The 70,970-nt window shown below is 37.0% G+C and overlaps 7 protein-coding genes and 2 long non-coding RNA genes across 18 annotated transcripts in view; 4 read left to right on the top strand and 5 right to left on the bottom strand.

Moving 5' to 3' along the window:
• The window catches only part of LOC103430764 (heterogeneous nuclear ribonucleoprotein Q), a 5,040-nt gene extending 299 nt beyond the window's left edge, over nt 1-4,741 (top strand). The window contains exons 2-9 of one of the 6 annotated variants that reach the window (XM_070824369.1): nt 728-1,189; nt 1,299-1,415; nt 1,518-1,658; nt 1,746-1,922; nt 2,536-2,743; nt 3,805-3,986; nt 4,063-4,148; nt 4,242-4,741. In XM_070824369.1, coding sequence (XP_070680470.1) covers nt 788-1,189; nt 1,299-1,415; nt 1,518-1,658; nt 1,746-1,922; nt 2,536-2,743; nt 3,805-3,986; nt 4,063-4,148; nt 4,242-4,374 — 1,446 coding nt within the window. In that variant the 5' untranslated portion in view covers nt 728-787 and the 3' untranslated portion in view covers nt 4,375-4,741. Of the gene's footprint in view, nt 1-549; nt 1,190-1,298; nt 1,416-1,517; nt 1,659-1,745; nt 1,923-2,529; nt 2,744-3,804; nt 3,987-4,062; nt 4,149-4,241 lie in introns of all 6 variants that reach the window. The other 5 variants (XM_008368911.4, XM_029099737.2, XM_070824386.1 and 2 more) reach the window with 5 other exon arrangements.
• Nucleotides 4,742-14,061: 9,320 nt separating this feature from the next.
• LOC103407997 (uncharacterized) lies at nt 14,062-14,662 on the bottom strand. The gene has a single exon (XM_008346869.4). It carries the CDS (start codon nt 14,588-14,590, stop codon nt 14,129-14,131), a length of 462 nt encoding a protein of 153 aa, XP_008345091.2. The 5' UTR covers nt 14,591-14,662; the 3' UTR covers nt 14,062-14,128.
• Nucleotides 14,663-22,610: 7,948 nt separating this feature from the next.
• LOC103427724 (calcium-binding protein CP1-like) lies at nt 22,611-22,919 on the top strand. The gene has a single exon (XM_070804663.1). The coding sequence runs from the start codon at nt 22,611-22,613 to the stop codon at nt 22,917-22,919; it is 309 nt and encodes a 102-aa protein (XP_070660764.1).
• Nucleotides 22,920-26,976: 4,057 nt separating this feature from the next.
• On the bottom strand, nt 26,977-29,141 carry LOC103427677 (3-ketoacyl-CoA synthase 1-like). Its single transcript, XM_008365743.4, has one exon. It carries the CDS (start codon nt 28,813-28,815, stop codon nt 27,184-27,186), a length of 1,632 nt encoding a protein of 543 aa, XP_008363965.2. The 5' UTR covers nt 28,816-29,141; the 3' UTR covers nt 26,977-27,183.
• An 8,741-nt stretch (nt 29,142-37,882) lies between these two features.
• On the bottom strand, nt 37,883-39,171 carry LOC139197294 (uncharacterized). The gene is made up of 2 exons (XR_011582540.1): nt 39,029-39,171; nt 37,883-38,029 (listed from the first exon to the last, which is right to left on the bottom strand). It is a non-coding gene; the product is annotated as an uncharacterized lncRNA (long non-coding RNA).
• Nucleotides 39,172-39,410: 239 nt separating this feature from the next.
• Nucleotides 39,411-44,289, bottom strand: LOC103433849 (CBL-interacting serine/threonine-protein kinase 9-like). Of its 5 annotated transcripts, none has more exons than XM_017331699.3 (15): nt 43,686-44,289; nt 43,135-43,197; nt 42,830-42,901; nt 42,577-42,684; nt 42,332-42,412; nt 42,045-42,098; nt 41,830-41,955; nt 41,656-41,745; nt 41,305-41,427; nt 41,039-41,146; nt 40,609-40,725; nt 40,414-40,470; nt 40,171-40,245; nt 39,989-40,059; nt 39,411-39,871 (listed from the first exon to the last, which is right to left on the bottom strand). In XM_017331699.3, exons 1-15 carry the CDS (start codon nt 43,860-43,862, stop codon nt 39,865-39,867), a joined length of 1,329 nt encoding a protein of 442 aa, XP_017187188.2. In that variant the 5' UTR covers nt 43,863-44,289; the 3' UTR covers nt 39,411-39,864.
• A 4,289-nt stretch (nt 44,290-48,578) lies between these two features.
• Nucleotides 48,579-49,523, top strand: LOC139187956 (uncharacterized). The gene is made up of 2 exons (XM_070804627.1): nt 48,579-48,888; nt 49,057-49,523. The coding sequence occupies exons 1-2, from the start codon at nt 48,579-48,581 to the stop codon at nt 49,521-49,523; spliced, it is 777 nt and encodes a 258-aa protein (XP_070660728.1).
• Nucleotides 49,524-57,440: 7,917 nt separating this feature from the next.
• On the top strand, nt 57,441-58,492 carry LOC103427673 (uncharacterized). Its single transcript, XR_528366.4, has 2 exons — nt 57,441-57,785; nt 58,018-58,492. It is a non-coding gene; the product is annotated as an uncharacterized lncRNA (long non-coding RNA).
• A 4,521-nt stretch (nt 58,493-63,013) lies between these two features.
• On the bottom strand, nt 63,014-67,047 carry LOC103419435 (probable protein S-acyltransferase 12). Its single transcript, XM_029099722.2, has 7 exons — nt 66,557-67,047; nt 65,580-65,829; nt 64,875-64,966; nt 64,416-64,542; nt 64,236-64,321; nt 63,858-63,923; nt 63,014-63,768 (listed from the first exon to the last, which is right to left on the bottom strand). Exons 1-7 carry the CDS (start codon nt 66,743-66,745, stop codon nt 63,652-63,654), a joined length of 927 nt encoding a protein of 308 aa, XP_028955555.1. The 5' UTR covers nt 66,746-67,047; the 3' UTR covers nt 63,014-63,651.
• Nucleotides 67,048-70,970: the final 3,923 nt, after the last annotated feature.

Raw genomic sequence — 70,970 nt, 5'->3', positions numbered from 1 at the left:
TTTTGTGACTGTGACGGCCTTAAAATCTATGGCTTTTTTGTGGGTTTTGTTCACCTGTCTCTGTGCTAATTGATCCTTCATTGGAGGTCCCTGATAGGCATAGAATGGATTGCCCTATTGGGGTTTTCAGACAGATAGAGGGTTTTTCTTGGATAAGTAGATTGAAACTCTATTGGGTTTTTGTCTCCTGGAACAGTTTCATCAATCGGGTTCTTGGGTTTTGCTCAGATGAACTTTTTATTACCCCCTTTGAAGTAAGTATATTGCTTTGAGAATTGCCAGAGATGGGTTGTCCAAGTCTGTAATTTAATATGTATTGGAAAGAACGCATTTGGTTTGCTTTCTAATCTAATTTGTTTTTAGATATGGGAATTCTTGAATGTGAAAATTTTGGAGATTAATTCTGCATAACCCTTTAAACATAGTCTAGATTTAGCTTCTTGTGCTCAGTGTGCTTGATGGATTCGCGACGTAAGGAAATAAAACTTGGATTTGATAAATGGTCTGTGGTTGGTGTGGCAATAATAAGGTTCCTCTGTTGTTTCTCAGAAACCGTGGGGTGCGGAGGAAAGTTGGCAAGTTTTAATGCACTTGTTGCCCGCACAGCACCAAATTAATTTTACACTTTCCTCCTACATATAAACTACTATTTGGTGTTTTTAAGAAGAGTATATGACATATGCTCATGGGGTGGGTGCAAATCCGTAATAATAGTGTGAGCTTGCAGCTTATTCAGCTGACCATTGGGTTAGTTATTGGATGACAAAAGTTGGTGCGTGAACCAGACATGGCAGAAGGAGCGGAAGTTGAGGACCGGGTGGATCTGGATGAGGACAACTTCATGGAAGAGATGGACGATGATGTAGATGAGCAAATAGATGAAGATGGAGTAGATGGAGGCAGTGATGAAAATGTGGAGGAGCATGTTGAAGCAGCACGTGAAGATCCTGCAACTAAGACTAGCTACACAGATCACCCACCCAAACCAGATGAAAGCCACAATGCTGGTGAATTTGTGGAAGATGGAGAGAAACCTTCTACTCCTGTCAATGAAGAGGAGAAAGAGAAGCATGCACAACTTCTTGCCCTTCCCCCCTATGGGTCTGAAGTTTTCATTGGTGGACTTCCTAAAGACACTTCGGAAGAAGATCTGAGGGATCTATGTGATGAAATAGGCGAAATTATTGAGGTCAGAACTTTGAGCTCTTGTGCTTGTGACGTTTTAGCCATATGTTTGGGGTAGACTGGAGTTGGAGTTGTATTTTTTGTGAGGGTTTCATTCTTTAATTGTTTTGCAGGTAAGATTAATGCAAGACAGGGAAACTGGTGAAAGCAAGGGTTATGCATTTATAGGATTTAAGACTAAAGAGGTTGCACAAAAAGCCATTGAAGAGTTGCATAGTAAAGTATTCAAGGTAGTGATGTTTTTCTTTTGTGGTGTTGTGTACTATCATCTTTATTCCTTTTTAAGATAGTTCCAACGTGATTAACACCTATATTGTGTTTCATCTATGCAGGGTAAAACCTTAAGATGTTCACTTTCTGAAACTAAATATAGATTGTTCATTGGTAATGTTCCAAAAATCTGGACTGAGGATGAGTTTCGTAAAGTCATTGATGAGGTTGGTCCTGGGATTGAGCACGTTGAACTAATAAAGGTCAGATTTGTTAATCCATCATGTTCATATAGAGATTAATGCTGCTTGGATTAATATTCTTATGGAATTTTATTTGGCTAATTGCAGGATCCTCAAAATCCAAGCAGAAATCGTGGTTTTGCTTTTGTTTTGTATTATAATAATGCCTGCGCCGATTATTCAAGACAGAAAATGTCGAATTCAAATTTTAAGCTGGATGGAAATACCCCAACTGTTACCTGGGCAGATCCAAAAAGTACTCCTGATCATACTGCTGCAGCTCAGGTATACTCCAATTTCTAATTGAATGAATTTCCAGTTTCAGGGGCTTAATAGACAAGTTTAAACTTTAAGGTTTTTGTTTTTGTTTGGAAAACTTAAAAAAGAAAATATTTCCAAAGATTAATCTATTATGTCTGAACTGCATCTGGTAGCATATCGATGCAAGCGAGTAGTTTATAAGAATCTGTGCAATGTGAGTATGACTGTAATGCCCCAAAACTTGGAATAAATTATTTTTCTTCTTTTTATCGAAGTTTTTCTTTATTGGAAGTGTATTTTATTTGCAAGTTTGTTTTAATGTTTTGTGAGGGATTTTTTTTATTTTCAGAAATTAAAGAGCGAAGAGCCCAAATGAGTTATTGGCATTTCATATTAGTAGATAGAGATATACTCTAGTTATATTTTCAAATCGTTAAATTCATATGAGTCACAGTTTGACTTGATATGAACTTAGTTAATTTGTTTAAAAACTTTGATGGAGAATTTAAAACTCAGTTGCTCATTTGCTTGAAGTTTAAATGGTATGTTTTTCTTTCTATTTAAAATTTTCAGATTATGTTACTGCCTACGAATTGACATTTTCTTTCTGGTATGTTGTTTCTTTTACAAGTCCCAGGTGAAGGCTCTTTATGTGAAAAACATACCTGAGAACACTAGCACTGAGAAGCTGAAGGAACTATTCCAGCACCATGGTGAAGTGACAAAAGTGGTTATGCCACCTGGAAAAGGTGGTCAAGGAAAACGAGATTTTGGCTTCGTCCATTTTGCTGAAAGGGCAAGTGCACTGAAGGCTGTCAAAGACACTGAGAAATATGAAATTGATGGTACGTATTTTGCACTCCTCTAGGGGCTTTTTGAGAATCTAAAATCGAGCAAGATAAAACTCTATTAGAAGTTGTTCTTAGTAGTTTTTAGTTTGACGTGATGTCATTGATGCATCTTTTAACTTACATGCAGCTTGCACTAAGTTAAGTGTATACAGTTGATGATTTTGGAACTCCTTAACTAAAGAAACTAATAAATCTAGCAAAACTTGTTATGGAAATTCTATCAGTTGGTTATGCATCTAAAGTCAAGTGTATGGAGGGGTGTCCTTGTTTTAAGATTGATTTTTTGTTGGGTAGAGATTAGGGGCCTGAGGCCCAAAGATGCAGAAACTAACTGCAAGAGGAACAAACAGCCCTAGGCCTGTGAATACAAATAATGCTTTAGAAAAGGATTATGTTCATGCCTGTAGGGGTTGCACTCATAATGCTACAACCAAAGGCCTGAAGATATCCCAAAGTGGGTAAGCTAATCTACCACACAACTATCTCCCGGTAAATTTGTGAAATAATGAAATAACATAGGGGGTTAGTTCATAATGTTTTAAGAATTGGTGTTTCGTGTCAAGATTCATGATGTAGAATGAAATGCTATATGATTTGGTTTGACATAGGAACTCATGGTGGAAGCATTAACTCTACTGTCCATTCTTTTCATCATTGCGGTTAAAGTTACTTCAATTAAATCATATGTGAAACTTGTATTCCTATTATATTATAACAAACATATGGAACTTAAAAAATTTGTGGCTTCCATTAGGAACTCTTAAAATTTTAGAAATAACAGCTTGTAGGCTTGTAAATATCATGGTTATCTTAAAAAATGAAAAAGGCCTGAGGTTAAATGCTTTGTTTGCTTGTGCAAAGCTACTTAATGTGGATAATAATCAATACAGAGCTGGTCTTAGTTGAAAATGCTTCTTTCTGTTACATATGTTTATTTGATTTTTGTATAAAGTATCATGAGTTGGTCGAAAGACACAGGTCTGAAACGTCCTCTTTATTTCTTTGTTGAGTTCGTAGTGTCTCCAAAATTAATATACGAAGCAATTTGTTTATAGGTCATCCACTGGAAGTTGTCCTTGCGAAGCCTCAGACTGAGAAGAAACCTGATGGGGCTTATCCGTACAATGCCGGGCCTCATGCAAGCCACCTTGCACGCCCAGGGTATGGTGGTGGTTATGGCGGAAATCCATACGGCTCAGTGGGGGCTGGATATGGTGTTGCTGCAGGCTTTCAGCAGGTACATCACTGAATTATATTGGTCCTTTTGCACTTTGGTAGTCTAACTTCTTCTAACCGGTTTAACACGTGAACAGCCAATGATATATGGTAGAGGGCCAATGCCTGCGGGAATGCACATGGTGCCTATGGTTTTACCGGATGGTCGAATTGGCTATGTACTGTAAGTTGTCATTTGTTCTCTGGGGGAGGACCTTTAGAATAAAAAATGAAAAAATGTGCAGAACAATGTCTCATAGAGATTGGTATTGTGCAGTCAGCAGCCTGGTGTACAGATGCCAACTCCACGACCTCGAAGAGCAGATCGGAGCAATGGTCCAGGCAGTGGACGAGGTGGCGGCGGCAGTGAGGAAGGCAACCGTGGTGGCAGAAGGTACCGACCATACTAGCGGGCAGAGGATTGAGGCTGTTTTCGGATAAAACAAGGAGCATGTGATTGGTTGAAAGGCGAATTACCCTAAAAAAAGGGGAAAAATAACAGAACCACCTCTCCCTATTTCAATGGAAAAGATGGGGTAGAAAAATGGTAAAACAAAAACAAAAAAAGGCTTCTAGGATTAGGAAAAACTGAGGGTTCTATAACTGAAAGTTGGTGTCTCAGCGCTGTTAATGCATGCCCTCAAAAAATGTGTTCCAAGACTATTGACAATCTAGGAATTGCCTCTTCTGTATAATGTAATGCAATTGTTGGCATTTTTTAATTGACACCTAGCAAAAATCAAAGTTTGATTTTATTGCCGGTACTATGCTACTGCATCCCAATTGTGTTGACACTGCTTTTCTCCTTCTGTCGCATTTTGTTTAATAATCAATGCTCGTTTGGCACTGCTTTTAGAACGGTAAAAAATTCATTTTTGGCTAGGCTTGGTACAATGTTTTGTCGTGCTTCTAACAAAATCATGTATGACAGAATGAGCATGCAAAAGTATTTTTAAACGGGCCTTTAAACTATTTTAGGTAAAGGATTCTTTCGGGATCTATTTTGTGGGGATTCTCACATCCTAACCATTCATCGTACATCGTGATGTTAGTTTTCGTCAGGTATTATTTGTATTTAATTTTAAATTAAAAAAGTCAAATGATTTCTAACCACACGATGCACAATTTAGATCCGGATGGGATTCAAATCCCTATTTTAATTGATTACGTGACTATTCGATGTGTTATGTAACAATGTGTATCGATGTAATCAACGTATATAGCACAAAAAAAAATATGGCGCCTCTCGCTTTGCTCTTAATGTGTATCGATGAGAAGTGTTTATGAAAGACATGCATAAAACTTCAAATAGAACAGCTACGCTTTTAATTCAGCTTAATGATACAATGTCATGTGAATTCTTTACATAATATCGTACTAATAAAAGAAAACAGAATGTCACAGTAATTGTGTACACGTGACATGAAGGTCTTCCTCTATCAGGGCTCATGATATTTGGCAAATGTCATAATGAGGGGACCAGCTAACGTTTTAGCAAATTAAAAGTTGTCTGTGGACAAGTCAGTTTGTGGATCAAAATCCAAAATCCAAAATCCAAAATCCAAAGTGGGTTTTGTTTTGTCCTAATTTGTGGATGAGTCACTCAATCACTCCAAAGGGACCCAATTATATACGCTGCATCAGATCACAAGAACCAACAGACAAATGCTGTCGGTGTGTTGACAACGAAAACACCATTTACCAGAGTAATTCACCAGTGCGGTTTTTAACATGTATTAGGTGCACACTTGCTTTGGGCTTCACCTTGCTTTGAGCTTTGTCTCAATTTTCTTGATCTTGAAATCAGTTTATGATGATTCTCGTACTTTCTACCTCTCCAATTGTTGTTCCTAGCCGCGAGTCAGTTCACCGACCTCGTGCCACTCAGCTTAACGAGTGTTTCCTCTATGGATTTCATTTGGACACATTCTTTGGCTTTGGGTGGCTCATAAAATACAATTAGTTAGCATTATTTGGTAAGATTATGAGAGAACTCGTAGCACGGGTAGCTTGTCCACCCCATTTTCTGTTCATCCACTTGGTATGTTGGAGGCAGCTATTTGGGCGGAGGCAGCTGACCCCTTTTTTCAAATGTAGGCTTTTCTGTTTTACAGTTGTCATGGGCTCCCCTTTTTAGGGCTATTTCCTTGTATTTCTTATATGTCGGGTTGTCGTCTTATTTGGTTGTTTTCGATTGTCCTTGGACTTTCATAACCTCGTATTAGCTTTCTTTTTAATGGAATTAGCTTGTTTGACCAAAAAATAAAATAAAATAAAATAAAACTTAGATCAGCATGTGGTCGTTGACAAAGAGTTACTCAAGCAAAGAAAACAAAGCAGACAGTTGTTTTTTTTCATATTCTAGTCAATCTAAAGTCCAATTCAAGAAAAGGCCATCCATGCATACATAATTTGATTGGACAGACAACAAACTTGCTTACAAGAAAACCAAATCATGGATGTCCCATAGAATCAAGTATTTGAGTGTTATATAAGAAAATACAATAAGAAGTCCAAGTGTTGTGGCTACTTTTTCTAGGCTCTTCTCGAGATAGGAAGAATTGCGCCACTATTTACTTTAATTTAATTGTGTAGGTCCGTCACAGAATGATTAGATCTATTTATACGTGGAGTTTTAAATCAAAGGGAGTCGGTGCTATTTAGAAAGAAGTAGTGATCAGTTCGACAATCATTTCTTAACTTAATACTCCATTGCGATTACATAGTTCTCTTACGCGTAACGATTTGTATTCTACGATTTCGAAGAATGAGAAATACATGTATCTTAACATTTGAAGAATTTCCATCCAAAGGAAAACCTAATGGCAAGATTGCATTCTTTCTAAATTATTGAGTAATGAGGATGATAAAGGAGTCCAAATTCAACTTTCCAAACTTAATTGCAAAACTTGCATTCTTTCCAACCAAGTAATGCAAAGTTTTCCCATAACCATTACCCAAAAAGTTCAAACATAGGCAAAGTTAAAGATTAAGAAACACAACAAAAATAAATTATTGAGTAATGAGGATGATAAAGGAGTCCATATTCAACTTTCCAAAGTCAAGAAGTAAGAAACAAGCTTAATTGCGACGCAAGAAAAGGTTTACTACATCATTAAAGATACAAGCTCAATACGGCACTTCCTCCACCATATTAATTTATCATATATGGCATGTATGACGGTGGATTTATCTCAATGGAAGTATGAATGTATGATTTTTTAATTAACATGTAATTTTGTTGGTGTTGCGCATTAGTTTGAATTTCCATTCTCGTATTTGTAATGTTGTTGCACATTGTTAAACTAAGTCTGCACTTTCAATTGGAAATTACCTAGTTTGTGTTGAGGACCCTCCCGTTATTGTCCTTCTCAAGATTCGTTAGGTAAGAGAGAGACTAAATCATGCATGATCCAATGTTGAAGAGAAACTGAATCTAGAATGGGTTTATAAGTAAGTTGTGCTATGTTGGATTGGATTTATTTATTAATTAATATGGAATTGTTACATAATATCTAATATTACAAACTTGGCTTTTAGGGCACACCTCCAATAGGCTACTCACAATATTGTTAATTGATTTTAGGGAGCTCTAATGAAAATGGCATGGACCAACAAATGTTGAATCAAAAACCATCCCAAAATGTTATTTAACCAAAAGGGCTCAAAGTTTAATAAAAAACCATCCAAAACTATTGTCCACGGTCCAAACTTACAAGCCCAACCCACTACAAATCTACACTTCCGTAAATACCCCTAAATGATTCGATATTGTCCTCACTCTTCACCAACCTCAAACCAGCATGAAACTGCCATAATAACTCTTTGTCTTCCTATCAAATCGAATTCCCCCATTTCAAAAACCACCAAATCAAAGTTCAAATCAAAGTTAAAAAGGAAGCATTCATCAGAACAAAGCCGCCGAAACAAGTTCAAAGAAGTTCAATGGCGATAACTCTGTTGAAACAAACCGGCAAAAAAGCGGTGCAAAACGTACCAGAACCTTCGTCGGAACAAACCGGCAAAAAAATGTGGAAAACGTACTAGAACCTTCATGTGAACAAACTGGAGAAAAAGAAGTGCAAAACGCACCAGAACCATCGTCGAAACAAATCAAAGAAAAACTAACATTGTTTCTAGAAAAAAACTAACACTGTGTCTGGAAAAAAAAAACATAAAACTGTTTTTGGAAAAACATAACACTGTTTTTGGAAGAAAAAAAATTCAGATACAATGTGTAAAAACTAACACTGTTTCTAGAAAACTAAAATTGTTTATGAAAAAAAAATCAGAACCACAGTCGAAACAAACCGGCAAAAAACTAACATTGTTTTTGGAAGAAAAAAAACTAACACCGTCTCTGGAAAAAAAAAAAAAAACCCAAAATATAAAACTGTTTCTGGAAAAACAAAAAAATAACATTGTTTCTGGAATAAACTAACACTATCTCTGAAAAAAAAAAAAAAAAGAACCAAAACATAAAACTGTTTCTGGCAAAACAAAAATACAACAGTGTTTTTTGAAAAAACTAACACTGTCTCTGAAAAAAAAAGAATCAAAACATAAAACTGTTTCTGGAAAAACCAAAACATAACACTGTTTCAGAAAAAATAATCTGATATAGTGTTTATTTTGTTTGTGTACAAACAAACATTATATTTGGAAAAAAAAAAAAAAACCAAAATATAACACTGTTTCTGGAAAAAAAATGTTGGCAAAACTGTATCTGGAAAAAAAAACATTGTATTTGAAAAAAAACTGAACAAAAAGCTAACAAATCTCAAATTTATTTTTTGGAGAAACAAACGATGAACTCCAGTGAAGAAGAAAAATTGAAAAATAATACCTCGAATACACTATGGAAATTTGAAAAACAGTGCCTCGAATTCTTCTTTTCTTCTTCATCAAATTGAAAGGTTAATAATCAGATGAATGAGGAAGGAAGGGCAGAAATTCACCTTTGACTTTTTTGCCGATATCGGTGAAAGTGCAGATCCCTTGCTCATCTTTACAGAGGAGAGAGAGGGAGAGAGAGAGAGAGAGAGAGAAATTTTGGGAGGGAGGGAGAGAGACAGAGAGTGACAAAACATACCGTTTTGCTTGTAAGAGATCGTTTCTGTTTGTACCATACTTAGAGCCTCCGTATTTAAATCTCGTATAAATACTCGGAGGACTCAAATGTAATTATGTAATAAAGGAAGGGGTAAATATATAATAAGTGAGGAGCCTTTATTCTATAAAAGGATTATTCACTCTCCTCATTAGGGGAGGCCATTTCTTAGGCCATGGGAAGAGTTATCTCACCCTCAAAAGCTCTCTCCATCACTCCCCTCACTTCTAAAAGAAATACAATAATCAGTGTGGACGTAGCCCAAACATTGGGGTGAACCACGATACATCTTGTGTTATTTACATTTCTTGCAAATTCACGGCCAGATTTACGTTGTTCCAAGACCTCTGGTTTTGTGCATCAACATTTAGCGCCATCTGTGGGAAACGATACGAAAATTTGTGTCGGTTATCTTTCATTTTTTCACCTCCACCGTGAATCTGCAAAACCCACACAGAGACACAGACACAGAGCTCTCTCTTTCTGCCTTCGAACTCACGTCTCTCCCCATTCCCACCACATTTCTTCATACCATTTAAATTATTCTTCAACCCAATTCCTCTCCTTCTCCCACACACACAGAGTCGCGCACACAGAGATATACGTGTGGTGCATATTGCGGTTTTGTTTCGCGAGTGAGATCTCGGTAGGGAGTGCAGTCGCTGTCGACGTCGTAAGCTTCAATAATCTTCGTTTGTGAAACAAATTCGTGTTGCTGTGATAGGGTTTCTATGAGTGGAGACAAGTACGGAGATGGAACACCATGAGGATGAAGATGGTGTTGGCAGTGAACCTCATGGGAAGCAAGATGATGAGAAGGTTGCTGCTCGGCTTGAGGAAGTCAAGAAATCTATTAAGGCAAAGATGGCTCTTCGTCAATGCAATCTGAACCCTGAACGGCCTGCTCTCGGCCCAGCACATCCAAACCCACCCCAAAACCACACGTCTCTCTCACTGGGTTTGCAAAAATTAAGGATGTGGTTGTTGTCTGCAAATGGGTTTCTGAGAATCTATCAACTGACGCGATTTTGTGGGTCAACCCACGACCACGTAGCCCAAAGCCAAGATCTGATACAAATCGCCTTCCTCGGCTGAACTGCTGGAATCTCAGAATCTGATCCAGACCAATCATCTGCCATCCGATCCCTCCCGCCACTCTCTCAGAACCTACAACTGAAGTGGACTCGCCTGGGAAAAAACGGGTCGAGTCATCTGCCAGAGTCCATTCCTGCTACGAAATCTCGATCCTCGTCACCGACGCGGCGGCCTTTGTCGAGACTCACGGGTCAGCGACGCTCAAACACCGTGAAGACGGGATCCTTGGTCTGGATTGCTTCAATGACTACTACGACTCTTTGTTGAAGAAGGCTTGGCAAGCACTTTTAGAGTGAAGTGGGGTTTTCATTGTGGAAAGCGACATAGAGAGCATGACTACTTTACAAACCAGGGCAGACTCCTACCGTTGTGGATACAACTATGCAGTCAAAATGAGAAAACCATGTGAAATCATTTTTTGATTTCTGAGAAAGTAAAAGAAGAAAGCGATGTGCTCGCGGTGAGAAATCATTATCTGATTCCTGAGAAAGCCATGTGGTAGCGGTTTTGAAATCATTTCCTGATTTCTGAGAAAGCAAAAGGCGAAAGCCATGTGGAATCATTTTCTGAGAAAATAAAAAGAGAAAGTAAAAGGGAGGCACATGGGGACATTGCAAAAGTAAGGAGTAAACACCCCACCAGAATGATGTAATTTATTTTTCGTATATTTCGGAGATATATGTATAAACCCCATCAGAGGGTAATAATAAAAAATAAAAAAAGCAAAGCCCAAAATAAATGGGTTGGAATGTTATGTGGAGGGCAAAGGCCCATAAGTCCAAAATAACACCAACCAGGTGACCAAAAGTACGTCCAGTACTACAAAAAATTATTCGGCACCCTGCCGCTATTATCACCAACCAAGTGACCAAAAGTACGCCCAATACTACAAAAAATTATTCGGCACCCCACCGCTATTATCTCCAACCAGATGATCAAAAGTACGCCGAGTACTTCAAATTATACATGAGCATTACTCATGTCAATCATACATAAACATTCATGAGCATCACTCATGTCAACATTCATGAGCATCACTCATGTCAATCAGCTTCAAAAGCTTCATTTACAAAAGCTCTAGCTTCAAAAGCTTCATTTACAGAGCTTTAGCTTCAAAAGCTTCATTTACAAAAGCTATAGCTTCAAAAGCTTCATTTACAAAAGCTCCAGCTTCAAAAGCTTCACTTACAAAGCTTCACCTACAAAGCTTCACCTACAAAGCTTCAATGTAGGGTATACAAATACTGCCTCCGAACAACTGCCACTTCGGCCCATACATGGATTCACTTTAAAGTCTCCAGCCAACAGACTCTATTGACCGAAGACTTGGGGGACTACATTAGGTACCATATATTGGGCCTTAACTGGGCTTCATGAAAAATACAAAATACTTGGGGGACTTAGCCCATTATATATGTATTGAAAAGCGAGCCCTTATTCTATAAAAAAGAATCCCTTACTTTCATTAGATAGCACTCATGAAAAATACTTGGGGGACTTAGCCCATCACTTATGTATTGAGGAGCGAGCCCTTATTTTATAAAAGGGACTCATTCACCTTCATTAGAGAGCATCGCCGCCCGCTGAGCAACCGCCTCGCCGCAAGCTCCTAACCCATTATTCATGTACTGAGGAACGAGCCCTTATTTTATAAAAAATGACTCCTTCACCTTCGTTAGAGAGCATCGCCACCAGCTGAGCAACCGCCTCGCCGCGAGCATCACTCCTAAACCCATTATTCATGTACTGAGGAGCGAGCCCTTATTTTATAAAAGGGACTCCCTCACCTTCATTAGAGAGCATCGCCGCCCGCTGAACAACCGCATCGCCGCGAGCATCACTCCTAACCCATTATTCATGTACGAGGAGCAAACCTTTATTTTATAAAAGGGACTCACTCACCTTCATTAGAGAGTATCGCCGCCCACTGAGCAACCGTCTCGCCGCGAGCATCACTCCTAACCCATTATTCATGTACTGAGGAGCGAGCCCTTATTTTATAAAAGGGACTCCCTCACCTTCATTAGAGAGCATCGCCGCCTACAGAGCAACCGCCTCACCGCAAGCATCAACTCTAGCCCATCATTTATGTATTGAGGAGCAAGTCTTTATTCTATAAAATGGACTCCCTCACCTTCAAACGCCACAAGCCAAGCCAACCAAGGCAACATAAGCCATAAGTCAAGCAGCCTCGCAACATGTGCTTCTTCTAGTTGAGCATCGTTTCACTTTTAGCACCGCCTCATATCAAGTATTAGTTCAAGACGACATCTAGTTACTTCGGCCCACACATGGACTGAATTTCAAGTCTCCAGCCAAAAGACTCTCTTGACTGAAGACTTGGGGGACTATTGTTTGTACCATACTTAGGGCCTTCGTATTTAGATCTCGTATAAATACTCGGAGGATTCAAATGTAATTATGTAATAAAAGAAAGGGCAAATATGTAATAAGTGAGGAGCCTTTATTCTATAAAAGGACTCCTCACTCTCTTCATTAGGGGAGGCCATTTCTTAGGCCATGGGATGAGTTTTCTCACCCTCAGAAGCTCTCTCCCTCACTCCCCTCACTTCTCAGAGAAATACAATAATCAGTGTGGACGTAACCCAAACATTGGGGTGAACCACAATACATCTTGTGTTATTTACATTTCTTGCAGATTCACAGTCGGATTTACGTTGTTTCAAGACCTCCGGTTTTGTGCATCAACAGTTTCCAATTTTCACAGAGATGGAGATGGCTCAAAATTAGGTTTGGGGTCGAAGCTGTGGTTTTTACATAGTGATAGAAATGGAGTTGCTATGCGAGATTAGAAAGAAAAATGGAAGGTTTTGAATGTCAGGAAAAAATGGGGAAGAGAATATGAGAGAGATTCATAATGAAGAGAGATTAACGGACAAAAGCTTATCGTTAGGGATAAAATCGTAAACTCAATATTTGGGCCATTTTAATAAGACTGATTTAGTATTTGATTTTGTCCTAACCATTAAATAAAGTTATTACATGATTTTTGGTTAAAACTCAAAGTTTTCAAGCCATTTTCATTAGTTTTCTTTTGGTTTTATGGTGCAATTTCAACTTTCTTCACACTGGTCACAGTTGACACTTCAAATTTGATATTTTATTTAGAGTAAATTGTACAAATGGTCCCTCAACTTTAATCAAATTGGAGCAATGGTCCCTCAACTAAAAATCAATTACCTTTGGTCCCTCAACTTATCAAAACGTGTAGCTATGGTCCCTCAACTAAAAATCCATTACCATTGGTCCCTGAACTTTAATTCAAGTGGAGAAATGGTCCTTTAACTTTAACCCACTTGTAGCAATGGTCCTTCCAATATAACTCGTTTTGACAAATTTTTTGACATAGTTGACAAAAAGAACCATAATTATACACTTTGATGAGTTAATGAACCCTAATTATATAAATGGTCATTCCAACATAGCTTATTTTGACAAAATTTTGACAAAATTGATAAAAAGGACTATAGCTACACATTTTGATAAGTTGAGGGACCAATGGTAATGGATTTTTAGTTGAGGGACCATTGCTCCAATTTGATTAAAGTTGAGGGACCATTTGTACAATTTACTCTTTTATTTAGGATGAGAAAAAAAAAATCATTGAATTGTTTAAACCTCTCAAACTAAACCAACATGATTAGTATACAAATTTGGCTAGAGCAGTGTGTTCCACTCTTTGCATCAAACTCGAATTCTCATTCACATAATCTTGATGTATTTAGTATAATTATCTTATCATTTATACCACATTTGCGTATTATATGGTGTATTAATTGATAAGTTTAATTTATTTATGCTACAAATTTGAAGTTTAGAGCAAATCAAACCAAACCAAATCACGCACTCAATTTTTGTGCATGAAAATAAGTAAAGGTTAACAAATAATATAATTCACACTAAAAATTAGGAATACATAGATGGGCATAATTCCAGCCTCAAGGGGCCTTGGAAGAAAGCTCTTTAAGGCGTTTTCCCAACTCATCCAACCTACTACCCCACTCGCTTTTCACACACAAGGGCCTCACGTTGCCATACTCGTCCACACCTTCTTCTTCCCTGTGACTGCCCGCATAGGATGACGACGACGACGGCGGTGCCTTCTTCTTTTTCTTAACGCTCTCTCTGTTTTTCTTCGCCGCTGCTCTCTGCATGGCGGAAAGCACATCCGACCCACTAATTACCTTCTTATCCTCTTCATCTTGCTTTTGCTTTCCTTGTAATTTTGGGTTGGGATTGGATTTGAGTTTTGTGAGGATTGATCGACCTAAGCCTCTGAGGTCTTGGGATGGCGGCTGAGACTTGGCGACAATAGAGAGGCGGATGGGGTACGTCGGAGGTGGTTTGGGGATGAGAGGTTGAGATGGTGGTGGCGGGGGCGGGTAGGACACTGCCCACATGGTGTGGTTGTGGTATTCGGGTTGTGTTGCTGATGGGTTGGCTTTTGGTTTTTATGTTGGCCATACATAATGAATGGGTCGGAGATGGACTTTCGCTGATCCACGGGTCTAATAAAATAAGGGATGTGTTATCCACGTTCCTTTTTAGTTCTCACACACCCCTTGTTAATTTTTACCATTTGATCTTCTTCAATTTACCCAATCCAATGGCCGAAACTTAGAAGGGTGTGTGAGAAGTAAAAAAGTGTATGTGGATATCACACCCCTAAAATAAAGACTTACGTAAGCTTTTGTTTAAATATTTTACTGTATGGGCACTAAACGCCACGTGACGATGTATCTGTGCTATATATGAGAGATTTTTTTAATATGACCGGCACATGTAGTGGTACACCATGTGTCACTATACAAATTGTGAGATATGTGTGTTAAAAAATTAATAACTAAAAAAATAAAATTTCCCACAACTTTTATAAAAACACGTGGTATACTACCCATGTTCCGGTCACAATAAAAAATTTAACACTATATATGTATTCTCTTCATGTTAGGTCAATACACGTGTGTTGTGATTATTTTTTTGGGTTTTTATCACAAATAGTACTTGAAATTGACCCTCACCATCAAGATGGTCCCTAAAAATGAAAATCAATCAATGTAGTCCCTGAAATAGATGTTGTAAATCCATGTGGTCCTTCCATTAAAATTTTGTTAAAAATTTCGTTAAGTACTGATGTGGCACATAAATAAGTTTTATATATAAGCCATTTTTTCTCACAAATGGTCATTTAAATTGACCCACGACATCAAAATAGTCCCTGAAATTGACCCACAACATCAAAATGGTCCCTAAAATTAAAAATTGACCAATGTAATCTTGCAAGTAAGTGTCTCAAATCAATGTAGTCATCCCGTCACAATTTTATCAAAATTTTGTTATGTGCTAATGTGACACATAAATGGGTCACACAAGTCTAATTAAATTTTAAAAAAAATTACAAATAGGCTTAATAATTTAATAGTTAATAAAAAAATTTATCAACCCAAAAATCCAATCTTGCAATCACCTCCAATCCCTGTCCACATTTCTCTACCTCCTTCGCTCTCTATTCACTGAAAAAAAAAATCAATACACTCATCTTTACACACTTCGACATCCTTCATCGAATTGAACTTGGATCGAGATCACCTTTGGTGATGGTTTGGCCCATTGACAATGACTTATGGGACATCACCGTTAACATTTAGGCGATCAACATCTTCACAACTTTAATCTTAGAAAGTTTATTCGGCGCTTCCCTGGTGGTCTGGTGATGCAAAGAACGGTGAGGTCTGCCTTGAGATAATGAGGTTATAACCGAGGTGCGTCTATTGTTGGTTGAAAAATATTTCCACACCCCCTCTTAGGAATTGGTTAAGCCTTGTGCCTTTGAGAACTTATGGAAGAGATCTCTCTTTGGAGTAAGCCCTACTATAAGAAGAAAAAAAATTCATTGTGCAAAAAGGTATGTAGACAAACTTTTTAATTAATTATTAAACTCACATCAGCACATAACAATTTTTTTTTACAAAATAATGGCAAAATGAACATATTGATTTGCGACACCTATTTTTAAGGACTACATTAATTAATTTTAATTTCAAGGACCACATTGATGGTGTGGGTCAATTTCGAGGACCATTTTGATAGTGTAGGTCAATTTCAGGAATCATTTGTGATAAAAACCCGTAAATCTTATAGGGCCCATTTATGTGCCATATCAGCACTTAATGAAATTTTTAACAAAATTATGAGGGAATGACCACATTGATTTGCAACATCTATTTTCAGGGACTACATTGATTGATTTTTAATTTCAAAAATTATTTGTGATAAAAACCCTATTTTTTTAATCCACGAGAGATTGGCTTTGGTAGTTCTTTTACAAACTAGCCAACCAAAACTAAACTTGTTCCAAAAATGTAATCTCTTCTAGCTGTTTCTGACGAATATACTCTCAACTTAGTATCCATATCATATTGTGTTAATTTCACTAACTCCTGAAATTTATAATTTTACAAAAAAAAAAAAAAAAAAAAACATTACACACTGACATCTCTTAAGATTTCAATTCACTTTAAAATTTAAAGTAAATCGATCTATGAGTTCTAACTCAATTACTGCATGCATAGTATTAAAAAAAATTTAGTTTACAAAATAGCTCTCATTTCCTTCTACAACCATCCAAAAAATACACAAAAAGACAGAATAGTACGAACATGTCCCTTCCCAATATGGGTGAGTGAATCATATGGTTAGCATGTTAGCATGAGTTTAGCATGTGTGAAAGAACGATACCAACAAGTTAGTATTGAAAGACCTTATACATACCAACAACTTATACATACCAACAACTTATACATATCAACAACTTATACTGTTATACATATCAAAGCGCTAGTGTGACCGATCGATACCAACAAGTTAGCATGACACATGCACAAAAACGACGCAGTGTGAACAAAGATAGCCTTTACTCTATCCTAATAAATGCCATTGTTAGGGAAGGGACAGGTACAACATTGAATTTTCAGTCAGCTTCCCCCAAATAATTGATACAATGCAATGTGGGATGGGAACGGGATAATTGACCAAACAAAGTATTGAATGTCCATCGTCATTCAGTTCTATAGTCTGGTTGTATTATGTTTTATTTGAAATTTAGAGGTTTTAAGTTTGAATTTAGTGGATTGTCTCCCTGCCAATTCTTGCAAGTCGTGGTCAAGTGGATGTTAGGAAGGGGTTGCAAGGGACAATGATTGTCTACCCTCCCGTGCCCTCCTGTTTGTGTGATCACCGTTAAACTACGTCAACGTTTTATATTACTATTCATTTTTGTCTTATTATCTCTATAAAAAATAATATAAAATGTTGACGTAGCTTAACCGTAATCACACAAAACAGGAGGGTACGGGGGGCACCAGAAGTGGGAGGGCAGACAATCCTTGTCTGGTTGCAAATTACAAAACCTAATAAATCTAAAATATACATTAAAAATGATAAAATTAGTGTGATTTGACTGAAAAATGTCATTAATTTATGGATAATCACAAAACCAACAAATCGACGTTTGGTCACTAATATGGGGTGGATTGTTTGCCCTCCCATTTCCATACTCTTCTCATCCTCTCCTATTTTATGTAGTCATGGTTAAACCACATCAACATTTTATATTCCTATTACTTTTTGTTTTATTATTTTTATAAAAAAAATCAATATAAAATATTGACGTGTCTTAATCGTGACCACACAAACAGGAGAGGATGTGAAAAATATGGAAATAGGAGGGCAGACAATCCACTTCCACCAACCTCTGTTACATGTCCCAATCAAGTTTGCTAAGCAATCAAAGGCAAAAGAAAATTTCTCAACCAAATTTCCATACCCTTAACATAACATTTTTTACATGTGTGGTCGTTCCATACCATGTGGGTAGGAAGGAAGATTAAAACAGATATGCAGAAAGAGGGACTTAATTGCCTCTACCAATCCTAGCCACACGATTTTTCTATGTTAGAGTTACTCTATCTTCTAGTATGGGTTCATTTCATTTGAGGAACTTTGATGACACGAGAAAGACGTTTATTTAACAAATTAAAAGCATATACACAACAAATGAAGTAATACCTAACCTTCGATCAAAGGGCGTCCTAAACGAATAGGGGGCACGAAGTTGGATTGTAAAAAAATTTATAGCCACTAGAGAGAAAATTGGAGTAGGATTCTCTCCCCTTTTTTTTTTCCTTCCCTTTCCTTCCCTCCTATTTGAACGGTCACGGTTAAGTCACATAAACATCTTATATTAATTTTTTATAAAAAAAAAAGGCAAAATAGAAAATAAAAGATATGAGGATGAAAAGAGAAGAGTAGAGAATCCAACTCGGAGAGAATCCAACTCGGAGAAAATTACACTGCCTTGGACCCCTGGCTTTATCCTTGGTGACATCTCTCTTGTCTCCTTCATGTTTCTCTTGTCTTCTAATCATCTCCATTTTCTGGTTATAGTGGCTCTTTCGCATTGCTGAAAAAAAAAAAAACACTTATGTGGATCTCTCTCGGTCAAGGTGAGCCTTTTGTGGTGACTGTGGCTTACTGCTCAACATTGAATATTGTTTAGATATGAGATTGTGGTTTTTGTGATTCTTGGTATTTGTGCACTTGATAAGTACTAGGGTTGGACAACGGTTATGATGGACGGGTAACCGTGGTTATTTACTCATAACCGTTTATGCTCATACCCGCATAACCGTTTACCTGTTGGGTAATTGCTTAAACCGTTGGGTAATTGCTTAAATAGTTGTACCCATACCCATAACCGTTTATAAACGGTTAACCATACCCATAACTGCATACTCATTTAACCGTAACCGTTTAATACTCGTTTACCCATTTACACTTTTTAACTTGTTTATCTTCTTTATTTTACCATTACCCAGTTTTCACCCGTCTACATGTTTTTTAACAACTTGAAAATTAAAAAAAAATTGTCATAATTTTCTTTTTTTTTTACAGTTAAACACCGTTATAGGTACATTCATTATACATTTCCGTATTTTAATTTTTTAAGTCCTTATACCATTCCAATAATTGAAATAATAGTTTACTGACGATATTTTTAATTGTTACCAATGAAGGTTGTTGATGCACAAAACCGGGACGGTCTTGGAACAACGTAAATCCGACCGTGAATCTGCACAAACGCTCAAGAACACAAAGAACACAAAGAACACAAGGATTTTATCGTGGTTCACCCCAATATATGGGCTACGTCCACACTGTAGTTGATTCTGTTTCTCTGTAATTGTATGGATACAAGTGTTTGGGGGAAGTCCCCCGGAGAAAGGAGGGTGGGGGAGAAGGAAGGAGAGCCTCTTGAATTGTATGAGGACTCTCTCTAAATGTATGAGAGTTTTGAGCCTTGTAGGATGGCTTGGCTATTTTCCTCCCTCAGAATGAGGGAGGAGTCCCTTTTTATAGAATAAGGGGCTCCTCCTCTTTTACAAAGTATGGGCTTTTAGTGTGAGGCCCAAATACAAGGCCCAAGTCCCAAATATACGAGGCCCTAAATATGGTATAAACAGTAGTCCCCCAAGTCTTCAGTCAAGAGAGTCTTTTGGCTGGAGACTTGAAATTCAGTCCATGTGTGGGCCGAAGTAACTAAATGTTGTCTAGAACTGATGCTCGATATGAGGCGGTGCCCAATCTGAAATGATGCTCAACTAGAAGTAGCACATGTTGTGAGGCCGCTTTGCTTGTAGCTTATGTTGCCTTTGTTGGCTCGGCTTGTGGCGTTTGAAGGTGAGGGAGTCCCTTTTATAGAATAAGGGCTCACTCCTCAATACATGGATGATGGGCTAGAGTTGATGCTCTCTAATAGTGGTGAGGGGAGTCCCTTTTGTAGAATAAGGGTTTGCTCCTTAATACATAAATAATGGGCTAGGTTCCCCAAGTATTTTTCATGAGGCCCAATATATGGTACATAATGTAGTCCCCCAAGTCTTCGGTCAATAGAGTCTGTTGGCTGGAGACTTCAAATTGAATCCATGTATGGGCCGAAGTGGCGGTTGTTCGGAGGCGGTATTTGTATACCCTGCACTGAAGCTTTGTAGGTGAAGCTTTGCAAGTGAAGCTTTGAAGCTAGAGCTCTGGAAATGAAGCTTTCGAAACTGGAGCTTTTGTAAATGAAGCTTTTGAAGCTGATTGACATGAGTGATGCTCATGAATGTTTATGTTGATTGACATGAGTGATGCTCATGGATGTTGTCATGAGTGATGCTCATGAATGTTAACATGAGTTATGCTCATGAATGTTGACATGAATGATGATCATGAATGTTTATGCATGATTGTCATGAGTGATGCTCATGAATGTTTATGTATGAATGACATGAGTAGTGCTCATGTATAATTTGGAGTACTAGGCGTACTTTTGATCACCTGGTTGGTGGTAATAACGGCGGGTTGCCGAATAATTGTGGATGACCTGGGAGTAATTTTGATCACCTGGTTGGTGCTATTTCAGGCTTATGGGCCTTCGCCCTCCACAACATGCCAGCCCATTTGTTTTGGGCTTTTCCCTTTTTTTTTTTTTTTTTTTTTTTTTTTTTTTTTTTGACCCTCTGATGGGGTTTATATATATTACCCTCTGATGGGGTTTATACAGATGTCTCCGAAAGATAAAAATAAATTACATCATTCGGATGGGGTGTTTATTCCTTACTTTTGCAGTGTTTTTCTGCTGCCCTCTCTCTGTATCTTCACCTGGTAAGAAATCATAATAATAGAAAAATCTTTTGCTTTTCTCTTTTGCTTTTGTTTTTTGCCTTCTCTTTTCTGCTTTGTTCCCCACTGCTTTTCTGCTTTTCTCTGCTTTCCCATTGCTTTGATTTTCGCTTTCTTTTTCTTTTTCTGCGTAGGCGCAATGTATTTTGATCTAAATCTGCCAATAGTATTGCTTTTGTCAGTGCTTTTGCTTTTCTTCTTTGTGAGCACAGGACCCCTCCATAACTGCACCACTTTTTTCTTTTTCTTTTGCATTGTCTCCCATGTGCTCTCGAGGAGGGCCTCCATTTTCTTTTTCTTTTTCTTTTGCACCTCCTGCATCTCTGTCTCTTGGCGAAACTAGAGGGCTACCTCTCCTTGCTTTTCTTGGACAGCAAGGTCGTGCCCATCACTTTTATTTTTTCTTTTTCTCCACTCCATTTCTTTGCCCATCCATGTTCCTCATCCCTGTCTGATGGGATCCTTTAGGCGCAATTTTTTGATAATCTTCAAATTCCTAAAGTAAAATCATCACTGCGGGTAATCATTTTGTTTGCCAAACCACTTGCTTTTCTTGGACAGGTTGTGCCCATCCATTCCCACTCCTCGTGCCCATCAACAAAGAAAAACTGAGTAAAGGGAACTTTTCCAGGTCTTTGGTACTACCACCTTTTGACTTGAGACTTTTTCTCTTCCTAACCTGGTAGACATAGAGAATCACCAATCATAGTGCAGCTATTTCGGCCAACGCATGACGTTGAGAAATTGGAGGCCCTCGAGGCCGGAGACCAACTGATCTGGCAGGTCGCCGGAGATCACCTTGCTGGAGAGACAGAGGACCTGAAGTTCTACGTATTGAAGGTCGCCAACCCAGATGGTCTGATCTCATCGTTGGGCCCCTGTTTTTGTGACGGCGGCTGCTGCAGCTGCAGCTGCTTCGGCGGTTGTTGATGATGAAAGTTGGTGGGCATCTTCTGCATTGTCATCGTGCCAAGTTGATTCCCTTAATCGAGCTTGGGCTGCTGTGCATTAGTGGGTAGCCATGCTTTCTGCTTTTTTTTTTTTTTTCTTTTTGCTTTCGCTTTGTTTCTTGCATCTTCTTTTCTGTTTTTGCTTTTGCTCTTTTCTTTTTCTCTTTTTCGAGCAGACTTCATCACCCTAACCTGTAAGGGCACAGAAGAAACCCTTCAACTGCAAAGAGAAACAAACTAAAGGAAGCTAGCGAGCTCGTCTAGCTAATAGAGATCAGAACTTCTTGATGAAGTCGTAGACATGCTGACTGACTTCGTCTAGCTTTTCCTGGTTAATGAAGTGAGCCGCATCTTCCATCACAACCACCTCCTGCAGAAACGGCACATCTCTCTTGAACCCACCTTTATGTATGTAGTTCTGGATACCTGGAATATGATAGGTGATGTCCAGGTCCCCCACCATAAACTTAACCGGCACCTTTATCCGTAGGCCCGCCCATGGTCTAGTAAGCTCCCAGGTATGGTCCAGTAAGCTCTCAGGTTAAGTTCAAAGCTCGATAGTAGTTCAATCCTCCGGTAAAGGTCGACGACGGCGGCAAGGTGGGTGCCGAGGCTGGTGTCGACGAACACCGCGGCCTCCACTGCATCGGATGCCGACCACGACGGCAAGATCAGCAAAGACGACCTCCGGGCCTTCTACGCCGGCTTCTCCAGCTCCGTCGCGGACTAAAACCTCATCAGATCGATGATGTCTGCCGCTGATTCCGACAACGACGGGTTCGTCCAGTATGAGGAGTTCGAGCGCGTCTTGGCTTGCGGCGACAGGGCAAAAAGCTCGGGAGTGATGGATGACGTGTTTAAGGTGATGGACAAGGACGACGACGGGAAACTCAGCCACGAGGACATGAAGAATTACATGAGCAGCGCCGGCTTCGTCGTCACCGATGAAGATATCAAGGCCATGATTAAACTAGGCGGCGGCGATGAGAACCAAGGCGTGACGTATGCTGGCTTGCTTAAGATCCTGGTCGTTGATCAAGTCAGCGAAGCGTCTTGAGCCCTTGACCACCTTGCTCACCTCCTACAAAAACATGTTCACCTCCTCCATTCACTGTCTGCCATCTGCTAGCCAAATATTTTATTTTTTTATTTATTTATTTCCCAAATCAGAAGGAACTTGGTTTTTTAAAGAAACCAAAGACGAAGAGAGGAATAAGAGATGAAACCAGAGACTGGTTTGGCTCAGATTTTAGAGTGCAGAAGCAAAAGAGAGAGTGGTGTTCTTGGTTTTTTGTGGGTTTTGCAGAATCACTGCGGAGGTGAAAAAAATGAAAAAGAACCGACACAATTTTTCGTATCGATTCCCACAGACGGCGCCAAATGTTGATGCACAAAACCGGGACGGTCTTGGAACAACGTAAATCCGACCGTGAATCTGCACAAACGCTCAAGAACACAAAGAACACAAAGAACACAAGGATTTTATCGTGGTTCACCCCAATATATGGGCTACGTCCACACTGTAGTTGATTCTGTTTCTCTGTAATTGTATGGATACAAGTGTTTGGGGGAAGTCCCCCGGAGAAAGGAGGGTGGGGGAGAAGGAAGGAGAGCCTCTTGAATTGTATGAGGACTCTCTCTAAATGTATGAGAGTTTTGAGCCTTGTAGGATGGCTTGGCTATTTTCCTCCCTCAGAATGAGGGAGGAGTCCCTTTTTATAGAATAAGGGGCTCCTCCTCTTTTACAAAGTATGGGCTTTTAGTGTGAGGCCCAAATACAAGGCCCAAGTCCCAAATATACGAGGCCCTAAATATGGTATAAACAAAGGTAAATATAATATTTGTTAAGTATTATTGGGTTACAAAAATTGTTTATGAGACATTTCTGTCAATTTCACGGTTACCTGCAAGGAATTTAAATTAATTTAGCGAATTCCTTGATGATGAGAATCATCATTCCTGTAGCAGTGTTATTGAGAGAATGATCGATGAATTCCTTGCTAATTTATTGGGTGATAAGTATTATTGGATCGAGAACATGGTTTGTGTTAGTTTTACATATATAAAATAAATGGGTAAACGGTTACCCGTTTATAACCACAGTTAATACCCATAACCACCCATTTAAATTTCATGGGTAAACGGTTATACCCATAACCATTTATTTATCTAAATAGTTACCCATAACCGTAATCGTTTAATTTAAATGAACGGGTAACCGCGGTTATCCATAAATAATGGATATTTGCCCATCCCTAATAAGTACTATGAAGAGGAAGCTCAAATTTTAATGGAGGCAAGTCATAACAATGTTTCTTTTGCCAGGCATTGCAAGATTATCAAGGGGAGCTTGGACGCTAATTCATTGGCTTGCAAGGTTTAGTTCTCGTGAATGTTATATTCTTTGTCAATTAGATATGGACGCTTCTAAATATATTGTATTTATGATGAATTTGTAATTGTATAGTTCTTCATGGATTTCCTATGTGATTTTTCTTGAGTTAGGTTTGCCCTCACGTTTGACGGCACGTTGGTCATATGTAATATTTAGAATTATTTTCATTTTGTTGGAAGAGATCTTAATTTGTTAAACTTTTTCTCTAAATGAAAATTTGAATTCAAAACTTAAGTTTAATTGTTGTGTTGTTCAAATAAATAAAACAAAAGGATGAAATTTGATAGTTCCATGCCCACGTCAAATTTCCATTTTCAAGTAGTTGAGATTGCGATAGATCAACTTGTCCTTTTTATGTGCATTGAACATAACTGTTCAGCACAGAAGATACGTATCAATGCCCATTTATGTACGCAGATTTTCAAAAGGACAATGACATCCACACGTCTACTTTTAATTTTAACGCAAATTTTTTAATTTTTGATTCTCAGATTGAATGGATTGAAGATCATTATGACAAAAATTAATAAGAATATACAGATAATACTATTCTTTTAAAATTCCTTATCTGCTTACAATTGAGATGTTAAAAAATAAATGTCAAATGTTAATTTGATGACTAACGTGTTAATTTTAGATTTTCTCTTATCCAATTTTTTTTTTTGGTTATAATAATATTTGTAGGACACACAGTTAGAAAAACTAATTGACAACACATTTTCTTATATGTGCAAAAATTGACAGCAAAAAATATTTATAACAATTAACATATAATTGACATATCGATTAAAACGTTTTTTCTAGCAACAGACGCAGCAAAGAGTCAATGACTGCACATAACCCCCGACGACTTCATATATCCCCCTTTATATTTGAACGAAATAAACAATTAAGATCAGAAGATGGAGATTATTAAAAAAAATAAAAAACTAATGAAAAATACTTCAAAAATTTAAATTTTAACAAAAAAAACTATCCTACAACTTTATTTAATAATAACGATTAAAAAAAAAACCTAACTATGCGCGTGCAATTGCACAGCGTTTTTTCCCAGATTTTGTTTGGTTTGGGAGAAATTTTTCCAGTGTGATTGGCACACAAGGTGGTACATCACGTGTCACTATACAAATGGTGTGATATATGTATTAAAAAGTTAATAACTTAAAAAATAAAATTTTCTATCACTTACATAAAAACACGTGATGTATCATCCATGTTCCTGTCACAATAAAAAATTTCTCTTGGTTTGGTGTGCTCGTGCTTTTTCCCAGCTTTTGTATTTGCTTCTATGGAGTATTTTTATCCATTTAAAATGCATGCCGCAACTTTAAAAAAAAAAATTTATGTGGAGTGATTGATGGCAGGAGAAAGGGGATTCATAAAAAAAAACAAGAAGTTTTAATAAAACATTTTCGGTAATGTTCATTTTTAACGAAAAATTACATTTGTACATTTCTCTGGTACTACTCACTATACCTTTAAAAATGGATTTTCATTAAAATGGAAGTTTTTTTGGATTTTTCGTTAGTTTTCCTAAAAAAAACTTACAAGAAGGGATTTTTTTGGGAAGAAAATAAAAAAGCAATCTTAGAGAGAACTTGTGGAGTTCATTAACATAACATAAGGAACTCCAAAAAAAACTTTGAGTTGTGAACCATATGAATTTTCAATTACCTTCCCTTCAGTTCTAATTGGTTCTTTGTTTGATTAGAAAATATAAAAAATTTGAAAAAGTTCAATGTAAAACACTAGACTAAGAAAGAAATATTATTTATGAAACTAGACCAAGAAAAATACACTATTTATGAAACTGTATTATTTAGTATAAGCTATTTATGAAACTAGATCAAGAACTAGACACTATTTATGAAATATGACCAAGAACTAGACATTATATATGAAAGTGGACTAAAAACTATGCACTATTTATGAAACTGGATCAAGAACGAGACATTATTTATAAAATTGTACTAATTACTATATATTATTTATAAAACAAGACCCAATAACTAAGTACCATTTACAAAAGTGAACCAAGAACTAGGCATTATATATGAATTTGAACAATAAATAGTGTAGTACTGTTTAGTTTCATAAATAGTATAGTACCGCAGATTCATAAATAGTATAGTTTTTTATTAAATTAAACTTAATCCAAGCTATTTTCATGAAAACTCCCATTAAAAAATTCTTAAGTTGAACATGTTAACTTCTCAAACAAGCATAAAGCCTCATTCCACAATGCACTCTGCATATATTTTCCTCTCCCTCCACTCAAGAATCCTCCATATCTCTCAATTCCAAGCTTCTCTAGCGATTAATTTTGGTCAGGCACGGTACCTGGTTGTATCAAGGTTTCATAATTATATGATTTTCATTTTTATCCTTTTCTTTTGTGCAGAGTGGTAGTTTAGATAGTTAGTCATTAGGAGAGAGTTGCGTTAGTAGGAATCCGCACTAAGATGCATAAGTATGATTACTTTTTGTCGTTGTATATATTTTTCTCATCTTAGGTTTTGGGGTTTCAAGGGTTCTTTTGTATTGATTGATTGTTAGATTAGGAAAGAAAACTTACAAACTAGATCCTATGAAATATATGGGCGTTAATTATTTCTAAGACTTTTGGCTAGGTTTTCTTCGTGACCCCATTATTGTTTTAACTTTTAAATGTGATTGTGTGACATTGTCACTTTAAAAAAAAAAAAACATACAAAGAGCATTTGCAAATGCCTTAATGTTCAGTTATTTTTTAAATAATTCATTCTACAAGTTGGTATAGGAAATTCAGTAATAAACAGAAAAATAAAAAATAAAAAAGGAAAAAGAAATGAAGAAAAAGGAAAATAATTGCAGCCACAAGCAATTCCACGTGCGAGAGTACGGGTGGAGCTCCTCGTCCACTGAAAACGCCACGTGGACAAACAGTCTAAGCCATCGGGACTTTGACCGGGTACTTATCAATCGAGTCCATCCACGGATTACCCAACCCGTCCCCGACCGAAATCGGCCGGAGGGCCCGCCAAACCGCGCTGTTACACTTAAAACCCGACCCAAACGCGATCTGCCAAACCCGATCGCCCCTCCCAACCCGACCCTTTGCCTCCGCGTACGACAGCTCGTACCACAGCGAACTGCTCGACGTGTTGCCGAACCGGTGCAACGTCATCCGCGACGGCTCCATGTGCCACTCAGTGAGTTGAAGATTCTTCTCCAACTCGTCCAGGACGGCGCGTCCGCCCGCGTGGATGCAGAAGTGCTCGAACGCGAGCTTAAAGTCCGGAATGTACGGCTTGACCTTCGCCTTGAAAACCTTCTTCCGAATCAGCGTTATGAAAAACAACACTTGTTCGGTAAACGGCAGGACGAGTGGGCCAAGCGTCGTTATGTTCGTTTTCAACGCGTCGCCCGCCACGGCCATGAGCTCACGCGCCAGCGAAACGCCGACAGTGCCTTTGTCGTCTTCCCGCTGGTAAACGCACTTGTAGTTCTTGTCGTCGGCGCCCTTATGGGTCCGGACGGTGTGTATGAGCTCGTACTTGGACCGGAAGCGGTCGCGGTTTTTGTTTGATAGGAGAACCGCGGCCCCGCCCATTCGGAAAATACAGTTGCAGAGGAGCATGGATTTGTCGTTTCCGAAGTACCAGTTTAAGGTTATGTTTTCGGTGCTGACTACGACGGCGTAGGAGTTGGGGTTTGCTTTGAGGAGGTCCTTGGCTAGGTCGATGGAGATCAGTCCGGCGCTACAGCCCATGCCGCCGAGGTTGTAGGATTTAATGTCGGTTTTGAGCTTGTAGTGGTTGACGATCATGGAGGACAGTGACGGCGTCGGGTTGAACAGGCTGCAGTTAACGATGAGGATGTCGATTTGGTTCGGTTTGATTCCGGTTTTTTCGAAGAGTGAGTCGAGCGCGCCGAACATGACCGACTCGGCCTCGGACCGGGCTTGCTCCATTGACAGCTGTGGCGGGTTGGAGGTGATTCCGCGAGGCAAGTACGTCTCGTCGCCTAGACCGGACCGGTTCGAAATGCGGGTCTGGAAGTTAACCGTGTCCGGAGCAAATGCGCCGTTGTCTTCCGTCATTTTTAGAAACGACTCGACGGACATTTTGCGTTCGTCTTCCGGTTTGTAGCATGAGAAGTCGACGAGGTAGACCGGTCTAGACCTCTTGGCCCAGTAGAGGCCAAAGAAGAAGAGAAGGACCCCTGAACCGGTGAACCTGGTGGCGGCGTCGATGCTTTCGAGCCAGACGGCCTGGTTGGTCCAGAGCTCGGTGATCCGTTCCAGCTCCAGACCGGTGAGCTGGATTATTACGGAGACGAAGAGCGGTAAAATGAGGAGGAACAAAATAATGGTGGCTGCGTTAACGGTATAGCCATACCCAAGCTTGACGTACTTGAGCTTGACGGACTGTAAGAAGTCCGGCAGGTGCTGCCGGATTTTGATGACGGCGGAGGACGAGTCCTTGAACGCCATCTCCGCCGTCAATCTCTCCTTGTCCATGTTTATACTACTACTGTTATCAGTACTACTTCTAGGATGAACAGAAGCAGCATCCATTGACGATTGGTTTTGATTTCGCTCTCTCTGGATGCTTACAAATTAAACAAAACCTGAAATGATGAGTGTATATAAATACCCAGATGGAAAAAATGAGTGACTGCTTGAATTGAATCAAGAGTCGCAAGCAAAGTTGAACACGTTTAGGGAAAGAGAGGGAGGAGAACTTGCGAGGAAGAAGAAACGGGGAAGCTTATAAGAAGAGATGGTGGTGTTGTTCCACACACAAAGTTGAATTAATGGTGAGTAGTTCTTAGAAGGGAGATTGGATAGGCAGATGGCTCAACCACCATTAGGGTTTATAGACTAAATTAATATTTTGAGTCCAACTTTTGGCTTTGGAAATGTTTGTTATATAAAATTATGACATGAGTGTGTGACTATACACATACCACAAATTACTTCTCACACACTTTTGTTAATTTCTATCCGTTAATCTTCTTTAATTCATCCAATCTGATGGTCGAAAATTAGAAAGTTGTGTGAGAAGTAAAATGGGATGGACGGATATCACATCCTAGTGCCAATTGACTATATGGCCCATGTGAGAGAGAGAGAGAGAGAGAGAGAGAGAGAGAGAGAGAGAGGGGTGAGGTAGAATTGAAATGCATTATATTGGAAAGGTACATTTGATATGAGGTAGTAGTACGATTATCATCGTTCCCTCCTTTTCGTAATTAGTTATCCTACAAGAAAGAAATAACGAAGTTACGAAATGATCTCTTAAATTTTTTATATGAAACCCTAGTCATATTTTAGCACCAAATATAGGGTTGGATAACTACTTTTTACTAATAAAACGAGGTCTAAGTTGTAGCTGAAAGACATTATTAAATTTAACAACAATTCAACATATTGTAGCTTACAGATCCTTTATCAAGCGGGTGAGATCCTATAGGAAATGGACTCAACCCCGGCCAAAATGTTGAACTCTTTTTCTTTCTTGTTGAACAGTTACACATTTTTGACATTTCCACATATGCAAGTGTAAAGGCTGGGGACCATTTGTGCTGCTGTTTTTGGCCTTTTTGGGGGAAAGTTGTTACGTTCAATAATATTTGGGACTTTGGAGGGTAAGCAATAAATTTTAGAAAGTTTTAACGAAAAGCTCATGATACTGTTTATTTTAACGAAAAATCATATTTTTACACTAAAAAGTCAAACATATTACTATTTATTTTATCCTTTATTTTGTCCTTATCGTTAAAACTCAAAGTTTTCAAGTCATTTTCATTAGTTTTTCTTAAATTTATATATATATTACATGATGGGAGTGTGGGGAAAGAAACAAATAAGGGGATGGGGTATTTTGGGAAATTTGTGTAAAAGAATGAGAGAGAGAGAGAGAGAGAGAGAGAGAGAGAGAGAGGGGGGGGGGGGGGTGTGGTGCATGGTGGTTGTAGGTGTAGTTGACCGACCGAGGCCTTCAAAGAAACAATAAATGGAGGTAAGAGTCAAACCAGTTCTTGTAGCCGCTAAACAAACAAACAAACCGTCCAAAACTTTGCGACGTCTGTTTTTATTGCATTTGGTAATGTTAGAGGAATCAAAATTTTTAACTAAATTTACAAATCAAATAATGTGTCATTGATAGGAAATAATCACATTAATCAATACTCAAGTAATAATTCAATTATCAACATCCACATCATTTGGTTTACAAAATTTGGTTTAGAAATTTGGTTTCCCCTGGCAAGCAACAACTTGGATAAGCTGCGAAGCTCATGTAAATGACAATAATTAACATATGTGATAACCATAAAACAAGTCCATCGATCTCAGTGTAGAACAACATTCACAAAACCATACTTTATATAATCATAAACCATTCACTGGAAATCTCGAAGGAGTCACCCAAACATCCATCGGTTTTTCTAAATCAAACCACAAAGGTTCTCAAATCTCTAGTTCATAAATACGTTAAAAACTAGGCTAGAGCGACATAGTTCAACTGTAGCGTACAATAAGTAATCATCAATAAGTGGTCCTCCAATGCGGATTAACCAAGTAGAACCACTCATGAGAACAAAGTAACCATGTACACAATGACCCTCCCAATACGGATTAACCAAAGAGAGTCACTCTTATGAACACTGGTAGGCGATGATCACCCAATGTGGATTGAACAAGCATGATCACCCCTAATTTACGTATGGCCATACCTAGGTAACCAGGATCGCCCAATGCAGATTAACCAGGCGCGATCTTAGGCTGCCCAATGCGGATTAACCAGGTGCAACCCTTAAAAAGTATGGTTCTTAATGTGGATTAATTAGATAGAACCATCCATGTACCATTGCTACATGGTGCAGAGTTGGTATCACATAGCCCATTAGCACTAGGGTAATGGTCATCTACGAACCTTCACGTTTCTCAAACATCACAAAATGCATATCAAATCACTTTCATGAAATAGATCGATAGTTGAATTTAAAAGCAACATTTTAATAAAAGTTACATTTATAAATCCATGCTACTTTCACAAAGTATACTAGCACGAGAATTTTCAAGGTAATGCCCCATACCACATATACTGAAGTCACTCACGTGCGCGCTGGGTCAACTGAGATATTTCGTCACTATGACGAAATATTCCGTTACACTTAACGAAAATTGTAATGGCATACTGAACGAAGTCAGGAACATTCTGTCACGTGATGGAATATTCCATTTCACCGAAAACTGTAAAATTGGCCTGAAAACTTCTCGAAGATATAACTTGTTCATTTTTTCAACTAAATTTGACGATCCTTGTATCAAAATGAAGCTACAAAGATAAGGACCAAGTTCATACCTACTGGAAGTTAAAAAAAAAAAAAAGTCAGAGATGGCCTAAACTTGTCGAAAAATCTCAGCTCAAATCGAGGTTCATGGAGCTTTGTTATTTGAGGTCAACCCAAGCTCGAAACTGACTTCTGGGGTGACCGGACTCAATTGGTGTCCCAAAATTCGATCAAAATCGACGTAAAAGATACAGAATCTCGTCGGAAAAGCTAGCCTGTTAATGGGCTTGTGGGTTCAGACATATCCTTCATGAATCTCCGCAAACGAGTGGGGTGGTGAACAGGGTAGTAGTGATGTTTGCAAGGACTAACTCGCCGAAAAAATGACGGCTTGCCGTCATGTGTAGCTCGGGTAGGAGGACGTTGAGAGAGAGAAAGTGCAGAGTGAACTGCATGAGAAGATAGAGTGAGGGAGAGAGAAGGGGAACACAGAAGAAATGGGAAAGGGGTTCCACTGGCACGCAAAAAAGGCCATATAGATACAAACAATTTGTGTCCCCCCATTACAGGTAAAATTACCAAAACTACTCTCGATTTTCGAGCCCCATAGGATCTTCATTCTAGTTTCAAATTTTACTCCGCTTATGTCCACGAGTTCGTAACGACACGTCCTACTCAAATATGCTAAGAAATGAGGCAAAACATGAAAGGAGCTCAAACGTTCACGTAGAATTTCTCCCAACATGGGCATTTTCATCCTTTTACAAATTCGGAAAAAAAAATAACGAACGTGTCGTAACAACATCGAAATACGAAGTTTGAATAATGAAATCCGAGGACAGGAGTTCACATACAATCTAGGAATTGGCGTGCGCCATAAGTAATCATACTCATAAGAGGATACAATATATAATCCTAGATATTATCTTAGATTCTCTTGGTTTAATATAAATTCTATATACTAAAAAATCTTTATCGACTAGTATAAAACCTCATGTTGGGTTCATTTGTGGGAACACAATTATCTCATTCTCAATATTCTCTTACCCACTTCTTGAGTCTTAATAGTTTTTACTAACTTAACCGTCGAATAGCCTTTGGTCGATATCAGACTGGCACCCAAGGTTAATCATGGTTGTTTGTTTTTATTTTTATTTTTTTTTATAGGTAGTTAAGTTTGCTCAAACCCTTTGTTGAGGACAGTACGGAAATTTGATTTTAACAATTATTAATTAACGTGACATGTACACATTACTTACCAAATTGAAACCATCAACTTGGACTAATGACTTGTTTATTCTATAAAACTAATGATTTTGACTCTTCAGTAAATGATGGATTATTCTGGTGAATAATGTCTTAACTTTTAACTTAATGCTTTTTCTATTTCAAACTTTTTCTTTCTCTATTCAGAATAGATTATAATAATAACATCGCTTGTTATAAATAAATAATAAATAATAAATACTTTGCTTGTTATATATAATAAATAGTAAATACTTTGGCATCACTGTGAATATAGCCAAATATAGTAAAGTATGTAGCAGCCAAAACAAGAAAAATAGTAAAAAATCGCAACCCCTTTGATAAACAATTAAGACTTTAAGGGTTCGTTTGTTGCGCCGAATTATCTTGGACTGGACTTGCTTCAAGGACTAAGCTGGACTGGCTTAGACTAGACTAAGCTAGATTAACTTAGTGAAGCGTTTGGTGCAGTGTTGGACTAAGAAGCTGTATAATAACAAATTCTAATATTATATTATTTAATCTATAAATTATTAATAACTTATTATGATCTTATATTTTTCTCCATCTTTTCCTACCATTTCCGTCCCACTCTCTCCCTCTTCTCTCAGTTCTTCATCCCACCTTCTCCCTCTTTTTTTTCCTCCCAGACCTCTCGATTCCTGTCTCTCTCTCATTCCCAGTCAAGCTCCTTATCGATTCCAGTCTCTATTTCTCTATCCTCCCTCCCTCTCTAGCTATGCGTTGTTCGAACGGAACCTCACGACTCCATTTTTCCCGACGATTTGCAGGTTTCTCGACGTGTTTTCTGGCCAACCCAAGTTAAATTGGATGAAGTTAGCACCGCCAAAAAATTCCTCACCATCCCTAGATCGAGATCTTAGCTTTGCATGCTTGAATCTGTCATGGATTTGAAGAAGCCCAAATAGGCCGAGACTTCCAGACCATTTTCCGGCCACATTCGACTACCATTTGGCCTCGATTAAGGTAGAATCGTAATCTTGTCACTACCAGCTGCAATTTGGTATAATTTATATGAATCTGCTTTTGGTTTCTGGGTTTTTGGCTTTTTTGGGTTTTCTGGGTCTCTGACTTGGAGATCTTATGGACAGATGATTAGGGAGGTAGGGAGAAAGACAGTGGGAGGGCAAGTTCTCAGGCGTGGGGTGAGGCAAAGTGAGGGGAAGCGGGGAAACGGGACTAGCAATCCCCTCCTTTTCGGGGACTCTCGCTAAGCCTAGCTAACGAAGGATTTAGTCGGCACGAGTCCGACTTAATCCCACTAAACTCAATCCCGGCTTGCACCAAACATGGGTTATTAGTCCTAGCCAGTCCAGTCCTAGCTAAGGGGGTCAAACAAACGAGGCCTAAGACTAAAATTTTGACCTCCACACTAGAAATGAAAACAACAATTTATAATGTAATATTCTAATAACCTAAGTTGTCGTTGCATGTTCAAACCAAATTCATATATACTCGTCCAATAGACTGATCGAAATATCCCCCCGCTTTCGGAGCATGTTCATCTTTCTTCTCGTACGTCCATGATAATTTCTTTATTTTTCAAAAATTAATTAGTTTTTGTTAAACAAAATCGATGTAATTTTACTCAACAAAGCAACAAATAGCGTTAGCATTAGACTTCGAGAATATTAGACGAGCATGACTATAAATCAGGGCTCGATTGTTGAAATACTGTAAGCTATTGTTCACTTCAGTAAGAGCGATTGGAAGGAACCACACCTCAAATAGACTACACTCTTCCTAAAAAAAACCCCATACTATAGTAAAAAAGAGTTACAGGTGTAAAAAAAAAAACATCAATAATGTCATGAGAAATTTTCTCAAACCAACTTCCAACATCATTTATGCTAAGAGCAAAACGAGCTAATAGGTTATTAGTCTATTGGCATTAAAACCAATTATTTAATTATATTGACATATAACCAACACCATCGAATGAATTTACTTATGATCATCGCAAAGATGAACGATTGAGGATTAATTAGTTGTGAGTTGTTAGAGTCGACAATGAATCAATGAACTTTATTACAAGTTATCATAGGCAGATACGTCTGATGATTAGTGATATCAGGGCCGTCTCTGAGATTTTAAGGGCCCTGTGCGGAATTTATAAAAGCGCCCCTCCTTAAGATAGTCTTAAAAAAATGTAGGACAATGTATTGACACTAGAAATCAATTACTTAAATCAAAACAAAGTTTAGCACTCACTGATTGCAAGTTTAAAAATGTCATTAGTAATAAGTAAAAGAGCTACAAACATAAACGTTCACTAAATAATCAAAAGCATTTCACTCTTAAATAACCAAACAAGAAAACAAATTTTAAAAACTCTAACTTTAAAGTTTCACTTGAATATGTAACTTTATTATATAATAATATTGAAAAAATACCGTCTTTTATGATGTATTATTGACACTCAAAATATCTTATTGTGTTCTAAATTTTTATATTTAGAAAAGAAAAAAATTATGCTTATAAGTAATGTAAGATGAGATTTTAAAGTGCTCACAAAATCAATTTTTGAATATAGAACATTATCTCATAACAAAAGCAATTTTAAATATAGAATATTATTCCATATAAATATTAGTTGACAAAAATTTTAGAACCCCTTCAAATTTGGGGCCCTACTGCACCTTTAGCACCCCTTTAACGCCCCCTCAGAGTGATATGTCCATGAATCATATGTATCTAGACTTTAAATCTTTTAATTAGATATGCTAGAAATTGATGTTTCTGTCCTTCAATCACAATCACAATCACAATCAAAGAAAAAAACTAAATTGCATATAAACTGGCCAGTCTGGCCCCATGGGGGCTTGTCCTAATTAACAAGGTTCTTTAGCTGATCTTGGTCAACTCATAAGTAACCTAGATTAACCACAAAATAGAATAGGATTAAGGGGGTAACTAGCTATTTAAAGTGAAACGAACAACCAAAATGCGTTACTTAGCTCATAAGATCTTGCATTTTATACTCTTATCTTATTAACAAAAGATTCTTCTATGTAATCAAATTTTTGTTCAAGTGACATTATCATCCAATAAAAGCCGGTTACGTGTTTAAAAAGTGCAATACTCGTTGTAAATCTGTGAGAATTCACTGATTTTTTAGAGTGAAATGCATGCCATCAAGCTTGAGAATCTACAAGTTGGTCTTGTTTGGTAATTAACTTTGACGAAGTTTATTGTAACCAAAGAAGCGTGAGACGTGACAAATTTTTGCATGTGTGGAGCTGCTAACTAGAAACTATAAATCCAATCAATGACCAAGTGGCACATTGGGCAACGGCCTGTCTGTTGCCAACTGTGCCTTTTCCAAAACTAATTGCAACATAAATAAAGCTTGGGTGGCAGTGGGCTATGGGTTGTGTTTGAGCCGTGTAGGGTTTCGTCCATTCGGTGAGAAAAAGATGCCGACCAAATTTTATTTGTTGTGATTTAATGGATTTTGAAAGTTCGAAAACGAAGACCTCGAAATAGAAACAAGAGAAAAAGTTGGTTTGATTTTCCAAGATACGTTTACTTCATTTGAGACATTATAAAGAAATCAATAAACTGTTTTTAAGAGAGATAGGTAAATGACACATTTTAAGTAGGGATTTATAAACTTTTATCATTTGCCTTTGCAATGACCATATGAAGATTTTCTAATCCCTCCTATAGACATTTTGCGATTCATTTCTTACAAGCTTGGCCTCAATCTCTTGAGACTTGGAAATCCTTCGTCTAAACATATGAAAAATGTTAGAAATTATGATTACATTGTTCTACCACTGCATCTCAAATAGAGACGAGTCTTACTTGTATTGGTTTCTCGGATATTAGAGGTAGATAAACAGTTACAACACTTGGGCTTCTTAGAACCCTTCTATCATAACAAGCCTAAAAGCAGGTATACCAATTAAAAAACCAAATACACATGTTCGAACAATGATGCATGTCTCAAATTCAATGAACTCATACGAGGTGTGGCTAGGTGCATATATAATCTAAAGTTCTACCCTAATAGAAAAATTATATTTTCCTTCCACTTATATAGGTAGACAACAAAAGCAACTAACAACAGTCAATTATACCAGTTCACCAGGTATGAATATCTTCAAAACCCAAACTCGTGAATTTGTACAACGTCGAAATCGGCATGATTGTTTTTTTTTTTTTTTTTTTTTTTTTTTTTTTTTTTTTTTTTCGGGTGCATTTTTGCTCGGACCTGGCTTTTCTACCCTCCCACTTCCCATACACTCTCATCTCCTCCTATTTATACGATCACGGTTAAGTCACGTCAATATTTTATATTACTATTGTTTTTTATCTTATTATCTCTATAAAAAAATCAATATAAAATGTTGATGTGGCTTAACTGTAACTGTACAAAATAGGAGGAGATGAGAGTGTATGAGAAGTGGGAGGGCAGAGAAGCCGGATCCTTTTTGCTCACCCACATTAACTTTGGTGTATGCTCACCATACACATCCTTGTTTGCCATGTGTCTTATCTCTTAATTATAGTTAACATCTTTATTAAATGTTCTTTTTGTTTTTTAATAGTGATTTAAATAGTGATTAAATAAAAACAAACAAAATAGTTACTCTACCCAGCCATGCCAACCCAGACAAACACGTAGCTGTGCCGCCACCACCGGCGATGACCAATTTCAAGCCAATTCCTTAATCCTTATCAACCTATCATTCCACTCTTACCCCAAAACAACATCTACCACGCTCTTCACAACGTTATCCGTCCCATTATCTTCGATCATCCTATCATAAAAATGCTTGAAATGGAAAAGCCTTTTTTCAACTACTCTATAATTACCACAAAAGTTTGCACAAAAATGGAAAAGCCCTCCCTATCATTTGCCTCAAATCGATCCAAACCCTTTCATGGGTTTTTATCCAATTTCTTCAAAACATAGATTATTGCATCAGTGGTGAGTGATGTGTACTAGGGCTAGGTTCGGTTCAAATCGGTTCCGTTTTTTGCTAAAACCGAAACCAAACATAAATTTTGGTTAGGTTCGGTTCGGCCCCTTTTTTTTCGGTTTTCGTTGGTTGTTTTTTTTTTAATTGAAATCTGAAATTTTAACATCTCCAACACAATCACACTTCAAGTCTTCCACACCTAAAATAAACATAACGTCCAAACTTTAAAGTCCTCAAGCACACACTTCTTCTCTTCAAGTCCTCAAGTACACACCTTCTCTTCAAGCTCAAGCTCATCTAATTAAGATACAAAACATATAATAAGATTCAATTAGGGAACAACCCTAAATCAAGATTCATAAAGCTTTCCCATACACCAATTACATAACATATAGCTGTAAAGAACAGAACATAACATCCAATGGGTCAGTGAAGGGATAACATGTCAGAACGTGAGAACTTAGATTGTCTACAAAACAACTGATCTTTGCTGCAGCTTGGGTTATCTATATACATACAAAAGCTAGCCTTTATTTTAGTATGAAACAAAATTATAATAAGGAAGAAGAAACTATATATTAACTACTGTAAATGCATATCTTATTAATGCAGATAAGGGTATGGTTTTTGTCAGCCAACTCCAATGGAGATAAGGGCTAAGCTAACTAAGCTTTCCGACGGTATGGTTCTGTGCAAACATCACCATTTTTGGTACCTTCCATCCTTTCCAAAACCAGCATATACAAAATCACTATTCTATAAAACACTCTCAGAAATGACTAGTTACAATTAATCATTTGAAATACATGTATTTAATAATTTCATTCCAAATACACACAATTTTTGAAATCGAGTTATGAATTGACAGAGACACCATAATCTGCAAGGCCTGCATCACAATTTGTGAATTTTCGTCTATCGATTTTATCACCATTGCTTTGATAATTCGACTTCCATTAAACAACATTGCTGTAACATATCAGTGAAAAAGAAATTTATTGAATTGGCTATCGAACGGATGGCTGAAGAAGAAGATGGTTCATATTCGTATGGGAACACAAAGTATCGAAGTCGAACCCAGTTTTCACCACAAGGGTATGAATGTTCAAACTTCAGATGCACAGCCAATGGTTACAAACCAATAAATCAAAACCTCTCATTTTTTCTAATTGACAACCCATTCCTTACCCATCAGATTCTTCTAATTGACAACAATAGTAAGCATTCTAATTGACAACAATAGTGAGCATTACTATCAAAGGAAATCTGTAGAACATGAGAGACTGACTGACTAACCTTGCAAAGGCAGTCGTGGGTCGAGAGACTCGAGAATGGAAACGAAGAGAGGACTCAGAGCCAGAGAAGGTCGCGGGTCATGCCGTCACGGCTCACGGGGGTGAGAGATTGAGAGTGAGACGGCGACACTGACTGAGAGTGAGACGGGTAGCACCGTCGCAGGTCACAAGGAAGAAGATGAAGACAGGTAGCAAGTGCGAGGAGCGGCGGAGGCTCGGTCGATTCTGGGCGTTTGTCAGTGTTTCCAATCGATATAACAAGGTGTTGCTAAGTGGAAGGCTCTAATCAATGAGAGCAATTTAGAATAGGACGCCATAGTGGCGGTAAACTTAAGTCCTCCTTATCAATGTCCACAAAAGATGAGTGGTAGCATAGGTCAGAGTTGCTAAATCAGAAAAATTGGTAGAATTTTAAATAACATCACAAAGTTCTTATCAAAATTAAAATTGAACTCGCTGGCTACATGGGGATGATCATGAACAAAGTATCACATGACTGTCAAAAAATTGGAAAGTACAATCAAGAATGTTCATTGTTCGATCTTCCATCACAGCAGGGAATCAAGAATTTCTCACTTCACTCTAATGATATATAATTGTTTCTTCAAAATCGTCGATGGATTCAATTCATAGAACTAAAAGGAAGAGAATCCAGACCACCCCAGTTCTGAGGGATTCATATCTCGTTACCGTGGACCACTTCAGGCCTGGCTACGCTGCCCGATATATGCTCCCAGTTTCCTTTGCATCCATGGACCATTATGCATTTGTATAGGTCTCAGACCTAAATGCATCACAGGCCAAAACAGATCAGAAGAACCAAAAGAAGAGTTTTTATTATGCCCTGCACAAAAAAAAAAAAATTAAAACATCTGTCAACAAGCATACTCTCCGTAACAATGAGCTCACATGTACACTTGAGCGAGCGTGCAGAGAGCGAGAGAGAGAGAGAGATGATCACCTTGATTCTTCAGTAGTTTCTTCAGATTTCCACACTATATCTTGTAAACCCGATGAGAAAGTTTTGTAGAACTGTAGTAACAGACATTTAGAGGGCAGAATCAGTAGACAGCATGTTGGCCCTTGAAAAATAGTATGGAAAATGTTTGAAACTAAAATGTTCAATATAAAATGTTCGCTTGCCTTGTGAAACTCTAGTGTGTCACCACCAGTTTTTCGGAGCTCTACCATGTGCACGGAGGGGGCCATCTCGAACACCTTAAGCAAGAAGTTAAGAAGAGAGTTAATTACACCATGTTTTACGATTTGGTACTTAATCGAAAGTAGCATCTTTAGTTTTTGTCAAGTTGACCCTTACTAAGTGATGACTTGCTTTCCAAATAACTGTATCAAACACATAATATATATACATGCCACAGACAATACCTCAGTAGCTACGGAGAGGTGGCCCTTTCTGCCATGCTTGTCTCCTTGCAACTTCATCTGCAATTGCTCGGAATTAGCAGAAGATACATTTGGAATTTATAAACATAACAGGAAGGTTGTTTTGATAGGATACTTGCATATTAAGTCAAGTCTTATAAAGTGCAGCATGAGAAAGAGTAGAATAAAACACATTACCTTGTAGTCTCTCTTGTGAACATTAAAGCCCAAAGGCTTTGCAGCTTCCTCAATTTTGTTCATGATTTCATTTGCAGGGCGTTGGGAAGTAAATCGGGTTTCTCGTTTCACAAGACCCTATAGTATGGAATTCCAAATGATCAGAAGGCAGAAAACTTGCAGAATAACTTTGACAACTACAAAGAATTAGAAGGCCACTATGGATTGTGAGCCTAAGCATGCTCTTGATTCAACAAAACCTATAAGTCCTAAACACTAATACCGCGAATCCTTGATTTTCTAATCTTCCTAAATCTACTAGGCTCCCAGTTTCTGTCCGACTAACAATTGGAACAAAACATGTATTTTGCAACTGCAAATACAATCATACTGTAGAACGCCACACCGAAGCATTCATAAAAAGGAATTAAGAAAATGTCATGCTACATACCATTTGCTTCTCAAATAAATTTTCCAGGTTGAAACTGTTTGAGCTAGAAATAAGCTCAAAAGCATTCATTGATACAGGTTTCTCTTTCCTTTCCGTTACTAATTTTTCCTGCAACAAGCCAAAAGAAAAGGACTATTTCAGAATGTGTACAAACTCAAGACAATATTCTATCAAGCACACAAAAACTGACAGATTATTCCGACTAAAGATAACTAGAAAAATTCATGGTTGAGAGAAATAAATTAACTTATGACTAATATTCATACGTTTGAGTTGCCGAAAACAGCATCTACATCATCTAGATTTACATCCTCTTCCACTTTGAACTGTGCTGGCTTGTACCCTTCCTTAAACCATTCATTTTCTAAGATCTCAGGAATTGTGGTCCGCTGTCACAGAAAAAGAAAAAAAAAAGGAGAGAACAAGAAAAGAACACCTAGTCAGGCTATATAACAAATGATCGTCTGCATTAAGGTATTAATGCCCTGTAATGCCTGTATAATGAGCTTACATGCGCACGCTCATATACCAATGGTCTCAAATAATAACTTTCAAGAGCATATGGGAAGAATGTACTTATTGAATTTTGGCACAGTAGAAAGGGCTTTGGAGCTCACCGTTACAGGGTTTGGATCAAGTATGCGCTGAATCATTTTCTTTGCACCGGATGAAAACCATCCTGGACATGAAAATTCAGCTTTGCAGATCTGAAATTAACAATAGCCATACATTAATAAGTTATCCAGAGATTCCCATCATTTAAACAGAGGATGCGAAACTTGTTTACGTACTTTTTGGTACAGCGCTATAAGACTTGGTTCATCAAAAGGCAGGTAACCAGCCATGAGTACAAAGAGAATGACCCCGCAAGACCAAATATCAGCTGATGTGCCATCATAACCTTTATTGTTTAGCACCTGATACAAACATACCAAATGTGAGAAACAAAAGAACATAATCAAACAGTAATGCAATAACTTGTTTTCATAAGGTCAGAAGTGAATGCCTCAGGAGCAACATAATTCGGAGTCCCACAGGCAGTATGAAGAAGGCCATCTTCCTGCAAAATGTGTACACTATCTGCTTTAGTATGTCATATAACATAAGTTATAACATATCGGGAACAAGATCAAATTGAACATTCCGACTTCTCACCAACGACAAGATCCAAATACACTCCTCATAGCAAGAGGAATATTCACTTCTGGTAACAGTACATGTGGATTAAACTATAATCAACTTCAATACAATATTTTACATCCACTAAAATCTTTTTGCAACAATTTTACTCACCCGCACTTGCTGTTCAAATGTACTGAGACCAAAGTCTGAAATCTTCAGGACACCATATGAATCCAGAAGAAGGTTTTCGGGCTACAGAAGAAGTAAAAAGATATAAGTGATGAATACTCAAATAATGAAACCCAATATTTCATTCCTATCGCATGCAGTATGCAACCAAAAACCCAATATTTCATTCCTATTGCACGCAGTATGCAACCAATGCATCTGTAATAAAGTTATAAAGTCTGTTAAACCTTCAAATCTCGATGGTACACGCCTCTACTATGGCAGTAATCAACAGCATTAATGAGCTGTTGGAAATATCTCCTGGCCTCATCCTCTTTCAGTCTCCCATTTTTGGCCTAAGGAAAAACAGAACTGATAAGGGAGTGTTTTCCAAAAGAAACACAAGACTTGTGTCCTAAGTAACAAGTAAGAACATAGTATTTAACCAAAAAGAGTATTGTGCAACCGGGGATAATGCAAGTTGAAACAACAATCGCTTACTATTTCGTCAAAGAGCTCACCCCCATCAACAAACTCGAGAACAATGTAGATCTTAGTTTTGCTTGCCATGACCTATTCATAAGCACAAAAAGTTCTCGATTCAGAAATGTGCGAAGAAATCTGTATATGCATATGGTATTCATTGCGTATTTCAATACCCCCTGTACAAGCTATATGATTGTTCATATCATTTACAATCAATCAAATTTAAGATTTCACATTTTAAAAAAAAAGCTACTATAACGATCATAACGAAAACACCTATAATTTTTTTTCTTCAACAAAATAAAAATGGAAGAGATTACCTCAAACATCTGGGTAACATTTGGGTGTTTGATCAGCTTCATTGTTGATATCTCTCTTTTTATCTTTCAATACAAGCACCAAGAAACAGTTAGGTATACTTTCATTCCTGCTCTACATTATAACCAACTAAAGTCCTCGTATTTTATCACCTGACCTACTAAAAAACATGAATTATAATGTTTATCATTGATCGCCAACTTCAAACCAACCATGAAGAATTAGAGTGTTAGAACAAAAAAAAAACAAAAACAAAAAAAGGCATTTGGGTCACACTGCCATCCTAAAATGATTAAAGGCATGTACTGTTTACCAGCGCCTCCTTTTGCATTTGGCAGAAAAACTTAAAAACCTTTTCAAAACCTAAAACAATAAAAACGATTATGCGCAGAAGTGATTCATACCAAATCATTCTGAACGACATTCCTACGTACATTTTGATTGATTTGAAGAAAAAAGCACATTATATAAGGATTAGGATATGGGGACACACGTTTTTACACACATTTTAATGTGTTTCAACCAACTGAACAATTTATGTTTTATTACGTACGTGTTCGATCATCTTGTTTCTGAGGACTTGCTCACGGTGGACGATTTTAATGGCGACGCACTGCCCGGTCTCCATGTTCTTGGCGAACTTCACCTTCGCAAACGTTCCCTCTCCCAGCGTTTTCCCCAGCTCGTACTTCCCCAAGCGGGTCCTCATCCTCGGCCCCTTCACGCTCATCTTGCGCCCCTTCCTTACTATCCAGATCCCACGGTCCGAAATTTCCAACTTGTTCCCGCGCAAAGGATCTAAAGATTATAACTCAGTGTTTGTTGCAGCTTCTTGGTCGGGTTCGATAGGAGGGAGGGAGGGAGGGAGAGAGAGAGAGTGGCAGATGATGAAGAAGAATAGAAGGGAGGGATTAAGGTGGTGGTGTTTACCGTGTTGACAGCGTGTGGGATCCTTCTGATATTCTCTCATCACAAGTTCCGTGGCTGTCCTGCCTCTTCCTAAATCACCTGCTATTATATCTCATAATTTCGTCGATAACTGTCTCTTATTTTTCCTTTTTTTATTGTTTTCCCAAAATACAATTTTTCTCAAAAGGCTAGAATTATGGTTTGGAGCTTGTTTTAGTGGTGGCGGAGTTATTCACGCTCAATCCAAACACTCTCACGTAGGTGAGAAATCGACTCGATTTAAAGTGTGGTCTAAAGCATCTTTAAAGAATTAACAAATTTTTTCTTTTAAAATATCATTTGCTAATTTCACTTACACGTTTATGCTACTTAACAAATTTGTCACTCTATTAGTACCTTGAACTCACTCACTCTCTCTCTCATATTTGCATCCCATGTCTACTTTTCTTTCCACTTTTTTCTAACTTCTCCAATCCACTATTTTTTTTTTGCATAATTTAACATTAATTTAATTCTTTTTAAGAAATTTTAATCACATACTGTATCTAGTATATATAATTACAATATTTTCTTGTTTTCAGGCCAAGGAAAAATATATAATTACAGTATTTCTCATCATGTGCGCATGTGAAATGCGTATCAAAATATAACTCGGTTGAATATAAGAATCTTTGATATATCATATAAGATTTTAGAACATTTTTGTAACTAATATAATGAGATTAATTAGTCTTTATTTCTTCATATTTACAATAAGAGTATAACTAATAATAATAATAAAAAAAAAACAAATGAGATAATGTATAATTTGGTAGTTATTATTTCATAATAGGATTGATATCTAACCTAATTTGTTTGATTTCTATTTTATACTAACGTTATTATTGGTTAGTCCAATTCATTAGCATTTGTTTGGATACAAGGGCAATAGTGTAATCGTGAGTAGACTGCTAATTATGTAGGAGAAACAAACGATATAGATAAACACAAACGTGAGGTCTCATGCAATAATTGAGGTATGTCTCACTACAAGTCAAAGGGCTGGCAATTGCATGGAAGCTTCAAAGTTGGTTGGGACATATTGCCCTTGCCAAGCCACGCGAGACTTTGTTTAGTGTGACCATCACATAACCATGTGGTGACATTGACTCAAGTTATAATATGTGTAACATGTAGATTATTAACAACATGCTATGTAAGGGTGTAAACATCACGTACAAAAATTGTTAAATCGAAAAACGGCATGTGTACAAGAAACAAAAGTTAATAATCAAGTTAGGCCAACATGCCATCTTTGTAACACTATGTAGAAACTCCTTCCTCTATCTCCATATATAAGCAAGAGTTACGTTTTCTTGGTGATCTGATGATTAATGATATATTGTCACTCACCGTTGCATTTAATATCAATAATTGAGATTGAAACATTAGAAACACATCCATTTAATACACACCTTGTATATCAAATTCAGCAATAAATGACCACGTCGAAGAAAACACTTCTGCCATGCAAAACCCTCTAGTAGATAAACTAATCACAATGAACTTTCTTCATTAGTCATTTATGCAATGGTTTAAGAATTTCAACTATTCAGATCAATGAGAAATGAGCCCTATAGCATACAGGCTATACAGTTTTGTTTGGTTCACAACATCATATAGGCTTCTTAATCCACTTCCACGGACAAGAATCTTATTGGGCTTGAATTATAACCCAAATCTAGCTGGATCAGAAATGGTCCTGGACACATTCAAGAAAGGGGCCTTATTCGAGCTAGAAGGAGAATAATTGAAAGGGATGTGATATCCACACACCCCATTTTACTTCTCACACATTTTTTTAATTTTCGACCATCGGATCGGATGAATTGAAGAAGATCAACGGACATAAATTATCAAGGAGTGTGTGAGAAGTAAAATGGGGTGTGTGGATAGCACACCCCTAATTGAAACTGTCATATGATGAGAGAGCGATAGATATATATAATTGTGTAAAACTAGTGACTAGTCACCCTTCGTTGCAATTCTTAGTTTTGTTACAGGGTGGTTTGATTTTATTTTCCAAACGCACAAAAAGAGCTGCACAATTACGCATGCTTACCAAACTAGTTGAACATATGTCATTGCATTAAACCCCTAAAAAGGAACTTTTTATGAAGTGTATATAGTACTCTTGTCTTCTCCTTGCACACTCTCGCCTTGTTTCCTCCACATAGTTTTCCTTTAATTTTATCAATCAAAGGTTAGAAAAAGAATGGAGGAGTGTTTGAGGAAGAGGGACTGTGCAGAAATGATGTAAGAGAACTTCTGGTTGTTAGTTATATATTAAATAATACTTGTATTATCTACCCTAGGAAATTTGGAGAATAGTTCTTATCAGTTTGCACAATTTAATCGAAAAGAGTTATAATAGACTTGCCCTAGAAAGGGATTTTTATATAAGTGAAATGTATAAGAAAAAGCAAAGTTTATTATATCTTTTATTGTATTCTACTTTATCTTCTGCTGTTTTAGGGTTGTAAAGGTTTAGGGACCCGGCTTCTTTGCCCTCCCAGTTTTCATACTCTCATTTCTTCCTGTTTTGTGCGATCACGGTTAAGCTACGTCAACATTTTATATTGATTTTTTTTATAGAGATAATAAAACAAAAAGCAATAGTGATATAAAATGTTGATATGGCTTAACCGTGACCTCACAAATAGGAAAGGATGAGAGTTTATAAGAACTGGGAGGACAGAGAAGCTAAGTCCAAGGTTCGAGGGAGAAACCTCCAAGACAACTACAAGTGTACAACTACACAAATCAAACTGAAGAATAAGAAAAGTGACTTTATGCTGTTATCATTTGCAGAATGTCGAACAAACCAACCCAAGTTATATATATATATATATATATATGGATGACAGGGTTTGTACTCCTGCTTTAGGGTTGCAACAAAATACCTTTCAATTATTTAGAAAAGAAAAATGGGCAAAAGAATAAAGTCCAAGATGTATAAGTAGTTGATGACAGCAAGAGCTGGGACTACCCAAGAACAAATCATCCCAAGAACTCTACATTTACATTCGAAGCTGAAAGCTGCACAATCTAATGTCTGCGTGTGCGTGCGCGCGCGCGCGTGCGTGTTGGCGTTCTAAAACTGCGAAGTTGCCGAGTAGTTTTACATACATATACTTGTTTTTAAAGATAAACATATAATAATACTCTAATAATAAAATTTTCGTATGATTTAAATGAACACTTTTTTTTGTACCCAAAACTTGTGATCTATTCTCATTACTTCAGCTTACCATAAATCTAAGTGGTTAAGAACGTTACCTTTACACCCGAGGGTTTGATTTACATTCGATAAATTGTTTCAAAATTATATGTCATAATTTAAAGTTTGATAATTTGGATGATAATGTTACTAATAATATCGTGATGGAGAGGGTAAAGATAACTGCGTATATGTGAACTAATCATAATTGATGAGAAGAGAAAAAGTGTAGTCTATTTGCCTGTTCCCTAGTAGCTAAGAGCAACTCCAGCGTGGGAGCCCTCCCCCCCAGACTATTCATTATTCAATCCACCAGTGAATAGTAACTGTATTTAATGAACAATAACAGCTTTTTGCATCTTCATCCCTACACTGAATAACCTTGACAATTGGCAATAAAATATTACTATTTTTTTATTTATAAAATAATACAAAACAATTTTATTTGTAATTTCGGATAAGATTTTTAATCTTTCTCGTTGCGCCACGTGTTATTATCCGAGAAGACAATTATTGGTGATGGATTTTCGATAAGATTTTTAATCGTTCTCGTTGCGTCACGTGTCATTATCCGAAAAGACAATTATTGGTGATGGATTACCGATAAGATTTTTAATTGTTCTTGTTGCCCCACGTGTCATTATCCGAAAATACAATTATTGGTGATGGATTTCCGATAAGATTTTTAACCAATCATGTCACGTCATGTGTCACAATCTGTTTACAATCTTTGAGGATAGATTTCAGTCAGATTTTTAACGAATGACGGCATGCCACGTGGCATTATCTACAACCTAATCTTTTTTTAATCCTCCATATAATCCATCATCCATCCTCACAAATCTCACACCAATTTTCTTAAGATCTCTATCATTATTCATAGTTTCTACTTCCTTCTTCACCAAAATCAAAATCTATATCATTATTCATAGTTTTTGCTTCCTGTTTACAATCATGTCTTCTTCTTCCTCAAGGATGATGTGGGAAATCGATCAGCAAAAGGAATAATTGTTTAACCAATCAAAAGGAATGTTCAATCTCCAGGTGGCCCAAAATGAGATGGAAGATGATGAGGAGCGTAGAAGAAGAGATAACAAAACAAGAATGGCCAGAACCTCACATTCCCGTCAGGTCATCCAAGCTGTGGCTCAGATCTGCAAGCCCAGCCGTTCCGCAAACCTTGATAGAAGCAGGCAACGGCGAGGTACGAAACTCTTGGACGATTATTTTATCCGTAACAGTGCATTCCCTGATATGTACTTTAGATGTCGTTATAGAATGGAACGACATTTGTTCAACAAAATCATGATTGCTGTTTGCAACCATGATTCTTACTTTGTGCAAAAGAATGATGCTTTTGGTGCTATGAGTTTCCTTCTTGAGCAAAAAATTACTAATGCCTTGCATATGCTTGCATATGGAGCATCTGCAGACCAAGTGGACGAGATAGTGAGGATGGGGAAATCAACCATCCTTGAGTCCTTGATGAGGTTTTACGGAGCAATCGAATCTATCTACACCGCAGAGTACCTCCAGAAACCTATTGAGATGGACTTGCAATGGCTTCTGAAGAAGGGCGAGATGCGAGGTTTTCCTATGATGATTGGAAGCATCGATTGTATGCATTGGACCTGGAAAAACTGTCCAAGTGCATGGCAAGACACTTATAGGGATAGAAAATGAGAAAAAAGTATCATTTTGGAGGCGGTGGCATCTTTTGATACATGGATTTGGCATGCATTTTTCGGGATTCTAGGAGCTCAAAATGACCTCAATGTCCTTGCCCAATCCCCAGTGTTCAACGATGTCCTGCAAGGAAAGGCACCAAAAGTCACATACTGGGTCAACAGAAGTCAGTACGACGGGCCATACTACCTAGTAGACGGCATTTACCCAACATGGTCAACGATGTCCTGCAAGGAAAAACACTTTGCAAGCTGTCAAGAGGGGTGCAGGAAGGATGTGGAGCGTTGTTTTGGTATCCTCCAAGCTCGATGGGCGATTGTCAAGGGTGCTGCCAGAATGTTTGATGTAGAGTCGCTTCGATCCATCATGATTGTGGAAGATGAGTATGATTATGATGCCGTTGATAAATATGAGCTAGACACGATGAACAATTCCAAAACACAAATATATTGTGCTCATGACGCCACCGAAGAACTCGTGCAACATGAGCCATACTGCACTTCAAATGCCATATGTGCACAATGCCCGGCAAATTAACTTGATAGAGCACTAGTGGCAATTGAAACAAGCTCAAGATACTTAAGTTCATTTAGTGTGTTTGTTTTTATTTGGTATGTTTATTTAATTTTTATTTAGTGTGTTTGTTTTTATTTGGTGTGTTTATTAAATTTCATTTGGTGTGTTTTTTTAGTTCATTTAGTGAGTTTTTTTTTATATTATTTGGTATGTTTATGTAATTTTATTTGGTGTGTTTATGTCATTTGAATAAAGATTCTTTTAGTATAAATAAATTACCAAATTAAATAAATTTACTCACTTTAAATAAAGTACTAAATTCAATAAATTGGAAACAACATAAAGTACTCTATTCAATAAATAATAAATTACAACCCAAAGTACTCTATTCATCATCACTTAACCAATTTGTGGTGCTAGGATGATATTCTCTTGTCGTGCTAGGACCATCTCCTCTTGCTTTCGCTTCTCTTGCATGCCTCCTTTGCACCACGTCCTCTTTCTCCGACTTCCAAAAATATTTAGAATTTGAAGACTTCCCTTCTAAAGGCATGTTCATAATGTCACGATCTCGTTGAGCCATTTTTTCTTCTCTAACATGTTCCCTTTCTTGCCTAAGTAACTCTCTTTCTCTCTCATTAGCTTGAAATGCTCTCTCAACAGCTGCAGCTTTTACCTCATTTCTAGCCTTATCAGCCTCAAATTTCGCCATTTCCCGCGCCAAAGTCAATTCACCTTGGCGAGCAAGTTCTTCCATGTACTTTGCATAATCATTCTTGGAATCACTCCCTTTTCTCTTTGAAGCCTTCTTACCTTGAGGCCTAATTGGATAATGGGTCGAACCGACGCTTGTTCAAGTAGGGGCGTTTCAGGCACTTCTTCTACATCATCTTCATGAACATACGAGCTATGATCGGGTGTAAAGTGTAGAGGGGTGCTATTCATAAAAACTTCTGAACCGACAGACACAACTCTGAATTTAGGACAATCTTTAACAATATTTCAACATTCCCACCGGGTTAATGATTTGTTTTTGGTTTTGGTTTTGGCACTATACCAAGCTTGTGCTTGAAGTTCCTACACCATGCAGGAGAAGAAATAGTTATAATGAAAGTAGGTAACAAATTAATAATACAAACAAATAATTATAATAAAATTAGGTAACAAATAAATAATACAATCAAATAATTATAATGAAAGTAGGTAACAAATTAATAATACAAACAAATAATTATAATAAAATTAGGTAACAAATAAATAATACAAACAAATAATTATAATGAAAGTAGGTAACAAATTAATAATACAAAATAATTATAATCAAATTAGGTAACAAATAAATAATACAAACAAATAATTATAATCAAAGTAGCTAACAAATTAATATATTGTTACCTAATCCGCTACATTTTTCCCACTTCGAATATTACCACTAGCTTGTGCCAAGACGTCTCTCCACGTAATAAACGATTGGCTAAGTAATTTCCAAAGACTGGACATCGATTCTTTGGTTCTTTTCCCACCCATTTTCTCAAGAAAATTGGTATGAATAAGACTCCACATTTCTCGCAACTGCATCTCATTACCCGTAAGAGAATTATGAGTAACTTCAACCCAGCTAGTACACAACGCAACATCTTCAAGAAGCGACCAATTCGTATCTGCATTAGTAGTCATTTTGTTGAAAAAAATTGGATTGAAACTTTGAGAGAAAGGTAGGAATGTGGTTGAAAGTAGTTGAGAAAATATGAAATTGTGGTGTAAGGTAGATGATAATGAGAAAGTATTTATAGAAAAGTAAAAACAACTTTTTTTAAAAAAATTCAAAATTTTTTTTCGGATTTTTTACAATTTTTTTTTAAATTTTTATTCAACTAATTAATCCCTGCCATTGGATTTAAAAAAATTGAATTCCAACACTCCAGATTGTGCCACGTGGCACAACAGTAACTTTTCTTAATTTTAAAACTATTTTTTCTTTTTGTTTTATTTATAAAAGAGAATAATATCAATTGTTGATGTCAAATCCAACGGTTGATATTAATTAAGATTTTTTTTACCGTTGCAAATCGGACGGTCCACATTATCTAACCGTTGCAAATCGGATGGTAACTTTTCAAAACTGCGATGCGGGTCCCAGTCGCTGAAAACATGTCGGGTGACGCGCCACCACGCGCGGGTGAGTTGCATGCGCCTGACAGAAAAAAATAAAAAAATGGGCTGATGCCTGGATGATGTCAGATCCATTTCGGGCTCGCGGGCTGGCAATTCCTCACAAGCTTGGTGCTTAGGCATGCACTATCCCTCGGGCTCCCACACGCTAGAGTCAATTGGCCGAGCTCACTACTACAAAATTATCTATAACTGGCGGTCCAAAAACCGACAAAAAATATATATTACTGTCGGATTTTAAGTAAAATCCGACAGAAAATGGATGCAGTGGCGGATATAATAAGCGACAAAATTGCCAGTGTCAGGAAATGAATTTTCCGACAGAAAATACTCTAAAACCAACAGAAATTGTGGCAGATATAACTGACAGAGAATATATTAATAATAAATAAATAAGAGCATTTCTGTCAGTTAAATCTATAGAAAATACTAAAACCGACAGAACTTGTGTTGGTTATAACCGACAGAGAATTTATTAATAAGAATAAATAAAAGCATTTTCTGTTGAATAAAACCGACAGAACATATATTAATAATAAAAAAAATATAAACCACTTTCTGCATCATAAGAATGCCTCGAAGAACATTGGAGAGGGAGAGAGACGATAGATTCGGAATAGCCCATCTTCCAAAAGCCATGGATTTCTTCTGCAGTCTGGACATCCTTGTTTCAAAAGCCATCTACCAGTAAGTGAAACTTCACACTCGAACTTTTTTTTTCCGCCGTTTGTGTAATAATTTCAAGCTTCATTTTCCATATCAACATAGAGTTTTGTATTCAATTCAGAGCTGATTCAGCCTAATCTCAACTACGGGCGTGCAATTAACATTTATTCACCCCAGCACATTCATCATCCATTCCTCTACATTAATGGGATTTGGCAGTGCCAATGCGGAAAAAAAAGAAGACATAGTTCAGAAATACTCACAGAGGGGGCTACTAAAAAGCTTCTATGCCACTTAGATCCATTCATCAAATTCCTAATACACGCATTCTACTTTTTAGGGATCTAAGTAGCACAGAGGACACGACTCATTAAGGCAGAATATTGATTCAGTTATGCACATGCTTGGCTCGAGAATGTATTAGTGGGTACATGCAAGCAAACAAGAACATATTCATGAGCATATTGAACAACATATTTGATTTATGCATGCATGCACAAACCAAGATATTGCCATTATTCCACATATATAACTGGAGATATGGTGTGCACAAGATCGAGCTTGAGTTTGGGGAAGTATGCCTTATACCTTTTCTTGTAGATCTAGAACCTCGATTTTTCTGCTTGTATTAGGCGGATTTCAAATTTTGCAGTTGCTTTATTTGTGTTCTTGACCCTCTCCGCTGATTGTTGAACCTGCACTGAAAGCACACATGCATGAGGGTTTCGTCTATTTTCTAATAAAAAAAGGAAACTGGAAACGGAGATGTCTAAGAAATGGTGGTGTGGGTTGTATTGGTTTTGGGTTGCAGGCCGAGAAGATTAGAGAGGAAGGATGACATATGAGGCTGAAGATTATAGAGAGAAATGAAGAGAGAGGAAGAGAGCTCTCATGGCTCTAGGCAGTGGCGAAGCCAGGATTTTTGGGAAGGAGGGGCGAACTTAAGAGAATGCAAGGGTAAAGAAAAATGGCAACAACTAAATCTTTTTATATAGTAATGTCTTCGATAATTAATCAATACAAACAAATTATAATTGTTGCCGGCAAGGTTTCATGTCATGAAAACGTCGCATAATAGGCTTATTATCAATAAAAGCAAATACATATTTCTCAACGTAAACAAGCATGCTATCACTCAATGTAAAAAAGCAAATATTTCTTGGAATATTTGAAGGAGGAGGAGGACTACTCAGAATATTTGAAGCAGAAGGACTACCCGAAATGTTTGAAGGAGGATTTAAGCATTGTTTCTTATAGTATCGTTCCATTACGTAATTGTAAAATGGAAAGAAAAACAAATCTTAGACTCTTAATCCTAGAGTAAACTATACTAATATCATAATAATTAATCCAACCAACAATTCAATTAATCAATACCAATTAGCATACAAATTATTCAATAAATAAAAATTCAATTCAACTAATCATATGAATAATTGTATACATTATATAATAATTCAATTGATTAATCAATAATCAAGAATTTAAATTTAAATTTTCACCCTAAAAATTAATTTCATAATATCATATCAATAATCAACAACCAATAACTAACTTAGTGCATTACCATATTAATATGATTCTATTTCTATACCAATTAAATAAAATTCGTATTAAATAATTATTTAGGGTTAGGTAGGGATTATAAATTTACCTTTGGATTGAAGTTTGAAGGCTGGCCTGGTGGCAGCCAGCGGCTCAGTGGCTGGCCTGGTGGCAGCCAGCGGCTCAGTGGCTGGCTGGAGCTTGGAGTAAGACTGTGAGAGTAAGAGTAAACGGCGGCTGGAGTGAGCCTGTGAGATGGCTCCATTCCGTTCTGTTGGCTACTGGGATTGGGGGGGCAGCTTTGCTGCTTTCTGTGTGTAACTGGCCTTGAGAAAGGCTGAGAGAGAAAAGAGAGGCTGAATGAGGGACACGCGGTCCCCCCCACCACCATAAATTATATTTTTTCAAACAGACGGTACGACGTCGTTTCGTCTAAGTTTTCTAATTTTTTTTTTACCAGGACCAAAACGACGTCGTTTTGGCCTGGATTTAAATAAAAAAACAGAAAGATTCCACTTTGCTGCAGCAGAATAGAACCAGTTCGAAGGAACAGAGGGAGCGGAGCTGCGGAGGGGCTGGGTTTTCCGGCAGGAGGGGAGGGGCTAAACCTGCGCTGGGGCTGTGTTTTCCGGCGAGGAGAGTGGCGGTCGCCACTCCTCGCCCTCACGTGGCTTCGCCACTGGCTCTAGGCTCGAGGCTAGAGAGAAGAGGGGATAAGAGCTCAATGGCAGAAATGGGAAATTAAGGAAGTGGGAAGGGGGAGGGGTTTTATTTTGGAATCTTTTCATTACTGTCGGTTAAAACCGACAGAAACATTTTTTTAAATAAAAACCGACAAAAACATTTTCATTACTGTCAGTTATAACCGACATAAACAAAATGGCAGCAAAAATCCCCCCAAAATTCCCTCCCAAAATCCCCCCAAAATTTTGTTTCGATTTAAAAAAATAAAATAATAATTGTTTGGTTTAATAAATAAATAAATAATATGTATTTAAATTAAATACGTTTTTAAAAATTAAATAAATAATTGTTTGGTTTAATAGATAATAACCCATGTAAAATATGCGATAAAGAAACAAAAATATAATTGTACAATGAAAATGTCATCACACAAACTAAATATTGTCTAATCAATACTTGAAAAACATAAATAAAAATTTAGCACAAATTACTTTTCCCACTTCAAAATTTAGGAAAATTTAACGGAGATATGCATTCTACGAAACTAGTTTCCATGATCTAACCGTCAAACTTGTTTGTAGATACTACAAGATCGCATATGTAAAAAAATCGCAAAAAAAAAAATTCAAAGATTAGGTAACAAAACAAAAGTTTTCAACAGTTATAAACAAAAAATCACAATTTAACGATTATTTTAGCTTCGGTTTTGATGATTTTTACAGCTACAATCCTCGACCTTATAAGAATGCAATGAACGAATTCGATCTTCAATTTAAAATATTTACACTAGTGGGTACCACAAACTCTTATTTTATACTTAATGGAAGTATAATATTAACTCTAAGTATTTGTTTAATCTACCGTTTTGACGCGATATGCATTATACGAAACTTTTTTCAACGATTCAACCGTCAAACTTGTTTGTACACACTTTAAGATCGCATACATAAAAAATCACAAAAAACAAACATTTAGAGATTAGGTAACGAAACAAAAGTTTTCGATGGTTATAAACGAAAAATCACAATTTAACGGTTATTTTAGCTTCGATTTTGATGATTTTTTATAGCTACACTCCTCAACCCTATAAGAATGCAATGAATAAATTTGATCTTCAATTTAAAATATTTACACTAGTAGATCTTACTTTATACTTGATGGAAGTATAATATTAACTCTCAAGTGTTTGTTTAATCTACCGTTTTGACGTGATATGCATTCTAAGAAACTTTTTTCAACGATCCAACAGTAAAACTTATTTGTACACACTCTGAGATTGCATATGTAAAAAAATTGTAAAAAACAAACATTTAGAGATTACGTAACAGAACAAAAGTTTTTGACAGTTATAAACGAAAATCACAATTTAACTATTATTTTAACTCTGATTTTAATGATTTTTTTACAGCTACACTCCTCGACCCGATTTTAACAAAAAATCACAATTTTAACGATTTTAACAAAAAATCACAATTTTAAAGATTTTAATGATTTTTTACAGCTCTGGTTATAAACGAAAAAAATATATTAAAACATGTGTTTATTTATTTATTTTTAATCAATATAAAATTTTAAAATAATAAAATCAGACATGATAGAGTATACCACATGTTCATGTGTGTTTATGTGCCAGACAATGTGCTTTGTGACGCATTGAAAAAAATTGTTTGAATTTCTTTGTATCTTGTTGCTTGCCTGTGAGGGAGTATAATCCTTATTACAAAAATGATAGAGCTTCATATTGTAGTCCGTTGTTATTATTCTCTCAGAAAATTTATGGCTCTGTGGGAATTGGGTTCATTAGACTTTAGGGTCATGAGTGAAAAAAAATATTTAAAATATGTGTTTATTTATTTATTTTTAATCAATATAACATATTAAAATAATAAAATTTTCATTTATGTCGGTTATAACCGCCAGAATACTAAAATAATAATCGTCAGAAAGTAAAATAATAAAATAATCAATTTCTGTTGGTTATAACCGTCAGAATCTTCAAAAATATTTTACAAAAAAAGATTCAAAAATATTGTCGGTTATAACCAACAATATGTTTTTTATATCCACCAGGACTTTATGTCGGATATAACCGACAAAATTTTTCTAATATCCGCCACTAATTAAATGATGTGTTGGATATATTTTATCTGACATGATTTTTCTAATATCCGCCATCATCATCCGCCACCTAAAGCTAATATTGTAGTAGTGGCTCTTGGGCCTGTTTGCTGGCATGTCCCCTGAGCAACAACCCACGGTGGAGTGCTCTAAGGGGGGGGGGGGGGGGGGGGGGGGGGTCATAAGATATATAGATCCTTTGTTTCAATTTTGTTTTTTACTTTGGGCCCTGACAAAGGATTGAAGCTCATAAAGCTCGTTAGATCTTTAAGATTAAACTGGAATAAATAATTCGTTAAATTTAAATTATTTAAGTATATTGCAAGTAAAGAAACATTATTTTTCATGTTCAAGAGAAGAAAAATAAACATAAAGAAAATTTATCACCTTCAATCATTCTATTTCTGCAAAAATTAGAATCGAAAAGTTTTCTTTAAAATATGCAAAGGAATTGGAATCACCTCTTTTCCCCTCTACATTTCTCACCTTCACTGAGTTGAACCCAAATTTCTATAGTTTAACAAATGAGAACGAATCCTCAGTTTCACCTTCTAGTCTTGCCGGCTTGCCAGCCAGCAGATTTATGACCATTACAAATCTTGAAAATAAAATTGAAAAATAAAATTTTAATACGTTATGAACAACCACTAGTACAGTTTTATCACTTAAAACAAGCCACTTGTCAAAACGGTGACCAATATATATATTACAAAAATAGATTCATATAAAATCTACCCCAGATAACTTGGCAAATGCGTTGTGTGATCGTGATACGTAATCATTTTTCTCCTTTATATTTATTTTCTTTAACAAATAATAACTTTGATAGAAAGGCACGTCGGATGTTTAGCTAAATCAGACTCTTTGGTTGTTCTTGTGTGACTTTGCAAAGTCCAAAGCCCTCCTCAGAACCTCACTCCCTTAGTATTAATCCACCAGATCCATGGGACTCTTGCCCTCCAAGCTCCCAACACTCTCCTGTTCTTGCTCTTAGGGTTTTTGTCCCTCCTTTAACACCTCTCACTATATCTTCACCCCCAACACCTAACTTAATTTCCACATCTCTCAATCTTCTTCTTCATCACCAATAACACCGAGGTATGTTTCTTTATGCTTTTGTTGTTTTGTTTTATGGAACTTGTGCATGCGTATATAGAAATGTTCTCTTGTTAGACTGTATGTCTGATTAGAATACATGATATAGGAAAAATGTTCTTTTATCACACTGTCTAGCTACTTAACATGGCAAGGAAACATTACCCTACAAATTATGAATTCGATACTTTGTTAATTTTCGTTCCTTTTCGTTTTTTAACCAATATGATTTCAGGAGCAGAGCCAGGAATTTACTTTTTTGATCGTTATTTGATGGGATTGAACAAGGAAGACAAAGAAACAATAAGTTACTTGGAGCAACGAAGAATTGTGGAGACAAGAACAGCTTGCTTTTGGTCAGTTCTGGTGAGTGTGGTTGGAGGACTCATGTTAGGGTGGTGGGAGTATCAGTATCATCCTGCAAATAAGCAGCTGTGGATGGTGCCCTTTGGTCTCGTCCTATTTGCTACCCCAGCCATCGTTTGGTTCTCCGTCGTGGCCTCCGATATCTGTAATCCGAACAACCATTATGTTCTGAGGGTGAGTCAACCCGTTCACCTCAATGACTCGGTGGTTCCGGCCAAAAAAGATGAGCAATGGAGTAACCATGTGGATCGTGTATAGATATTAAAAAAATAATAAAATTATATATATATATCTGTTAACATGCGTGGAGTTTTTCTATAAGAGACCTGTTGACTATTAATTAATTTTTGTGGTTTATCTTGATATAGAATTACATTAGTAGTACGATTTAGTTTTGGTAGTTGCTGTATAAAGTTAGGAAACACTTCGTTTTTAATTTTAAAAAAAATAAAATAAAACTACATATTGAAATGATTATCAAGCAAGCCTAAGTTTTTCATTCTAAAAACTCTATTTAATAGTATCTGTAATCAATTTAAAAAGGAAAATTTTATTTGAACTCATATAACATTTTTACACACCCAACTTGCTCTCTACACCTATATTATTTTTAATTAAAGATTTAATATCTTTTTAAACTCAAATTTACTATCTAAACTACCCTCATAAATCCAATTCAATATATATATTTATCTTTACACCCATTCCTTACCGATTTTCTCGCTGATTGATCACCTTACTTCGGAGGTTTGCTATTACAAGCTGATAGATCAGTAGAAAGAATAAACACAAGCTCATGATCAAACAAAAATATGAACTATATCAAACATAACTAGTCTACCATAATATCATACCTTAAGACCCTTTCTACCTACACTTTTCTGGACCTCTTCAAGCATAGTGATCCCCCTAGTATCGATGCTTCCAACATCTGTAATTTGATTTTAATTTTAGCATTAGACTCGTAGTAAAGCTAAAAGGCAGATATCGTAAAAGTTTAATTTGTGACCGTTGCAGATTGATCACTTGCCAATATCTATTATAACATAGTGTAAGCTTGTTTCTCCAGAAGATTTTATCTTGTCTTCCTCCTCATGTACCACTTTGAGATCCTATGAACCAAATTTTGTGCATAGATTAAATCTCTATCCTGCTTACTACGTTTTCTTCATATATCGATATCTAGCTTGTATTTTATTACCTTTCCCTTAAATAGTTTGCATTAGCAAAAGTAGATATTGGTGCATCAATTTGAAGAATAATAACTCGTGGAATATTATTCAAAACGTATAATCTATGTTTCTACAAATCGACGATGGGGTCTCATCACTGGACAAAGAGGATACTTGACATCTCCCTTCCTCACCACGGCATTCAAGGTCATGGCTCCTCTGTTTGCTGTTTATCCAAGGCGTTTGGCTTCTATTAGAATTATTCTTTTATCAAGTTTGAAGATTAAGCTGTACTTCCTCAAGATGAAATAGATATTGAGCCTTATATGCTTGGAAACATATGGATGTCTAGTTTATGAAGAATTTTACGGTTCGTGATTTTCGATTTTTCTAAAAGATGTTATTGCTATTTATAGTGCAGACAACACATAATGATGATTTCTTGCAAATAAATGGCTCACATAAATGTCGATTAATTGCGTGATGAAAGTAGGATAAGCATTGCGTGATAGTAGAGTTTGATTATTTGAGATGTGGGGTTATTAATAAATTTTGATTTTATTGTTAATTTCATCTTGTACTTGGTAGTAATTATGCAATAGGGTAAAAAAAAATAATTCACAATTAAAATTAAAATTTGATGTAAAAAGAAATTATATATGTTCAAATAAAATTTCTCATTTAAAATCACAGACAGGGGATTGGGTGGTATATGGGTCAGGTTTGTGTGGTTATAATCACATCATTGATTCATTCATTGTTAAATAATATAAAAGGGAAGAGAGCTGTCGGGGAATCAAGTTTATATGATATAACATAAACAGGTTAACAATGTTGCCTACCCTAGTTTTGCATTGTTCCAAATAATATTGATGCTCATCGATAAAAAAAAAGTCTTTCAGGGAATCTTCTCTTTCCTCGAGTAAAAGATTATTTTAGTGAAACTCTGAAAGCGTGATTACTCAAAAAAAATTTAAGTAAAACTTTGAATACGTGTAATCAATGGAAAAACCATACATCTCAGGTACACGTAAACGTTGTACCCTTTGTAGGAGTTGAAACTAACATTAAAGTGGTTTGCTTGGATAGTCATCTTTTTACTACTAAGCCACAGGCTACTCGGATTTTAATTGAAGGCTTATTTTATGAAATGCTTCTTGAAACTCGACTTCACCTAACTTTCTTTCTAGAGCCAAAATTTTACGATTTTACACCTTGAACCTCTATTCACTTCACTTTAACAAGATTCTGTCAAATCAGTAAAAATGGCGTTTACCTTGCTAATGTGACCATGATGGATCCGCTAATTTGCTGATGTGGCAGTCACATCAACTTTTTTATGCCAATTGGTGGCACCCTCCCCCAATCCAAACCTTTCTTTCTGTCTCACTCTCTTTCCTAGCCCCATTTCCCAAGCCGCCGTCACCGAGCCGCCTCCCCACCATGAGCACTCTTGCCACCACACGCCACCATCCACTCTCCCAAGAAGACACCTCCCCATGCCTAGCACTTTCTGTGGTTAATACAGCACGAGGAACAGCTGCAACGGGCGGCGACTTCCGTGCCTGTATATAGGGGTGGATTTTTTTGCCAAATTACCGTGCCAACCGAATTGCCAACCGTGCCATACCGATTTTGTGCCAAATGTTTCGTACCAATCGGTAATGGTACGGTATTGTACCGTACCGAAATTTCATGGTACGGTATTGGTAATGGATACCATTACCACGGTATTACCATACCATACCGAAAATACAATATAATATATAATTTATAACTTATATAATAGATAATTATATAACACATATTTATAATATTCCAATAATTTGAAAATAAAATCCTAATTATATTAGCATTGTTGTTGGTGACTTTGATCTCTTGAAATTGTGGAAATCAAACACAAAAGAGTTCCTAATTCTTTCACAAATATCCAAAATATCTTTGTAACCGCCACTTCTAGTTTTGCTAGTGAAAATGCATTTAGCCTAAGGAGGAGGGTTGTGGACCCTTTAGGGTATCATTTTATCCTAAAATAATGGAGGCACTAGTGCGTACTAGTGGTTGGCTTAGGGCAAATGAAGTAAACTTCTACAAGGAACCAACGGAAGATATGCTTCAATTTTACAAGGAAATGGAAGAAGAGAAAACAAGAAATATATGCTTTAATTTTTTAGTAAATTTGTTATTAAATGGTTTTCAACTTTAATTCTTCTTGCTACTAATTAATATGTTTTCTTTGTTTGTAATGTAGGCTTGACACAAACTCAATCTTCTACAAGTTCAATGTCTCCTCCAAAAGCTTCGACATCTTAAGCTTGAATAATTGATCAATGAATTCTACTTTTTGAAGTTTACTTCCAACTTTCATTTGGTTTGAAACTTTAATTTCTATTTGGATTGTTAACTTCTATTTGTTTTGATTCGTAACTTCTATTTGGATTGTAAGCTTAATTTTCATGATGAATCTTGATGCATCTTTTGAATTATTATGTGTGTGAATTGTGAATGATGAATAATAGATGAATTTAATCTATAATGTATGAGATAAAGGTACAAAAAAAAGTTTTTCCCTTGAATTGGGTTAAAAAAACAAAAACAGATTTTGTCCCAAAACAAAATGGCAATTACCATTGCCATACAATGCCAACCGAACTTTTGGCAATACCGAAAGTTTGGTACGGTAATGGTAATAGATTTTACCAAACCGAAAGTTTGGTACGGTAATTGGTACAAGGGGTTTGGTACGGTAACCGTACCGAACCCACCCCTACCTGTATATGCCCTAACACACGCATAAAGACACATATACGCACATGCATACACACATACATACATAAACATATAAATTTTTACTAGTTCGCTATTTGTCTGTCGAGAAGTCCGAGGAAAGTGAAAAAAAAAAAGGAAAACTAATGAAAAGGGCTTGAAAACTTTGAGTTTTAATGATAAGGACAAAATAAAGGGTAAAGTGAATAGTACCAGGATTGACTTTTTAGTGTAAAAATATGATTTTTCGTTAAAGTGAACAGTACCGGGTGTTTTTCGTTAAAATTCCCAAAAAAAAAAAGAAATTACTTTGCTATTCTCGTAATCGATAAACATGTAATCATATCCCAATTTCACTTTCGCAAAGCAAACGAAAATCAAAATTTCAAGAGCTGCATATCTTTTCTTCCTTTTCTTTTTCACGAAGAGTTTATGGGAAGCCAAACAGAAAATCACAGAAAAACTATGCTAAAAACATTCACTGCAACATTTCCACCCTCTTCTGAAAATCTGGAATCTAAGAACACTAAATGCACGTAAAGTTCGATGAGTAAATGATCAAATGGGGGCACGCAGTGGCAAGAGAGCTCAGAGCGGGGAGTTGGGGTGGTGCTGGCTTGGGAAATGGGGTTGGGAAAGAGAGACGGAGAAAGAAAGAGGAGGCGTGGGGAAGGTCCCGCCAATTGGCATACAAAAAGTGATGTGGCTGCCACGTCAGCAAATTAACGGGTCCGGTCCATCACCACATCAGCAAAGTTAACACCAATATAACAGATTGGATAGAATCTCGCCAAAGTGGAGCGAATATTGAGTTTCAAGGTGTAAAGTGGCAAAATTTTAGTTTTAAGGGGAAAAATGAAATTGAGAGTGAGTTCCTTGGGGCATTACAAAAAATAAGCTAAAAACTGCAAGAAAGAAGCGAGCAAGTGAATCAAAACTAACTTTATCCAGTGGAACACACTTGCGCCTGATTTATGATCAGCAAATATTTGGTGATTTACAACTTCAAACCCAATTTTCAGCCAACTGGACATCCAAATTATCACCCCAAGTCTACATCAACATCCCGTGCAATGTGAATGAGTTACTGGCAATTACAATTTCCAGCAACGAATAGTTTGAGGAAGTAGAGCAAACTTAGCTACACATCAATATAGATTTATACATCTCAGTATAAAATCTTCGACGCAACTACTTCAAGCACAGCCTTTTTCCCATATCCAAGAAATTGGGGTACACGTAGTTTGGACGAGGGACAAGACATGGAGGAGAAGAACAATCTGTATAAAAAATTGATGGGTAGCTAACTGAGTTTTTTCCCCAAGCAATCACTTTCCTAGTTTCCTGTTAGGGTGATCCTTCTGAATCCAATTTTTCTTCAATGTATAAAAGTAAAAATAAATAACCATGACTCAAATTTAAATCCTCTCCTAACTATAGACTAAGTTGACTAAATTGGACACGGGGTAATACACCTTTTTAGACCCATTGTAATCAGCATGTATGAGTCCGTAAAGATATCTAAATGGCTGGTGGGAGGTAAAAGTATAGGAATTCACCAAGCATCAAGCCTCAGTATCTGAAAGTGTCGGAAACTCCAGTCCCCGAAGGGCAGGTACGTTGTCTAAATCCTCTTTTGAGAACAGTGGTAAGAGCCACAGTGCCTTCTTCGTGCCGAAAACCTACAGGACAGGATAAGAGTTAAAAATTATCAAATGTCTGATGGAAAAGGGGGTTACATAAGCAGTGAGAGAGAGAGAGAGAATTCCACCTGCTCAAAATTCTTCTTCCTGCCCAAGTCGTACTTCCATCTGATTGCTCCTCTCTTTTCATGAACCTGAAACATTGTTTCAAATAGTTGCATACAATTGCGATGTAATAAGACATGATAAATCATAAACATGTGGCATTATTAAATTCTTTGTAGATTCAGGTTACTCTGATATTTGGATCATTTTAGGCAACTGTAGCAAATTCTTATTGTACAATGTATGTATTCATAAATTAATATAGAACCTCAAGCAGAGGGTAGTAGCCAGATGAACATAATTTTATCAGGTAATTCAGGTCTCAAATGGTAAGTGCAAACTGTGAAAATATTCATAAATCTCAAAAATGGTAGAAAGAAAGTAGCAGGTGAGTGTATTACCTCAACCGTAGTAGTGTTGCTTGACAGAAGGGACGCATGCATAACCACAAAACAAAGAAGACTCAGTGCAAAGGCTAAATTAAGCACTGCAACAAGGTAAACAATCTTTAAGGAGCAAGTAAACAATGAAAGTGGAACCAATATGTGGACATGAAACTGATTTACTCGGTGGAATATTACCAAATGTCAAAAAAATGACTGCAAGATTTCCAGGAGATTCAGAATGATCCGTGGCTTCAGAGAAGAAATCGATAAAATTTGGCAGCAAAACTAAGGTATCCATTGTTGTCTCCAGAAATGTATAAAGCTTTCAAGGCACAAACAGAAACTGGAACGAGTGAGCAAAAACAAAGGGACAGTAAAATAGCCAATTACTACTACTTTTAAAGTTTATTTGCACACCAGAAGGTATTTATTTTATAATCAATTGCATTTCCCATCTCTCTCTACGACCCCAACTTCCCCCAACACACACACATGTCAAAGATAACTCAAACATCTCCAGTTCCCAGCCCTAGATTCTGTGGGATTGCCAGCCTTTGAACAAAAAATCTGGTGGGGAAGGAAATCTACACAAATTTCTTATTTCGTGAGTCATGACTGCAAGTACATTAATAAGAAAAAGGAATATGTCATTACCAAGAAAAGAAGAAAAAACTTGTAGTTGCGTGCACCAACACAATTCACCACCCAAACACAATGGTGATCCATCTTAAGTACACATCTTTGGCCTACAGAGCATAAAAGAAAACAAAAAGATTATCACTTAATAGACAGTTTCACTGATCACTGAATGTTAAATAAGGATAGCGACAATGTTCCAAAGTTGTCAGGTTATCAATGATGACATAGAGTTGCAAACAAAGAACACGCCAAAAGGACACATGCTACCACAATTTAAATAACTGGATAGGATGTTAAAGACGTCAGATTGACATTTAACAGTCTTAAACCATCTCTCAATGCATATCCTTGCTGACCAAGTTCTCAGGAACTTCCATAAACAGTGGCAAAGAGAGAAACATCCAACGGTAAATGATAACTTTATTGATAAAACCTCTAGAAACTTTATTGATAAAGCTGACAACGCAAAAATGTGAGAGTGAATTCATATATTTGGTACCACCCATGGGACTGGGAATATTTTCTAGGGAGATTCTATCAAGGATAAATGGCATCTCCTTGCAAGAAATATAAAAATCAAGGATAAAAGGTACTCTTACATGCATATTGGAAGCAAAGAAGAAAAATAAATGCTCCATGGGAAAATGCACAAAAATCAATAATGCATGCCCAGATACAAGCAACATATGTATCGTCAACATTAGAAAAAAAGTTGCTTACAGACAGAGCAATGATGGCATCGTGGTGGCTTGCCATTTTGGCATCGACTACAATACCCTACTTGTGGTCTTCTTTCTCGTCCATCTGAAGATTGTGTTGAAGTGAATGCCTCAGGTTCGATATTTTCTGACAAAGTCAGAGAACTACCAGCCTCTAAGTTTTCCTCCTCTATTAGAGGTTTCCAATTTTCCGGAACAGAACCAGGATCTTTAAAGACTACCATAAAGTAACTCCACAGTAACATTACAAGCTGCAACAAAATACAAATTCAAACCGAGGGCCAAACTCAAGAGTTAGTTTTCTACCAAATCAATCTTTCTACTCAATTCGGCCTTCTCAGAAGTCATAAACAAATAACATTATTTATCAATGTATTCTCATTTTAAATTTTGCTATAACAAGCTTGAAAAAATCATATATGACACGAAATCAACATTCACTCTCCTTAGTCTTTGTCAAAGGCAAAACTCCCACGGGTCCTCGACGTAAGTATGAAACGTACCTCTCTACTTACTAAGTTTTTTAGAACAGTTGTAAACCAGCCAGCAAAACTGAACCCAATATTTGATTTGTCTCCCCGAATTTCAGGTCTAATTTCAAATCCAGCTCTTATTAGCTTGTCAGACATTCGAGACCAACTTCGTTCAAGCTCATCCATCAATCTAAATTAGTAAATTGTACTAACTAATCTAAATTGTGCTCATTGCAGCAGTTATCAATCTAATTAATCTACTTCGATGCTATCTAACCACGTCAATTTAACTCTATTAATTAGACTCTAATCATACAAACAATAGCATCAACAGAAATTAACACACAACACACAAAATAAAAATCAAATCTTTTTCCAAAATAAAAACTGGGTTGTTTACAATTTCCAATTTCCCGATTGCCCTTTAATTAAGATTAAAAAACAACAGAAAAGGGAAAAAAAGAGAAAACTTGAAGCATCCACAACTGAAATAGTTGAGAATTACCAGAATATGGAACATTACGATGATGAAGAAAGCTAGAAACGAGTGGACCCCGCCGCGGAGCAGCTCGGGGCCCCAAGTGACGACGACGATGGCGTAGTAGGAGACGGAGATGATGGCGGCGACGAGGAGGATCATGAAGTAACCGATGACTTTGAGGCCGGAGCAGAGCCTGAACATGTTTATCTCCATTCCGGAATTGATTGGGACTCGAAACGGCCGAGATATCCCGATTTGGAATTGGGGGAGGGTGATTGGCCGCCTGGTTCGCGGGGGGAAGAGGCGTTTCCAGATGTCAGGAGCCAGGATTAAGGTGTTCCGGAGAAGGATTGTAGTGTTCCGGGATTTGGAGATGGAAGCGGTAATGGACTCTCCAGAGTGAAAAGTCGACTTCTACTTTTGACATTTTACTGCTGCACTAGTTGTAACCGAGTTTGGTACTTTGGGCGCGTCGGAGGATTTGTCACAAACCCATTCCACCTCTTCGTCTCCCCGCCCACCAACTTCAAACCTATGCTAAAAGTCAAATTTTAGCCCAAGATTTCCCCCGAACACCACCCAACCCAAGTTAAAATATTGGGCTAAAAGGGGAATGCTAAAACTGGGCTAAATTCCCCCTATCCGCGTGGACTCGCCACAATTTGGGCCACTCTCGGCCCGCCCACTCGCGGACGCGCCCCAAGGGCCTGGTTTGCATTTGCTCCCGACAACGCAGGGTCCCACTGCCAGGGCCCTGTCGGCCACTACCCCCAACCTAACGGCTCTTTTCCTCATCCGACGACCATCATTTAAGGACCGTTGGTTGATCGAACGGTCCAAATTCAAATTTCATTTTTAAAAAATATGTTATTTTAAAATATATTGAATCCAACGGCTGAGATCGAATGTAATCAAATCTAACGGTAAAAAAAGGATCTAACGGCCCAAATTTAAATCCAACGGCTAAAATTATTTAAAAAAATTATTTAACTCAAAATTTACCCAAAAACTCTATAAATACCTATGTATTTGTTCAAACATCCACACAAAACTCAATTTTCTCCTACAATTCTTCCAATTTATCTTTCTACCATTTCTTTCCATTTCCAAATTATTCAACATGGCAAAAGAGCATGTTACAGGTCGTAATTGGGCTAAATTGTCGTTTGAAGGCCTGCTTTGTGAAAAATTTAATGATTTTTCAATATTTATCGGAATTTAAATTTTTTTAGATTAAAATGTTCACAAAATTAATTTACAATAGTCTACATATTTATTTTTTTTTTTAAATTGATTTAAGAAAAATATTAGCCTAAGTTCATTATTTAATAATCCCGGGCTAAAATTTTAGGCCATAAGGGTTGGAGCAGAAAGCTGTTTCTGGGCTAAAAGCCAAATTTTCCGGGCTAAAAAATTTGGCTTTTAGCCCAAGGGTTGGAGATGGTCTTATGAAGACAAAATTTGTAGTCTAAATTTTGTGTAAATAAAATAGAAGTAGATGATTAGGTTACTGCATAGTATTGATTAACGTGCTTATTTTTTATTGGTGACACATCATTTATTTTTCAAATTTAGTATGTACATCATTACCTTAAACAAAAAAACAATTATTTGTTTTAGTCATATTTTATTGAGAGATTATAGAGAAACCAGCAGTTGGCGAGCAAGAGAATTTGATGATTATGATGTGATGATTTATCATTCTATTTTTTTTTCTTTTTTTGGTGAATAGAGGGGGTGAAGAAATCCCAGACGAACTAATACATAGCATTAATAACAATAGAGCGGCTCATAAGGACACCTACAAGATCATTTGTTAGATGTTGCATAAGCCATTAGGGAGGAAACTGAAAAGAACACAACCCAAGGTCCAAATTGTAGCTCCATTTGGCTAGCTAATCTGCAACATTGTTCACTTCCCTGAAAATATGCTTTAGTTCACAAAGCTCAATTCTCTCCTCAAATCCCTACAACTTTTCAAAAGGACAGCAAGGGGTGAAAAGCATCTTGCACATTCAACTTGTGCCAACCGAAAACATGAAGCTCCCACTTCAACATAACATGCATTCGAGAAGGAGGTTTATCAATTTTTAGAAGGGAATCCATCCATTCATATGCATATCCAACAATAACCTTTTTAGGATCACTAGGGTGGGAGAAAGCCACATTAAAAATCTGGTGGTTCCTCCATTTCCAGATATACTAGCAAGCAAGGACAAACAAACAATTTCATGCAATCTTGTTAGATCACATTACCTTGGACGTCATGTTAGCCATCAACCAGGCTTCCAAGTCCAAATTAAAAGTATTGCGCAATTGAGAAGGAATCCGAAAAATATCCCAAATGCATTCAGCTCTGCTACATTCCCTCAGAATATGTGTGATGGTCTCCAATGGGCAAGAACAAAGGTTGCAAGAGGAATTCACAATTAAGTTTCTTTCGGTTCTTTGCTCATTAGTAAGTAACTTACCTTGACCAATGGGCCAAAGGAAGAATTTAAGTTTGGGGGGGAGGGGATTTTGAGAGTCCAAATCCCAAGCCAATAAAAACAGGCCTTTTTTTACAATCATATAACACATTATAGGCCATTTTTACAATGAAAGTTCCATTTGAAGTGCATCCCCATATAAGTTTGTCCTCTTAATCACCAAAAGTCCCAGCAGGCCAACTAATTATTTTTTGGACCAAGTTTTTTGGAATAGCAGATCTTAGCTTACTAATGTCCCACCAACCACCCCGAATGAAAGAAGAGATTGGAAAGTCCTCATCGGGAAAGTTATTAGCATCAATATAATTAAATAAAGGATCATTCAACACCCAATGGTCTTTCCAAAACTTGACACCATCACCTTTCCTAATTCTCCATTTCATTCATTTGCGCAACAAATCAGTTCCATAAAGAATTCCTTTCCAAGTGTAAGAGTAGTCAAATTCATTTCCAAGTGTAAGAGCAGTCAGACTTCTTATGTAATTTAGTATCCAAAATAGAGTTCCCTTGCAAGTATTTCGCCTCATAGATTTTTGCCCAGAAACTTGTATCCTTAGCATGAATTCTTCATCCAAATTTACACTAATAAATTAAACAGTTTGCGCGATAAGGGAGAATTTGTCGCTCAAAGCATTTTTAGGTCGCACAAAAACTATGGCGATGCACAAATCGAGAAGGTCGTGAAAAAAGGCCTTACGCGATGCTTTGGTCTTCGTCGTGCGAAAGTTATACGTATAAGGGCCTTCGTCATACAATATATAAGGGTACAAGTGTACTTTGTGACGAGAAATTTCTGGGAACGTAAAAAATTTGTTTGGAAATAATTTGCACAACGAAGTGTATAAGATGCGCATAATTTTGTGCAACAATCAGTCGGCATCGTCCAAGTGAAATTTTAGAAAATAAATAAATTAATAGAATAAAAGGGAAATTATAAAAAAAATTCATACAAATGACAAAAAAAAAAGCAAATTAATAAATAAAAAATATTTTTTTATTTATAATATAAATAAAAAATGTACGTACAAATACAAAGTTTTAAAAGAAAGCGGGAACAAAACTATGAAAACAAAGTGGAATAATCAATAGGCAAATCGTTCAGAGGTGCTTGATAATCTTGTTGCTGGTAGGGGGTGGGGTTGGGGACGGGGTCGGAGGTCGATGGGCTTGATTGCTGTGCATGCTCGATGTGGAAGGGCTCTGAGGGCGGTGGTACAGAAAAACCAGGAAGACGTATTCCGGAGGAACTGAAGGCTTGTACAAGCATTGACATTTGAGACTAGTGCGATGCCAGCTCACTCATTAGCCCAGCAACTTCATGCGTCAAAGCCGTAACCTGGTCTTTTGACTGCAAAGATGACGAGGCTCCACTTTCCCGCCACCTGGCATTTCCCATCCCCCGACAATATGTCCTTGGCCTCCGACCGAAAGTTTGGTCTAACGTCTTTGTTAGGATGTGAAACCTTGCATCCTCAGGGGAACCACAAACTCGATCGGCGTGTCCGAGGGAAGCTAGGAGGCGAACTCCTGAAACACTGACTGACTTTTCTCCACCATAGTCGCCTATGAAAAAAAACATAGATTATTAATAGAAAACAATTTGAAATAATTAGTATAAATCTTTAATGCATAAGAAATTACTTACATGAAGGGACTCGGTCAACTCATCCCCAAGCCGAACATAAACGTCAGCAAAGACGTTAATCTCCGGAAATTTTGAACCTTTCTGAAATCGAAAAAGATAAGGAAAATGTTAGTACGAAAAAAAAAAATATTAGTGACATTTTAAAATTGGAAATGAAAGCTGTAATATATGCCTTCTGCTGCACCTCCATCCTATAGGAGAAATGCCTCGAACTCGAATGGTGGAGAAAAGTCTTCTTTTCCTGATTGATCATGTTGGCCTTCGCCTTCATTTGTTATACAAAAAAATAAACGTATAAGTTGTA

The sequence above is a fragment of the Malus domestica genome, chromosome 01, assembly GCF_042453785.1.
Source record: "Malus domestica chromosome 01, GDT2T_hap1".
NCBI classification, from domain to species: Eukaryota; Viridiplantae; Streptophyta; class Magnoliopsida; order Rosales; family Rosaceae; genus Malus; species Malus domestica.
This window is presented reverse-complemented; position numbering and strand designations above follow the sequence as displayed.

What these genes read in the sequence shown, in the direction of transcription:
- LOC103407997 (XM_008346869.4), bottom strand. Translation starts at nt 14,590, where the DNA reads ATGTGGGCAGTGTCCTACCCGCCCCCGCCACCACCATCTCAACCTCTC.
- LOC103427724 (XM_070804663.1), top strand. Translation starts at nt 22,611, where the DNA reads ATGTCTGCCGCTGATTCCGACAACGACGGGTTCGTCCAGTATGAGGAG.
- LOC103427677 (XM_008365743.4), bottom strand. Translation starts at nt 28,815, where the DNA reads ATGGATGCTGCTTCTGTTCATCCTAGAAGTAGTACTGATAACAGTAGT.
- LOC103433849 (XM_029107804.2), bottom strand. Translation starts at nt 43,862, where the DNA reads ATGAGCGTGAAGGGGCCGAGGATGAGGACCCGCTTGGGGAAGTACGAG. An exon ending in CATTTGAACAGCAAGTGCGG is followed by an intron (nt 42,099 to 42,331) that starts GTGAGTAAAATT and finishes CACATTTTGCAG; the next exon opens with GAAGATGGCCTTCTTCATAC. An exon ending in TTATAGCGCTGTACCAAAAA is followed by an intron (nt 41,746 to 41,829) that starts GTACGTAAACAA and finishes TGTTAATTTCAG; the next exon opens with ATCTGCAAAGCTGAATTTTC.
- LOC139187956 (XM_070804627.1), top strand. Translation starts at nt 48,579, where the DNA reads ATGGAACGACATTTGTTCAACAAAATCATGATTGCTGTTTGCAACCAT. An exon ending in GAAGAAGGGCGAGATGCGAG is followed by an intron (nt 48,889 to 49,056) that starts GTTTTCCTATGA and finishes TCGGGATTCTAG; the next exon opens with GAGCTCAAAATGACCTCAAT.
- LOC103419435 (XM_029099722.2), bottom strand. Translation starts at nt 66,745, where the DNA reads ATGGAGATAAACATGTTCAGGCTCTGCTCCGGCCTCAAAGTCATCGGT. An exon ending in TCGTAATGTTCCATATTCTG is followed by an intron (nt 65,830 to 66,556) that starts GTAATTCTCAAC and finishes ATTTTGTTGCAG; the next exon opens with CTTGTAATGTTACTGTGGAG. An exon ending in ATGCCATCATTGCTCTGTCT is followed by an intron (nt 64,967 to 65,579) that starts GTAAGCAACTTT and finishes TATGCTCTGTAG; the next exon opens with GCCAAAGATGTGTACTTAAG.